This window comes from Bactrocera dorsalis, chromosome 4, assembly GCF_023373825.1.
Source record: "Bactrocera dorsalis isolate Fly_Bdor chromosome 4, ASM2337382v1, whole genome shotgun sequence".
NCBI classification, from domain to species: domain Eukaryota; kingdom Metazoa; phylum Arthropoda; class Insecta; order Diptera; family Tephritidae; genus Bactrocera; species Bactrocera dorsalis.
The window spans coordinates 66764104-66836192 of record NC_064306.1 but is presented as its reverse complement, the minus strand read 5'-3'; the positions used below and the strand labels follow the sequence as shown (position 1 = coordinate 66836192).

The following is a 72089-nucleotide window of genomic DNA, read 5'->3' as shown; positions in this document are numbered from 1 at the left end:
AACAACAACAACAACCATATTGTAGTCGCTGCTTACTGCTATTTGGCAACTTTGTGAAATTGGCACGCGGCTTGCATTACTCTGTATACCGTTAGAGCGAATGCCACTCACGGTACTATTTTATTTCTTCTTTTATTCTTCTTTTTATTACGCGAATGCAACAGTGGCGCAGTCGTGTGTGCTCTACTACTGACTGCTGTTACTAAGAATAACTATGATCATATATATTAAATAGCTCAGTACTTAACTACTCAGCAATAATAATACTTACTAATAGAACATTTACAATAAATGTTATTTTACATTTTAGAAGAGCTAATTTCTGGCAAAATGCTCTTAAGGTGGCTGAAGTTGTCCTATAGACAAAATCAATTCGCCATTTAAATATAGTATATGCTTTAAAATTAATGCAATTGAGGTTATGTATACTCCTCAATCAAGTGGTGTAAGCTCTGCCAATATAATTTAAGTCTTGCATCAACTCGTATTCGGTACCCAGGAACTTTTCTTTGAATATAAGTGCTACATCGTCTTCATATGCAATCACCCGACAGCCACGATCTTCAAGTCTCTTAAGCAGAACGTCAACGACCCGGATTCCAGGTTCTCTCAATCACATTTGCACAGAAGACTGAAAATGAGGTGTTTGAGGTTTGATTCAACCCCAAGGCCGTCGAAAGCAGTTAAGACGTTTCCGGCAGGACATTATTGAAATCTCCCTCAATATCATGGAAGATCCACAGACCCTGTCCTTACAATATGCATGGTACGCTCCTGATAAGTGATCCTTGAGAATGCGCCTCCTTATGTACCAGTTCATCAGTCTCTACAGAGTTTTTTAATAAAAAGGAGGAGGAGCTGATGGGCTTGAAGTTCTTGGCCGTAATGTGTGTGACCCTACCAGCCTCCAAGATGCACGTAACTCTGACTCGTCTCCATGCTCTCGGGATGTAACCCAGTCTTATGCAGCTTGCATCGCCAACCAGTTGCATGACACCGTAGCCTGCTGGAGCTGCGTTGGTATAAGCCAGCCGGTCCCGGGAACTTGATAGATTTGAACGAATTGATCGCCCAGGTTAAATATATTGTAGAAAGAAAATTTTTCTTGGAATCAAGATAAGAGATAAGAGCAGTTTCAAACTTTCCTAAGAGGGTGAGAAGTGATTTTACCCGACATCGCCCCCTTTTACACCCAGTTTTTACCGTCTGATCAAATTTGACTCGGACTGGTCGATTTAAACTGCCGGCGAAAACCGAATCGTTACAAAAGTTCTTTTGATTTGGTACAACATTTTTGTGTTGAGGAGTTTAATCTCTTTATGTCAAAGACACGAAAAGTTTGTCGTTTACCGATTTTTACCATGGAAAATTTTCGAACAAGAAATTTGTCTAAATCAAAAAAAAAAATGATTAAAAAATCATTAAATTTGACACAGAAGTGGGAAGTCTACAAAAGTATTTGTATAACACAAACCTTTTAGTGAAGGTCGTGAATTTGTCGAAAACTCGCTCCTGTGAGTCGCCCATACACTTTTTCAAATGAGGATAACACCGAAAAAGAAGGGTTGGTTTTATTGATTCAGGAGCTTATTTTGAAGGTGATATAAATAAAGATTTGAATTAGCAAACGTTAACGGTAGTTTTTTTAGTCCGGATCAAATTTGATCATATATACAATTCAAACAAAATTCATGTCCTAGTTTCAACAAGAAAGATTGAAGCAAAAGGCTAAATATATACAGCCATATACAAATAACAACTATTTTCCTCAGCTCATTCTTTATGCTCTTCATATCACTAGATCATCTATTTCCTCTTGATATATACAACCGTTAACCGAAATAAAGGGCACATTTTCCATTGCACTCAGTTAACCTTGTGTAATCTAAAATAAACTAATTCCGACTTTCATCGTCCTTACAATTCTCTCCTCTCAGTGAGTGGCAGAACTAACCTTTAAGTTCCACACTTGCAACAATAGGTGCAACGTGAATTCACACACTTTACCTTGGCTGCTGCGCACCCACCTCTACGCCGCCCTCACATTGTCAACGTCCAAATCAATTATCCACCGCAAAATGCCAAAATGCTCGCTCTCCCCTTCCCGTCCCCCCAAAACAAAGTTATGAAACACTTTGCGAACAACAAACAATCGCTGAACAATAAACGAACATGAGATGCTGTTAAGGCCAACTACAACAGCAACAAATGTTGAAACTAAAAGCATAGCAACAACAACAACAACAACAAATGCAGCAGCATTTGAGTCTAAGTAGGCAACAAAGATCCGAGCGGCAAACGTGAAATGAATTTGTTTAAACAATTGCGACTTTACAAGCATTGCAACAGCAACAACAACAACACAAAACAAAAACACAGAGTGAGGTAAAATAACAGTGGAGCAAGGCGGCAGCAGACGTGTAGCGTAAAGGATACAAAAACGAAAAGTGAAAGCGGCAACAAGCAATGTGCAACATGCGGCAAGCGGCATGCAACCTCAGGCAATCACAGACGCAGCTACTACAACTAACAATGCCAAATGGCTAAACATGAGTACGCGTCGTATGAGCAACAACAGCCAACCTGCATGCAACAAAACGCAAAAAGAAGCTTATAAGAGCAACAGCAACAACAACAGAAACACTAAGAACGGAATGTGCTCGCAGCAAATGTGAAACATTGGAAATTTCCCCGAACGAACGTTACTTTCAAAGCGCAATTGCTGGCAATTTGTTATGGCAGCAACGTGCAACGCGCCAGAGAATGAGCATTTGCGGACAACAACTACAAAAACAGCAATGACAAAGTGTCAGCAAGCAACAGCAACACTTGAACGCAACAAGCGGCGCACGACGTCGACGAGTGGCTGGTGCAGCAACACAAAGCTCCTCCGCAGGCATGCCATGCTGCCACATTGCAAAGAGGGTGTGGCAAGTGGTGCAAGTATACAGGTGAGCGCGGCGGATGAAAGGGTTTGCGCGCAATTGAAACTACTACTGCTACACAAACAAACAAACAAGTCAACAAACATGCACACGAGCGAGCCGGAATAGAAACCGCAAGAAACAACAACCGTAACAACAGTAACAACAACTATAACAACAACACAGCGACTACAATCAGATCAAACACAAATTGCAACAAGCAAGTGTGGCAAAGCGTCGAGCATTTGATGGCGGCGCGTGAGCAGTAACAAGCGGGTATGTGGCAAGCATGTTGCATGCCACCGCCAACGGCGACCACTGTAATCATAGCAAATTTGTGCCGACTTTGCGCAACACCTTCTTTTTTGCCTTTTCTATGCTACGCTATGCGCCACTCTCTGTGCTTGTTGTTGTTGTTTCTACACTCAGCGCCGCCGGCAAGGACAATTGTTGCATATTTAGCATTTATGCAGCAATGCCCCAGAAAAGTGTTGGCTGTCGCCGGCAATATGCTAGCTGGCTTAGCTATGAGAAATTTAGCAGCAGAAAGAAGAAGAAGAAGAACAACAGCAACATAGATGGAAGGAAAAAACGTGCGACAAAATAAAAAAGCTTTGTGGCAACGAAAGTATGAGTGTGAGCAAGAAACAATAATAAATAAAACTCACATAAAAAGTACCGTTGCTTTTGAATTATTACCGTTATTTGCTTTTTATGTTTGTTTTTAGTTTTTCTACCAGAGCACAACGTGGGATTTATAGTTTTATAGAAAAATTACTAAAATAATTTTTAAGTTTTATCCTGGCGTTGCCAACCCTTCTCAAAAATGTTTTCGAAATAAATTATTTTAATTTATTATTTATTGTCATATTTATTATTATTAACTATTTTTCTTTTCAATTTTAAATTTTTTAAAAATTAAATAGATGGCAACCCTGTCCATAAAATATTATTAAATGTGTTGTTCCATATGTCTCTTCGCTTTAATACCTTTATTACAGTTTAAAGTTGTCTTCCTAATTTATTACTCAATATTCCAAGCACATGGCAACCCTACCCAAAGCATTATCAATTTTTTTTCTTGGTATTCTTCGAAAATTGTTGTGCATACTATAAACCATTTATTCTCTTATTATACTAATAAATAAATATTTAACAGGTGGCAACCCCAGAAACTATTTTCAACACTAAACCTTTTAAAATTTGTTAATTTTGTATAGATGGTAACCTACTTATTAAACCTGACCCGGATCGAAGCAGGTTTTTCAGTTTAAACTTTCTGTACTCCATTTATTACTCAATATTCCAAACACATGGCAACCCTACTCAAAGCATTAGCAAAATTTTTTTCTTGGTATTCTGCGAAAATTGTTGTGTATACTATAAACCATTTATTCTCTTAATATGTCTTTGAAAAAATTTGAACAGGTGGCAACCCCTTAATCTGTTTTCAAGAGTAAATCTTAATATTTGTTAATTTTGTATATCGTATACCATCTGATCAAATTTGACCCGGACCGAAGCCGATTTTTCAGAAAGAAAGCTCAGAAACTAAATCTGGCTAACTCGGTTGCAGAGCGATTCCCCCTCTAAAGAATTTCTAAAAAGTCTGTCCCTCCCATGCTACAATGACTGAATAGAATAGAAAAGAAAAAATCCATGAATTTTCTGTCCAAAAATCCGGTCGTTTACGTCGAATCGCTTCACGAAAACGCCTCAAAATGGCCAAGTAGTACTGACCGTTTGACTCTTTAGAACGAAATCATGGTGAAGCAAGGCGGAGTAAACAAAAAAAAATGTTGAAATTCACCATGATAATCGTCTTTGACGTGATTTTGCCGATATTGACTGCCGTTTAGAGCGCTATTCGATAGATTGTTGAACTATTTCGACGTCATTTTCAGAAAGTAACGCCTTTTTACCAGTAAGCTGTGTTTCATAAATGGAGGGTTTACAATTATGATCCACAAGAGAAGTTGAGGTTCTCTGCAATCACTCTGATTCCTGTTTCTTTAACTTTCTCAATGTTATCGCCATAATCATATGAGGTGGATGAAAGAGTCGTATGAACGGCATCCGATTATTATGTTGAAGAATTGAATTACCAAGGTTAGGTTAGGTTAATCTGGGAGGCCAATGATCCACGCATAGACCAGTTTTGGTCCTTTGCGATACCAGATGGAAATCAGTTACTAGGTACATGAAGAGTAGTCATCCATTAGGATGCCTGCGCTTGACGTGAATTTTAACAGACTTTGAGGCCTCACTATCGAAACCTCCTCTAGTGTAGGACCCCTGATCCTTACAGTGTAGTTGAATTATCTAAATCGTGTTTAACCACATTTTCCAATCGTACAAAAGTTCTTCCCTATTTTGTACTGATTCCATATTTTTTATTTTTATTTTTACTTGTAACACTTATTGAAAGCACGCAGAAATGCCTGTGGCAAAGCAGAACATTCTCTAAAGTATGCTTTAGTACCGCCTTCTCCTTCTGATGCTCACTTTGTCTGGTATTTATTGCGCCACTTTCTTCGCCATTCATTATGCAACACTAATCGTTCATTTTCTGTTTGTTCAACGTCTCCCGAACCATAAGTAGGCGTTGCACCGTTGCATGAATGCTTTGACTGTTTTACAAATTTTACACAGTTTAGTTTTATGTGAAAGTTTTGTCGTTTTTACTCGCTGCGAGTAAATTATAATTTCCTTCATTATACACTGCATTATTCCAGTTGCATGAGACGCTTTGTGTTTTTGGTTTTCGAATGAGTCTCTCACCGTAAATAGTTTATTGGCGTTATGGAATCAAGCTTAAAATGTTCTGTGAAATTTTTTTTATGGTCTTTGGTGTAGGAAAAAAATACGCTTCCGAAGGAACGGGCGGATAGCAGGAGAATTGTTGAAAACTTCAAGCCTAAGGAACTTTTTAAGTTAGGCCTCACTATCTACAAAATGGGAACGAGTAGGAACTCTGCTGGTTACTTCGGTTCACTATTTGATGGTTGGGCTACAAGTGAGCTCGGCAAGCACTGGTTGGTTACCAGAACCTAGATAATACTTGTAGCAAGATACTTCTGGCCCGTGTTATTAGGTAGGAATTCTACCACGCTTTTCGCCGTCAACATAAGTCGGCTTGAATATTTCTACTGTTCAATTGTGATTTAAGACGACATAGTCATTCCAACATTTCCTTTTTGAATGTCTAGCTTTTGCAGGATCTGGGCTAAACTACCTTGGATGTCATACTTTTAATCATCCAGGTGAAACAGCGGAAATAGATATTAGTACATGTTACTCCTAAGCATAACAGAGATTTTGATATCCAACAAAAGAAGTTTTTATCAAGGTATCACTATTCAGCTACCTAAATGTCATCCCTCCATCCCACTATTGCAGATTTATACATTTAGCTTTATCGACTTTAATTCTTCGAAGGATAGAGAAACATAAAATAACTCTTTTAAATCGATCCAACACGTTCATCGATATGAACTAAATATTTACAATGAGAATGCCACAGAGAAATTTCATAAGAGGCAACGGACTTGCAGTCACTTGTCAGCAACTCCGTATAAGGGATCCGTGGTACGGCATTTCAAGCTCCCAATATACAGGTGCAAACGAAACCATTGGTTTTCGGAAAAGGCAAAAGAACAGCTGGTACGATACGGGGATGGAATATATACCGAGAGTTAAGAGGTTTGCAGATGTAAGTACGAAGAGCTATCTCCTGTCATCATACAAACAATCATTGCATTTGCGACTTAGCTCCTACGTCACTGTTGACAGTTATAACTTCGAAGTCGTAGATACTTTCGTCTATCTTGCAACCAGCATTAACACCACTAACAATGTCAGCTTCGAAATCCCACGCAGAATAACTCTTGCCAACAGGCTATTTCGGACTAAGTAGGCGATTGAGAAGTAAAGTCCTCTCTCGACTGATAAGGACCAAATTCTACAAGTCACTCATCATCCCCGTCCTGCTATATGGTGCCGAGGCCTCGCGAGGCATGGACGATGACAAAATCTGATGAATCAGCATTACGAGTTTTCGAGAGAAAGGTTCTGCGGAAGATTTATGTATTATTTACGTATTAGCAAACGGCGAATGCCGCAGTCGATTAAACGACGAGCTGTATTGTCAGAGTTCAGCGAATTAAGAGGCAGAGCCTACGCTTTTTAGGTCATATCGTCCGAATGGATGAAAACACATCAGCTCTGAGAGTATTGGAGGCAGTACCCGCCGGGGGAAGCAGAGAAAGAAGAAGACCTTCACTCCTTTGGAATGACCAGGTGGAGAATGACCTGGCTACACTTGGTATCTCCAATTGGTGCCAAACAGCGAAAAGGAAAAAAAACGACTGTTCTAAATTCGGCTATAACCGCGTAAGTGGTGTCTACACCAATAAAGAAGCAGATCTTTTAAATTCCTATAAACACGTTAAGGATAATAGAAAAATTAAAGTTCTGTAACTCTTATCAATATTACCCTTAATAAAATTTAGATGTGTAAAATTTAAATGCTTTTTCAAGCAACAACACAAACACACATCTACATTAATTCTGCGCAACACTGTTTAACTGTGCGTGCGACGAAACAAATGAAGTGTGCAAGTGATTGCAAGAAATTGCAAAGATTACCCAGAAGATTTCAAGAAAATGATGTTGGAAAATATACGTACGAAGACGCAAAAACAAAGTCAATAGAGCAGCAATAACAAAAACAACATTAGCCACAATGACTGCAAGACAATTAGAGCAACAACAATAATAGTAAGAAGTGGAAATGCTACAATGCATGCCGAATATTAATTAGATTGCAAGAAGGTGCACGCAGCAACAGCAGCAACAACCGCAAAAACAAAAACAAAATTGTTTGAAACTTTTGCCACACACAAACAACAAACAAGATCAAGACAAATGCAAATATATGCAGGCAGATTTATTTGATTGGATATATGTACATACATATGTATGTATATATGAATAAATAATATGTTTAGGTTATGTGGACACAGTAAACAAAACTTTCGTCTTCGTTAAGAATGTCATGAGTTCTTGAGTTTAAGGCAGACGATGAAAAGCACATACAATTAAATCCAGTTCTCACTTGACCCCAACGCTTTTAAGCCCCTTAGAACTGCTGTATTTTCAATAATGCACAAAAGAGACTGATTAGCTTATTGCTATTTCTAACAAAGTGGCAACCCTCTTCAAAAATATTTTTATCTGTTAGCTTTTAAGCCACCTAGTACTTCTTTATTTTTAATAAGGCCTAGGAGGGATTGATTAGCTTATTCTTAATTCGAACAAGGTGGCAACCCTCCTCAAAAATATTTTTATGTGTTAGTTTCCATTGATCTCGTCCCGTATTGCGGTGTTAAATTATATTACGAAATTATTTATATAAAATTTTCAACAATATGGCAACCCTTTTCTAAATTTTATCAGTCAAACACGTTTCTTTTGTCACAGTACAAATTATTATATACAAAGCACTGTTTTATCAATTTATTTGATTAAAAAGTTTTAAATGAGTGGCAACGCTATAATCGTATACATACTTACATATGCATATGAAATAAATTCAACCAAAACCGTTGACCTTGTAATACTCGTATGATTTCTTCAATAAAATTAGCAAATATTTTCAAGGAGGGTTGCCAGCTGCTGTAAAATTTTAAATCTATAAAATTCGTAAAATAACAATTCGTCTTGATGTGTGTAAAGTATTTTAAGAAAGCGAACTTTTCGAAACATTTTTAAAAGAGTTGCCACCTATTTTTATTTTTAATTGCTTCAAATTATATATTTTAAATAATGGAACTACTACAGTAGAGATATAAGTTTTAATTTAATGAAGAAGTAGCAAGGATTAAAAAAGTGTAGCCACATGTTTATAATAACAAATGAATAGAATTTTCAATACTGGCTACTAGGTTAAAAAAAAATTGTTGGAGATAATTACGAAAAGGGTTGCCACACTTTGGTTTTCATTTGTTTTGTTAATAAATAAATTTATATTTTGGAACTACTACAGTAAAGCTATAATATTTAATGAGTTTAAGAAGTAGCATAAATGTAAGAAGCTAAAAAGACTTGCAAAGGGTAATATTTCTAAAAATTTTTAAAAAGGTTGCCACCTGTTTCTATAATAAATTTTAATAAATAAAAATATATTTTAATAATGAAACTACTACAATAAATATACCATATAACGATTTTTGGTAACGTTTAATAATTTTAAAAAGTAGTCAATAAGGGTTGCCACCTGTTTATAAATAGTATTTTAACTAAATTGATAATATAAATGGAATTTTGCAATACTAACAATTAGGTTAACAAAAAAAAAGAATTTGGTGAAGAAAGGTTGCCACCTGTTTCTATATTAAATTTTAATAAAATAAAAAATTTAAATAATGGAACAACTGCACCAAATATATAACTTATAACAGTTTGAAGAAGTAACACCGATTAAATAAGGGTTGCCACCTGTTTATATTTATTTTTTCAACCACATTTACACAAACATATGAAAATTTTTAATATCGGCAACAAATCAATGAGACCCAAAAATGATTTGTAGGAAATATTTTCAGAAAAGGTTGCCACACTTTTAAAATTTTAGTTAAAAAGTCATAAAATAAATAATAAGTATTTCCACAAATCTTAAATACTTTTCTTTACTGGTTAATAACACATATGATATTAGAATCGTACACATACATACATATATAAATACTATAAAATGTGTAAATGTATGCGTAGGTGTAATGTACGTGAGTTCGCTTCACACCCAGCGGCAGCTGCACTTGTAACATAGCCACATCACAGCGCAGCAGTGAGTGAATCGAAAGTAAATGCAGAGGAAGCTCTGTTCCAGTGACATACACACACACAAACACTGCATGCACAGCATAAAAGTAAACACACACACACTCATACACATGCAACACAAGCAGGCGCGCCATCGACGCTTTTGTTTATTTGCTCTTGTGATATTTGCATTTAATACTGATTTGTTGTTGTTATTATACTTGATAGCTGAAATTACAGCAACTATTGTTATTGTTGCTATTGCTATTGTTGTGATTGCGGTACCTCTATTGCTGTAATGCTTGCATGCGACTATTTGTACTGCTGCTGCTAGCTGCTGTTGCTGCTACCGTTGTTATTAGTGTTGTTGTTGTTTAGGGAACATTAGTTGAGATTTGCAGGCGTGCCGAGCACATTAATTAATTTTCGTACAACACCGACACACAGCGACAAACGCCAAACACCGTACTTAAAACAATAACACATGCATAATGGCAACAGCAACATCAACAACAATATGCGTTGCACAGCCACACAGTCAACAAATAACACGTGTTGCACGACATTATGAATTGAATTAGTTACCGCCCTTCCGCAATCACGTAGTTGTGCTGTGTGTGTGCGTTTGCCGGCTGCTGCTGTTTATGCCACAAAAAGTTGCATGAATAAATTTCCCGTTTCCCGTTAGAGCAGCAGCAATGTCATGGCGCTATGAATAATTTAAATGGTATTACAACATTTTATTGATTTAATTTAACGTTGATTGCTCGTTAATTTGCTTGCTGCACTTTTTGTTCGTCGGCGAGCGCAGCCACCTGGGCGTATGAGTGACTTTTGTTTACTTAGCATATGATTTTTGACTGTAAAAGCGCAATAAATAATGTATTTGTTAGTATAACTGTTTTTTATGCTATGCTTGTTTAAACATGTTGCGCGAAGAGTATTTTATTGTTATAAAAAGGAATGAAAGAAGTTACCAATTTTTAAGGTTACGTTAGGTTAGTCTGGTAGACCTATGAGCCACGCATAGACCAGTTTTGGTCCTTTGCAATACCAGATGAAGTTCAGTTACTAGGTCCATCAGGAGTAGTATCCCTTAGGATGCCTGCGCTTGACGGGAATTTCAACAGACTCTATGACTTCACTATCGATACCTTATTGAGTGTTTCATATCATGGGTTCCCCAGATGCTGACAGCGTAGTCTTGTCAATGCGGGACAAGTGCAAAAGAAATGCTCTATTGTTACCCTGGAGTCCTGCTTTAGACATTTTCTGGAGTCTTCTCGATCTGTCAGTCCCATTCTGCGAATGTGATTCCACCAGACAGTGACTAGTTAGTATTCCGATCATGTTCCTAAAGTCTCTTCAATCGAGTGATATTAGGGGTTTGGGTTACTCCCGATCTACTGTTTTTGCACATGTCCTTAGCACTTTTGTACTCAGTATCTCGTTCAATCGGGTTTTGATTTTCTTTACCATGGTTTTTTTCCAGATAGTCGATATACAATGCACGGATTTTCCAATTTCACGTTTTCGGGTGTTAGCCACACTACCCAGTAAAAGTTTCTTGCTTCCGGCAACACTTTCTATTGCTACTCTGCTTCCCAGACACTTCTGACCGATATGTGATAAGAGGTTACTGCCTTGATTGCTGCTTGGCTATTCACATAGACGTTAACTCTAAAATTGCCTGCAGATGCAGGACAGCTCCACGGCCAATAGCAAAGATCTCATCTTGAAATATACTGCAGTTTTCCAGCAACTTAAAATGCTGTCTTATGCCTAACTCTTTACATACCTTTACGCTAACCATCTTTTTCATAGTTTATCTTGAACCTTTTTTCCCAGTTGAAAAGTAGAGCCATGTAGTCGATGTTTGCCAAACCGCCCTTACCCACCGAGCTATGATCGAAGGTTCCATATGTAAATTCTCCTGCAGCCAGTAGTCGTCCTGCCGATTTTGCTGGCAATTTTCAGCAAAGAGATCTATAAGTGGCAAGTTTAGTATCAGTTTAAGAGCCGCCGTTGGTGTTGTTTTTAAAGCTCTGGCTATGCACAGCGCAGCGAGGCTCTGAACGCTTTCCATTGGTTCCCGGTAGATAGATTTCCGTACGCCTGTCCACCATACTACTTTAACGTAGAGCAGAATTGGTTTTAAAATAGCGATATAGTACCAGTGCTTGAGAAAGAGCTGGTCCCCAGGTTGTGCCGAGCATCTACCTGCACGCATATAACGCATTGCTATCTTTTCTCAGTCTTTCTTCCACGATATGCTTCCACAACAGTTTGCTGTCCAAGGCTGCCCCAAGGTACTTGGTGTGGTCCTTGAGAGAGAGTTGTGTTCTACTTATGGAAGGGAACCTTCATTGAGAAATTTTTTGTGAACACAAGCAGATCCGTTTTCTCTGGGTTCAACCTCAGACTGGACTGTATTGAGAGTGCCGATCATAATACTACTAATGGTCTTCTGGACGCCTTCTCGTTATTAAGATTCCAATTTCGTCGGCATATGTCACTATCTTAGGGGATTTGCTGTTCAAATTCATAAGAAGTTTATTCACCACTAATATCCTTAGAAGCAGAGATAACATTCCACCTTGCGGAATACCTCTACGGATTCCTTTGATCATACTAGCGTCATTCCATTCTGCTCTTATCCTTCAGCGTTGTATAGCAAGAGCAAGACTGTATACTATTCAGAAAAGATTCCGTAGAGCAGTTGTTGAATGCTCCAGAAATGTACAGGAATGTTCCAAGATCGTTTTCCTTATATTCATGAGACTTCTCTGTATTAAATACCAGTATATGAAGTGATCTGCCTTTCCTACGTGCGTGCTGCGCTTTAAACAAGTTAAATGAGGGACTGTGGCCCTAATATGCACGTCCATAATATTCTCTAACGTTTTCAGTAGGAAGGTGCTAAGCTTATAGGCCTAAACTCTTTTGAGTAAGTATTTTATTTCAATTTAGTTTTATTCTATTTTTTATTTTTTTTTTTATTTTCATTTATTATACCCTGAACAGGGTATATTAACTTTGTCACGATGTTTGTAACACCCAGAAGGAAGCGTCGGAGACCCTATAAAGTATATATATAAATGATCAGTATGTTGAGCTGAGTCGATTTAGTCATGTCCGTCTGTCTGTCCGTCCGTCTGTCTGTCTGTATATATACGAACTAGTCCCTCAGTTTTTAAGATATCCTTTTGAAATTTTGCAAACGTCATTTTCTCTTCAAGAAGCTGCTCATTTGTCGGAACGGCCGATATCGGACCACTATAACATATAGCTGCCATATAAACTGAACGATCGGAATCAAGTTCTTATATGGAAAACTTTCACATTTGACAATGTATCTTCACCAAATTTGGTGAAGATTATTTTCTAGGGCAAAAATGTAATCTCCGAGAAAATTGTTCAGATCGGTGAACTGTAGCATATAGCTACCATACAAACTGAGCGATCGGAATAGAGTTCACGAAATTTGGTATAGATTATTTTTGAAGGCAACAATGTAATCTTCGAAGAAATTGTTTCGATCGGATTACTATAGCATATAGCTGCCATACAAACTGAACGATCGGAATAAAGTTCTTGTATGGAAAACTTTCACATTTGACGAGATATATTCACGAAATTTGGTATAGATTACCAATTAATTTCCGAAGAAATTGTTCAGATCGGATTGCTATAGCATATAGCTTTCATACAAACTGAACACTTAGTTACTAACAGAAATGCACCTGTGAAGGGTATTTAGCTTCGGTGCAACCGAAGTTCACGTTTTTTTCTTGTTTTATTTTATTTTTTTTTATTTAATTTATTTTAACTTAATTTAATTTAATTTAGTTTAATTTAATTATTTTTTTTTTAATTTATTTAATTTAAATTTAACTTAATTTATTTTAATTTATTTTATTTTATTTAATATAATTTATTTAATTTAATTTAATTTAATTTAATTTAATTTAATTTAATTCAATTTAATTTAATTTAATTTAATTTAACTTAAATTTATTTTATTTTATTTTATTTTAATTTATTTTTATTTCACTCTCATTTGCATCTGAGAATTCGCTTTCTTCTCACGATGAATATTAATTTTAAAGAAATTATCTAATTCGCAAGGCAAAAGCAACACATAATCTTGTTATTGTTGTAGTTGTTGGTTAGCGGAAAATGTTGTTTACACTTTTCTACATCGCCGCACAACAGCAACAAAGGCGCACAGCTGTATAACTGCACCATAATTTATGTAATCAAAGCATAAATTTAAATAAAAAGTTGTGAAAAACACGCAGAGTTGCATTTGACTGCACTCGCCACGCACTTCCGCGTCCGACTTGCCGCTGTCGTGTTGGCGCTCCGCCTGCTATCGCCCACAATTTGCTATCTTTAACAAGCGCATTAAATACATTTATTAAAATCGTCGACAAAAAAGCAAAAATGAAGAAAACAACAATAACAAAAACATCGCAAGGCACATTGCCGACCAGCAAAGTACGAACATCAACAATGCCGCGTGCATAAATATACGCATGAAAGCATAAGTTCGAGGCAAAGCTGCTGCGAACAGCGCCAGCTATAAAAGCAACAACAAGAGCAGCAGTAGCAGCAGCAGCAGCAGGCAACAACAGTTAGTGTGGCAAAAAATGAGCACAGCAATAAATAGTAAACAAAACACAACAAAAAGGCTAACAAAAGCATGTTGAACTGCAATTTACTGGTGTTGTTGTTGTTGTAATTGTTACATTTCACCCATCGAATGCCAGTGGCAATGACATGGCACTCGCTTGCAACGCAGCTGTGAAATGCAGTGCTCATGCCCGGTAGGGAAGGGTCAAGTTAGCCGATATCAATGAGTGACAAGATTTAACGGTATTAAAAGCACTAGTGATAGGTTCCAAAAGAACTTTTTTCCTTGACTTCTTTTCTTCAGCCTTATTTAAGAAAGACAGTAGTAAGGTAGAAGTTTAAGAATACCTGATCTAAAACCTCGCTGGTATCGAACGGCTCGGAAATATATTTCCCGATGGAGCTGAGGCTTGTGCTCATCGTCATTCTGCATAATCGTAGGAGTTTTACAGGGATAACAAATCTAGACATGGCGTCTGATAGGCAGATCTTCTCAGTGTTGTCAACAGCGGTTTTGAAGTCAAGTCCGTCGATGTCGATTCTTTTGTCGAGATTCTTGTTCAGCTTTGATGTTCTTAAGTCACCTTAGACCAGTTTTACCCTCGTCTTGATTGAGGTGGTGAGTTCTTTTTCATCCATTGCAACACCACTTTCTCCAAATTTGGAGAGTACTCTTCTTCTTCTTTATTGGCTTACGGGAGTTTACAGCAGCGCGCTTGTCGTTCTTCTTTTTCGCTGCTTGGCGCCAATTGGAGAATCCAAGCGAAACTAGGTCCTTCTCCACCTAGTCTTTCCAACGGAATGAAGGGTTCCTCTTCCCCTGCTTCCCCCGGCGGGTACTGCATCGAATACTTTCAGAGCTGGAGTGTTTTCGTCCATCCGGACGACATGACCTAGCCAGCGTAACTGATGTCTTTTAATTCGCTGAGCTATGGCAATGTCGTCGTATAACTCGCACAGCTCCTCGTTCCATCGAATGTGATGTTCGTCGTTGCCATTGCGCAACGGACCATAAGTCTTTCGCAGAACCTTTCTCTCAAAAACTCGTAACGTCGACTCATCAGATGTTGTCATCGTCCAAAGTATCTCCTGCAACGGTTATTTTACATTAGATTTCGAGGCTGAGGTGGTTACTGGATCCAAAATAGACAAAATGCCATGAATGTCAACAGTGGCGTGGAATCTAAGTCGCGTTTGCGACGACTGTTTGTTTGATGACAGGAGATATTTCGTCTTGCCCTCGTTCACTACCAGACCCATTTGCTTCGCTTCCTTATCCATTCTGGAGAGTACTACGGGTATATATTATAGTGTTTCCATTATAGTCTTTACAGAAACCGGCACTAGGCTTGACGCCATTAAACAGATGCCTTAATTTCTAGTAAAATTTTCGGATTGAGCTCCTGCTAGCTAGTATATTTTATGATAAGCAATAGGAAGAATTAAACAAAGATTCACAAGAAGCCTGCTATGTGCTAACCAACAATCTTTCTGGGGAGTATTCCACAGAATAACAGATAGCAGATGATCTCAAGATATCTTACGGATCGGCTGACCATATTTTGGTTAAAATTTGGGGTATGAAGCATGTCAGTGTCTAACTAGTGCATAAAACCTTGAATCTTTTCCACAACTGACGTTGAGTAGAAGACGCAAAGGATATTCCTAACAAGATCGCTGAGAACACTACATTCTTTAATGTTTTCAAACACATCTTACCGGAGACAAGACGTTGGTTTATGAATATGAAGTCGAGACTATCCAACGATCCAGCGAATGGCGCTCCAAAAATGAGCCGAAACTTAAAAAATACTAAAACTCGCTGAAGTCACTACAGGATGGTATTTGAAAATATACTTATTCTGCAGTTCCAGCAATTTTCCCTAGAGGTTATATGCGAGTCTACCAATGACAACAACAAAGCGGCCGCTGATGTTTTACTGCCGTTGATGCCTGATAATTGTTGCTGTAGCTGTCACAGCTCTTTAATGCGTGATAACAACTTCGACGCAAATAGTAAAGAGGAAAAATAAAAAATAACAACAACAAAAATAAATAAAAACAAAACAAGGCAACGAAAACAACAACATAGCAGGAAGATAGAGCCAGCGCTAGTGAAAGCTAAAGGCGTAAAAAGCAAGTGTGTAGAAACAAAAATAACAGCAACAAGCAACTACAATAAATTGCGAAAAATATTGAAATGTTGCATGGCAGCAGCCCAACGGCCGAGTGCGGGCGGGGGCGCAGCCGCCAGGCGCTTGTGGAAACGCACAGAAATTTACTGAATTTGCCCGAGTGAAAGCGCAGCCGTCTAGAAAGGAGGAAAGAAATATATTTTGATGCGCAACGAGTGAAGCGAAAGCGCATAACGGCAAGTGGCCCAGCTGGTACGACCCGAAGGCGGGGTAAGAGGCGAAGAGCAAGTTGTTAGTGACGCGTCGGCGACTTTAGTTAAAGGGTATTTGCAATTATTTCATTCAATGACGGCAGAGTATGGATGTATGTGCGATTGTGGATGGTTAGTAGAATTATTGGTGGAAACTCTCCGCTCTCCACGGTTGAGAAGGGTAATGAATGGCTGCGGAATTAAAGGATTGTCAATGTTTAAAGACATAAATAAGCAAGATTTAAGGCATTTAAACGCAGTGAAGTGATTCATGTCGGGATGAGAGTTTTTATTGGTGTGGGAAGTATACAGTAAAGCATTTTATTACAGTGTCTCCAAGTTTTAGGAGATTCTAAAAATAGTGGAATCTGGGTTTTATCGTCATTATCTGATGAAATAGAATGGGTAGTAACAATACAGCAACATTATTGTGGTTAACCGTTTTTCTCTGCAATTTTGAAAAGATTCTTGAAGAACTTAAAGTACTTGATTTTGAGTTTAAAAATCCGCTAAAGCTCTGTGGAACGTATTTTTTTATTTCTATATAATTTGAACATATTGTAGCAATATATTTCGATAGACCATTTTGACGGAGCGAAGACAGACGTGTAATTATCCGAAAAATATTGGATACTGGATTCTATTTGAGCTTTAGAGCTTTTAAGCTTTCACATTATGCCGAACATGTGGCGGAATATACGTTTTGAGAAGCTTTTTCACATTAGATAAAAATTTTTAATGCAGACATTCGAGTTATGCAAAAATTATTCTTCTCAGAACGGGGCTGACAGTAAATGTCTAGAGCAAGGCAACAGGGAAACAATGGAGTATCTCTCTCACACTTGTCCCTCATTGGTAAGACCACGCTGTAAGCATCTGAGGTTCGCACTGTATGATACACTGGAAGAGGTATCGATAGTGAAGCGACAGAGTCTGTTAAGCACGGACATCCTAAAGGATGACTACTCGTTATGGACCTAGTAACTGAAGTCCATCTGGTATCGCAAAGGACCACAACTGGTCTATGCGTGGTTGCCTACCAGATTAACCTAACCAGCCAGCTCGGCCACCTATCTTCCTGGTCCTACCTCGGGATTTTTATTTGGTTATGGAGGTTTTGTCACCAGTATTTTAGAGTTATAAACACCTTTATCAATACTTAAGGTGTATTTCAGGCTCAATGAGTAGCTACGTGATCCTTTCCAAGCCGATGGTTCTAAGAGAGAGATTTCAATCACGCAATAGTTACATCAAACCACCGTTAAAATCACTAAAACGTACGATTTCTCATTCCACAATTAAAATCCGCCCATTTTTATGCTGGTTTTTAGCACTTTTAGCAACACCAACCATAAAAAACTCTAAATCAAACACACTTCGCATGAATCTCCGGCGAGTCAATTCACCTCCACCTTGTGTGTATTAAAGCGAAAATGCTGTTTCCACTTACACATACGCATGCTGAATGCATTCAGCCGACTTGCCAACGGGAAATGTTATCGAGGTCGATATTGATAACATTGCTCTTGGTGTTATTGTTGTTGTTGCTGCTGTTGCTGTCAGTGTAGCCTTTTCTTGTTAGTTTTACAATAATTGTTGTTATTGCTATTGCAGTTGCCGGACACATGCGCTCGATTGAGTTTAATTGCTGCTGCCAGCACGTCAGCCACAGCAGCCGGAGCTGGAGCTGGAGCAGCAACAGCAACAAAAACAACAAAGCAGAATCACTTCTGCATGCATCCCGCCGAAAGCAGTTTCCATCACCTAGCCACGCCGACGCTTGACTGCTGGCATTTAAAAAATGGAAAAATGCACTGTCAGCTGCAATTTTTTCGCACACTCCTCGCACCGACACACACGCACATACATACGTGCACTTTGATAGGCACACAGTGCAGAAAAAGTCGACGGAAATTTAAGCGTAAGGCCGGTGGAAAAAATAAGGCGGAAAAGAACACAAATACCATTAAACGGCAACGAGGCTTAACCTAGTGGACTGTAACAATTTTGGCAAACAAAAAATAAACGCAAAAGCAGCTGCTGTTCAAGAAAGTGGGGATGTTCAAGAAAGTTTCGAAAATGTATCTAATTTTGAGAAATTTCTTTGAAAATTTTTAACTTTTTCTCCATAAATTATATTTTAAGCTTTTAAAGCTTCAATTTTAGGCTCTCAAAATTTTTCTGAATTTGTGAAACACTCCAAAGAAGCGAGAAAACACGCAGCAATCTCAATTAAATGACCTTACACTATAGTGAATTTCGTCCTCAACTCTTAAGGCTTTAAATTTAGGCGCCGAAAAATTGTCTGAACTTGTGGAACACTCAATATAACCAAGAAAACACGGAGCGCTTTCAATTATACGACCTTACGTAATAGAAAATTTCCTTCTCCACTCTTAGAGTTAAAATTTAGGCTCCCAAAAATTTCTGAACTTGTGAGACACTCAAAATAACTAAAAGAAGACGCAGCAATTTCAATTATAAGACCTTACGCTACAGTGAATTTCGTCCTCAACTCTTAAAGCTTGATAGTTAGGCACCAAACATTTTCTGAACTTATGAAACACTCAAACGAACACGCAGCAATCTCAATTATATGACCTTATACTGTAGTGAAACTTATACTAAACGCTTAAAGCTACAAATTTACGCACCGAGAAATAACTGAACTTCTGAAACACTCCAAAAAATGCGCGGCGCTCTTAATTATATGACCGTCAACTGTATGGAGGGAGAGTGTGTAAACGCAGTAAATATTTATTTTTTTTCAAATCGTTTTGCAATTTTTTCTATAAAATTTATTTTTTGTGCGAAAAAAAATACACTATATGTGGAAAACAACAATAAAGCATAAATCAAAGATTGTAAATGCTGCCAGACTGGCACATGCGAGCAGAAAGGTGTAAAAATAGTCCAATAAACTTAATGAAACGCATCGAACGTTGAAAAGCGCACAATTTGAAAATAATTGCTGCGAACAGCAACGCAACCTCAACAATCGCACACACATATCCACACACGCGCATACACGTCGACGCACACATACAGGTGCCTGCCGTGACTTGAAGTCGTCTGTGCACGTTTTACAGTTAAAATGTTGCAACTGTCATCGAAATTGAATTGCATCGTCGCAGCGATTTTTGTATCTTTTTGGTAATCAACAGGAAACGGCAACAGCGTTCGTGGAACTCTCTCACTTTAAGCCATTTAACTAACAGCATGACGCTTTTCATTTGCCGCATTATTGATGGTGGTATTCAGAGAGTTTCATTTCGGAATATTTTTTTCCGTGACTAAATGTTAAAGCATACTTTTTAGCGTTATCGACGCTGTCCGTTCAATTGAAGAAAGAAGTATAGTTTTGGGAGCGAAGGTTCTGAAAGACATATGTTTGATATAATCACTTCAAATTTTTCTTTAGTATTGAGTCTGCGACTTTTGATGAACTACTCTGAATTTTCCTCTCCCGAGGGTCAGAGAGTAGACCGTTATACTTCCACAACGCCCATGAAAGCCTTGAATTATTAGTCTGAATAGATAAATAGTGATATCAATATAAGAAATGAGCAAAAGAAGATACAACAAAAGGAAAAAAACTAAATCATCACCACAAAAGTTCTGGGATATATCAAAGCTAATAAAGAAGTTCAACTTTCTTCCGAGTCAGATAAAGAAAAACATCCGTGGAAAATTGTATAACATTAGAGAAAAAGTAGCGTCTAAAGATATTAGTAAAAACAAAAATCGTAAGAAAGGTAAGAGCTAGTATTTCAATGGATCTTCTGCGTTGTACTCTAGACCAGAAAGATTTCATGGTTGTTGACCAGCACTCTGCAAAGTCCAGATATCCAGTGATAGAATACAAGAAGACAATAGAGAGTCACGTGACTGAATCTCTGGACTTTGTGGTCAACTACCAGCTAGTGAGATCCTTCTAGCATAGAGTAGAACGCAAGAGTTTCACTGAACTAATTACTCTCTGGAGGTTTCATCTAGCCTCAATCGTCGGAGTTCTTACTGGAAATTGTTCTATAGAATGTACATGTGATAAAGCTGAAGATCTTGTCAGACGCGAAATGTAAAATTGCATGGAGAAACGTGAGGTGGACATACCCATACACTTTCTCCTCCACTATCCAGCCTTTGCAAGGCTGAAGTTGAAACACATACCTTCGGCGATCCTGGTGACAAAGCGGGAATAGTAACTACCTCAATAAATTTGTGAAGTACCACAATTGACCGTTATTCTTAGTTGTCCAAAGACGTCCCCTTTTGGTTCGACCTGCCATCCTAACTTAACCTAAAGTCAAGACTATAAAGACTTTAATTTAATGGGAGTAGACTAATATATACAAGGGAGGATGGCGTCATGTGTAGAAGTTGACACTCGCGAGGAAAGTTCTCTGAGTGCCATTCACTGAGGAATGCCCAGAAACGATTCTCTAAGATATGACGACTTCCGGTCTTAGACCAAGTATTCTCTGGGTAGCCAAAAAACATTCGTTTAAAGGCGAGCTAAATTGAGAAGGTGAAACATCTCTCTTCAGAGCTATGCGTTAGGTTTGGGACCCGCCATGTAAAAAGCACCCCTAATAAAAGAAATAAAGCAGCCTCGGAAGAGACACCACCCCATTTGATGACGATCACTGCAAACGCATTCAAGATTGCAAATTAAAGGCATGCACATGGAATGTCTGGTTCCTTAATTGGGAAGGTGCCACTGATTGATGTCCTAGAAAGAGTAAAGGCTGACATCACCGCCGTCCAAGAAGTGCGTTAGACGGGACAAGGACTGAGACAAGTAGGTCCTTGTGGCATATACAGTGGCCATATAAAGGAGAGAAAATTCAAAGTGGGATTCCTGGTGGGAGAGAAACTCTATCACAGAGTACTGGCATTCATATTCATTCCTGGGTAGATGAACGTGTATCCACAATCCGCATCAAAGCAAATTTCTTCAACACAGCGCTGATTTGCGCCCACGGCTCGACCAAAGAGAAGGACGATATGACCAAATTTGTCTTCTATGAGCGCTTGGAGCGCACGTGCTTGGCGACATTAACGCCAGGGTGGGCAAAGAAGGAAGGTATCTTTGGCACAACGGTCGGTAAATTCAGCCGCCATGAAGAAAATCCCCAAATAGGTTAAGACTGATCGACTTCGGCGGGCCCCGAAATTTGGTTATCTGTAGTACTAGATTCCAGCATAGGAAAATTCATCAAGCTACCTGGCTGTCACCAACCAGATCGATGATGTTGTGATAGACGGATGACTCGTCTCCAGTGTTTTAGACGTTCGTACGCTCCGAGGTCCTAACATCGACTCGGACGACGATCTTTTTGCAGCCAAGATACGCACCGACATCGAGAAACTTATAACCAAATATTTGTTGTTTGAATACCCCCATCGCCCCACTACTCATTACGACTTTCTTCTGCACGCCTCACAATACATACCCATACCCACAACAAATGCAACAAATTGGCAAAAACAAGTGCACACTCCCGCCGGAATTGTCCCAACTCATTAAGCTGAACCCACTTCCCACTCAGAAATTAATTGAAATGCACTTTATTCAGTTTGTTAAATACTTTTTAATGCTGCAGTCACGCCCCATTGCAATTTAGCGCACCACACCGCCGCCTTCCACGCCCGGTTATATACATTAACTGTCGATTTCGCTCACAATGAATACCGTTACGTTGCAATTGTCACTCTACGCTTGACATTTCGGAATTTTCCAATGAATTCGATGCAAACTGGCGATTGTCAAGCAAAAGCCAAAGCGAAGTCGCTGAAACACAAGCATACACACACACACACGCACACACACATACATAATTGTGTGTAGTTGAAAATGCGCCAATCGAAATGTGAAAAATGCCAGAAAATGCTGATGTTGTTGACTTGCCGGCATATAGCTGCGTTTTTAGTGTTGTTGTTGCATTTTTCTTTGTTGTTGCCTTGGCAAATTTCATAAATTTATGATAATGATTGACAAATTCATAATGATAAAATTTCATTATAATTCATTATGCATTTTCAAGGTGACTTTCGCAATAAAAATGCGCTTCGTGTGTGTATTAATGAACATGAATGTGTGTATGTGTTGTCTTAGTGTATGTGAGTGTGTGTTTTTGTGTGCATGTGTCTGTTTGCTGACATTAAATCAAACACTCAATTTATGCACCATAATTTGCATGAACACATTGAAGCTGTTCAAATTGGCTGAAATTGTTGTTTTTGTTTGCGCTTTTATTATTAGTGAATTCATTAAGCACAACTTTTCTATTTTGTATGCCAATTTACAGCAGATGCGGCATTTGCATGGAATTCACGTTTCCGGCATTTTGCGCAAATAATTTTTACTCTTTCACGTTTTAATAATAATTTCAACATTTTTTGTTGTGTTTTTGTTGCTGTTGTTCTTGTTAGACAAAGCCGTTAATTAAAATGATAGGGCAAGCAATTAATTATGCGCCTGGCATTGACGCTCTACCAAGCCATGTCGTGCCGTGCGTTGCTATGTGAGGCTGTGCCGTTTCGCTATCGCTGTCAATACAATAAAATATAATGAATTAATAAAAATTAATTGCAGTTACCTGCAAATTATATAAGAACACAGCGTCGACATAAGCGCTTAAGCTTGCTTAACACAGGTTTGTGAGCCATATATATCTATAACTATTTATAAGGACGTCCGTTTATTTTCCAAGTTGATTTTCGTATTCTAGAGAACTCTCTGAAGTTTTAGGGTTTGACCTAAAAACAAATTATCCATCTTTATTTTCATCCTAAATCATTACAGTTTTCCTATGTTTAAGTATACTAAGGCATTTTTGATATTTTGAATTAAGTAAGTAAACGTACAGCTTCGAAATGATGATATTCTAATACCAAATTTTTCGCGCTACAAAAAAGTTCTTATTCATTTTTATTATAAAACCATTTTTTTAAAAGATATATCCAGTTAAAGTTATAAATCAAATGACCTGAGCATTCATACCTGTACAAGTGCTTTACATATGCTGTTACTCATGCGACATGGTGTACCATATGAATACAGCATATTTGAAGCATAACTTTAACTGCATGTAATTTTTAAAGGAATGATGCTGTGAAAAAATTGTAAGACCTCTTTTAAAGAATAGACAATTTTTTAGATATAATAATATATAATAATAATTTAGTAATATTTTGTTAAGTTTTGGACTTATTTGCTTTGGTGATAAAAAATTGATTGCAAAATATGAAAAAATTGCTTATAAAATTAAGAGAAAAGTAAAATGTAAAGTAAAAGACACGGTTCAAATTGAAAATAAAGAGCTTGTTTACGTTGGATAGTTTTTTTAGGCAAAAACTGACACTTCATAAAGCGTCTAAAAAAATTTTTTTGGTAAATAATGAACACCCTAATAGACATATGCATACATATGCCGGGTTTTCCAATAGAGATGATAAGATTTCTAAGTGTCGCTTCATTCATTTTTAAAGCCATTGGACCACCGTAAACGTCGAGAATTTGCGGATTTTGGCTTGGAACAACTTAAGAACGTTAACGATTTTTCTAAGAAAATCAACTTCTCTGATGAAGCTCACTTTCGTCTGAATGGTGTGGTCAATAAAGAGAACTATCGACTCTGGTGCGAAGAAAATTCGCAAAATTATTCATGGGCAACCATTTCATTCACATAAATTGACAGTTTTGTATGGTGGAATCATCGTACTTCTTTCAAAATGAAGCTGGTGACACCGCTATTATCAATGGAGAGCGGTATAACCAACTTTCTATGGCCGCAATTAAAGGAAGATGATCTTGACAATATCTGGTTCCAACAAAACGGCGCACCGTGCCACACAACATGTGCAAAAACCCAATTATTGCGAGAAAAGTTGTGTGATTTGATTATTTCAAGAAATTGCCTCCAAGAAGTTGTAATTCATCACCATTCGAGTACTTCTTGTTGGGTTATTTGGGCAAGGGACTTCAACAATAAGCCAGACACTTTTCAAGCTTTATCAATCTTAATCAATATTAAATGTGCTATTCATGACATACGACTTAATTTAGTATGTAGAAAAAGTGCTCGAAAATTGGGTTCATCGAATTCGTTACTGCAAAAGAATTCATGAAGGCCATTTTATTGATATTATATTCAGAACTTAAAAAAAGGAAACATTTCAATTTGCTTAAAAATAATTGTGTGTCTGTTTTTTTGTTTTTTGAAAATAAATCATATCACTCTTATTCGGAAAACCCTGTATATGCAAGTTTGATATTTCTATTCTTTTACCATTCTTTTTCACCTATGTTACATCTACACGTGCACATTAGCATGCTTTCTGTTGGCTATGCCAAACCATATGGCCCTCGCATCCCCACCTACAACATCGCCATACATTTTCGTGATTTATTATGTTTGCTTATTGGCATTTTATGCGCAAAAATTCATTTGCGAATTTGTCACAATAATTGAAATTATTAGGAGCAAAGCACACACATACGGACATGTATATTATATGCGCATTAGTGACTTGCTAATGTGTGAGTGCGCTTGATGGCATTCCTCAATCAATTGCTTCAAGGTAAAAGAAAGAATTTCACCTGTCCGCTCTTATCGTGTGATTTATGGAAGTCAGTATATGTAATATATACACATATAGTATACATATATACATATATACACATATAGTATATATACATATAGTATACATATGTATATATTATATATAATATTTGTATATATATTTACATTTGTATGAGTAAAGGTACCATATATGAAGGGGTTTGTGTAGGTAAATATATCACATAGTATATATGTCCTTTCCTTACCTTATTCATACACCTTCGTTCGCAATAGCATTCAAATTACCGCTAATCAGTTAATTAAATACTTTAATGAGTTAAGTGTTGGTCTTAGTTTTCATAAATCAACAGATTAAATTAATTTTAGTACGCCTACAATTAAAGCCGAATATTGAGGGAGACTATCAAGTCATTGAAAATTCAGAAAAAAATATTGAAATTACAATAAATAAAAAGAAGAATGATATAAAAGCAGCGACGAGACCTGATACTCCAAAGGGAACGTTGGAGACGAGCATTATTTTTCAAAATTTCCACACAACATCGTAACGCTCAATGAGCAATGGGAGGAAAGAAGATAATAATTAAACCGCCTAGATGAAAAATTAATTGTTAACTCTCTCTTTCTTTTCAATTTCTAAAACTCTGCCATCCCCTTCAAATTAGTCCCCTTGGGCAGCTAAACAGCGATTCCAGCGCGTGTTCCATGCTCCGTAACATTTCTGGAACGCTTCGACTGGGATGTCCGCGAGTACCTCGTCACGGCCTGGATGTCCGGACTCAAAATGGGTTCCTTTGACCACCGATTTTGTTTTAGGAAACAAAAAAGTCACAGGGTGACATGTCGGGCGAATAAGGCAGCTGTTGCAACACGGCGATCCCTTTAAAGGTCAAATACTAGCACACGCTGAGGGCGTTGTGGCACGGCGCGTTGTCGTGATGAAGGATCCAGTTACGAGCGATGTCTGGGCGCACGCTCTTGACTCGTTTTCGCAATCTTTCGAGTACTTGGCAATAGTAGACTTGATTCACAGTTTTCCCCGGTGAAACAAATTCTTTGTGGGCGATTCCACGGCTATCAAAAAAGGCAATAGTCACTTTTCACGTTCGACTTGCTCATGCGAGCGCGCGGAGGCAACCATTGTGAGCTTTGGCATTTGGTATCCGGGTCGTATTGGAAAACGCGCTGGATTTGTCAAACCTCGTATATAGCTGGGATACGCAAAAGCTTGGGCATCGCTTGGCCACTAAGCGTTTTACTAATACTAGCTTGAAGGTTTATTTACTATCAGTCAGGTCCAACAGCATCTCAACTTTGAGAAATTTGATCAACTTAAGGTAACTTTTTTGAATGTTTTTGATCCCTTAACCGATTTTCAGGAGGATCACTACAATTCCATCGACAGTCGATTCTAAGTAACCGGAACGGAACCGATTTTTATCCGGCCAAGTACTATCAACTCGGCACCATTTCTCAAAATTAATACAGAAATAGTTTCTGCCGCTACAATAACCACAAGAACCGCCGAAAAAAGACATCTGGCGGTGAGGAATATTTTCTGCTTAAATAAAGGGTGATTTTTTAAGAGCTTGATAACTTTTTTTAAAAAAAAAACGCATAAAATTTGCAAAATCTCATCGGTTCTTTATTTGAAACGTTAGATTGGTTCATGACATTTACTTTTTGAAGATAATTTCATTTAAATGTTGACCGCGGCTGCGTCTTAGGTGGTCCATTCGGAAAGTCCAATTTTGGGCAACTTTTTCGAGCATTTCGGCCGGAATAGCCCGAATTTCTTCGGAAATGTTGTCTTCCAAAGCTGGAATAGTTGCTGGCTTATTTCTGTAGACTTTAGACTTGACGTAGCCCCACAAAAAATAGTCTAAAGGCGTTAAATCGCATGATCTTGGTGGCCAACTTACGGGTCCATTTCTTGAGATGAATTGTTGTCCGAAGTTTTCCCTCAAAATGGCCATAGAATCGCGAGCTGTGTGGCATGTAGCGCCATCTTGTTGAAACCACATGTCAACCAAGTTCAGTTCTTCCATTTTTGGCAACAAAAAGTTTGTTAGCATCGAACGATAGCGATCGCCATTCACCGTAACGTTGCGTCCAACAGCATCTTTGAAAAAATACGGTCCAATGATTCCACCAGCGTACAAACCACACCAAACAGTGCATTTTTCGGGATGCATGGGCAGTTCTTGAACGGCTTCTGGTTGCTCTTCACCCCAAATGCGGCAATTTTGCTTATTTACGTAGCCATTCAACCAGAAATGAGCCTCATCGCTGAACAAAATTTGTCGATAAAAAAGCGCGAAACACATTTCGAACCGAACACTGATTTTGGTAATAAAATTCAATGATTTGCAAGCGTTGCTCGTTAGTAAGTCTATTCATGATGAAATGTCAAAGCATACTGAGCATCTTTCTCTTTGACACCATGTCTGAAATCCCACGTGATCTGTCAAATACTAATGCATGAAAATCCTAACCTCAAAAAATCACCCGTTACATATATTCAAGCCTGTCAGATCTGCCATTCGGACGACATGACCTAGCCAGCATAGCTGCAGTTTACTTGACTTAGCTCATTTTAAAACCTTCATTCATGCACCAAATGATAAAACGAATCATTTTAATACACTTAAGGTTTAAATTTGCAAATTTTTGTTAAATACCCTACGCACACCACCAGCACTTCTCGTCATTTATAGTAAAAGCACTTGTCAGAGTTTGAAATAGTACTCTATGAATGAATTTAAAGTATTTATTGATGAAATTTAAAGCATTTTTCTTTTCACGAAGCCTCTCTTCAAGCGGCAAATATGCTGCTACAAAAACAAAATAATCTGTTAGTTTTTACTTAAATCAGTAAACAATGCTATAAGTGTAACTGTTTCTCTGTGCTAAACCGCCTTTTTATACGCAGCAGTATAAGGCAAAAAAGGGAGTGAAAAACCAAGAAATTAAAATCAATAAATATTTAAGTGCTTTTGATTGCAGCCAAAGGTTATGTGTGTGAAGCAAATAAAAAAATTTTAAAAAGTATTTAAAGCATTTTATAATGCAGGTGCAATATACGAGAGTAATTCGATAAATCAGTGGAAACGGTCTTGACCACATAATAACTTTAGATGAAAGAGACTGTAATTTTATATCAATCTACGATAATTTCAAAACCACGCCGTCGATGTCATGCTCATCTATAGTGCTCTGCAGGAATATGGAATCGGAATTCGTACGATCAAGCATGTCCATAGAGATCTGTTCACGGTACTCTTTTTGAAAACTCAGCTTTATTAGGACGAGATGAGCAAGAACGCGTTTCATATCCGAAATATCCAGCAAAATTATTCGAACGGGCTCGCCAGAGTTGTCGAGCTCTTTTGGCATCTCTTCTTCCATATTCTTCACTTTTTTAATATTTTTGGTCTCTCGACCGTCTTTGAAGGCTTTGTACCCCTCGTAGGCTTGTGGTTTTGATATAAATGAATCACCGTAAGCCTTTTCCAACATTCGCAATCGTACAGTATATGAAATTTGATTAGAAATACAAAATTTGAGACAAATTCTTTGTTCGATATTTTTATCCATTGTAAAAATCGCAAAGCACCACTGAGGTGGACCAACTTGAGCAGCTGTTGTAAACAAGCTGGTTGACAGATCTCGCGCCTATTTGGCATAGTAATTAAGGACAGTCCTATTAACTTAGCAACACCATTTAACGGGGAAATTAATTTTTGAATTAATCACAGAGTCTTCAGAGCTATAATTTAAAAAAAGAAGCATATAAATTGAAGTTCAAACCCCATAAAAAGACAATGCTACTCTTATTTTTTGAAACGTTCGTTTAACAAAAAGCCACAGACTTATTATAGTGCCCTCGTATGTTTTTCAACTGTTGATTATAACGCTTAAAGGTTATATGTCAGAAAAGAGTGCCTAAAGAGCAAAAATGGCAATTAAAATAAAATATATACATACAATTTTTAAAGGGTATAGAAATGGGTAGTAAAATTAGTATAAATTTATTATGACACATTTTTAGTATTAATAAATATTTCTTTCCAATTAATTTATGAAGTTATTAAGAGTTGTGTACCTCAAAAGTATATACGAATAGCTAGATATCTACCATGAGATTAAATGCAACACAGACTGACCAAAATAAATCTGCATTTTCACTTTTGATACAGATCTTTATTTTGCCTTCTAAATAGGCTCCTTTTGAGCAAATACAAGCACACGAAGGATTAATTCAATTTTCCAAACACTTGTTATAAGTTTCGCTAAAAATGCCGCGTTGGCAGTGGCGCATTTTTCAATTTCGAAAACATAAAACAGTTGCATGCAACCAAATCCGGTAAAGACGTTGGCTAAACGATGTCTTCGTTACGTGTTAAGCCACAAAGACTTTTGGTGTGAGATCAACATTAGCAAGCTTCTTACCCAAAACAGTAAACAAAGCATGTTCAATCGATTTATAAGAGATGTTCAGATCCTTCGCGATACGCCTGATGTCAATATGATTATTTTCAAGCATTGTTTCTTTAACTTGTTCGAAGTTATCATCATTAACTGTGGTGGTGGACAACTCCCATAAGGCAAGTTTCCCATGATTTCACGACTTTCACGGTATGCTTTGTGGCATTCGTAATAAAGTAAACACCCTAAAATACTTCTATAATACTTTCAACCATTTTACTTTCATTAATAATTCCAGCTATAAAGGTAGTCTTTATAATTTCCGGCCTATGTATCAATTTTTGAAATTTGAACTAAGCAAGTTTCCTTATTATAATGGCCACGTGCGTATATGCTATATATGTTTATTTGCATTTGCATTCATAATCACTCACATTACAAAGAAGGTATGCGCACACAAATAATATTAAAATAGTTGTGGTGGCGGAAACTTGTAACCGCAGACAAAAACTACACACAAACAAGAACGACTTTATACTCACACTCATTGATCTTTAACGAATACATTTAGAGACATATCATCAATTAAAGTTTATGATAATGGTGAAACAAAGCTAGAATTTAATAATTATATAACACATAAATATAGTTCTATAAAAAATACAAAACACAATCAAAGGTGAGGTCTTCAAATGGTTGGCGTTAAAGACACCATCTTAAATATGCTTTTGTGCTTTAAATATTGTAAATATGTATTAATCTTATTGTGGTTTTCTGAAGAAAATTCTTTATCGTGACATAGCTTTGCTCGGTATGCTCTTGAAAAGTTCCAAGAAGTTCCGACGATTTTGAGCTAAAATTTTTTTCAGCGATGAGACCCATTTCTGGCTCTATGAGTATGTAAACTTGCTGCATTTGAGACAAATACCATTCAAGAACTGACATTTCATTCAGAAAAAACAACGGTTTGATATGGTTTGTGGGCTGGTGGGTTCTTCGGCCCATATTTCTTCGGTGAGAATGTACCTGTCAATGACCACCGTTATCGTGCCATGATAACCGACTATTTGATGCCTGTAATGTGATCTCGGCGACAATTGGTTTCAAAAAGGCGGCGTCACATTCCACACATCGCATAAATCAATGGATCGTGAGAAATTTTTGCTGTGGATATATAAAGTCTAAAACCTATGCGGACAGTCCCACTTCGATTCAGGCCATGGAGCAGAACATCATGGGTGTCATTCGCCAGTTACCAGTCGAAATGCCCGAACGAGTCATCGAACATGAGACTCAACGGATAAACCATCTGAAACATAGCCGCAACTAACATTCGAAAGAGATAAGCTTCAAAAAATAACAGCTAAAGAATGTTCCTGGAATGATAATAATTATTTTCCTATAAATTAGAAGTTTCTATGTTTTTTCTTTAAAAAAAAGTAGGAAACCTCCAAATGAATCACCCTTTACTACCCCAAATAGTTGACAGTCAAACCTTATGCAAAGCTACAGTCCACCAGCTTGTCAACTTTTCAATGCGATAAATTTATAATTTCATTAAAAATATCGCTGATGGAACGGTAATGAAGCACCGCAGCGACTCTAGTCAGACTATTCTAAAATTGAAAAGGGCCAAAAGTAAACCAAAGAAACTACTAGTGGGTGATAGGAGGAAGGGTAAGCAAAGAAATACAAAATAAAATGATCAAAAAACTTGTCAAATTTACAAATGAGAAGAAACTTTTATTCCGCCGCAGCAAATGCAAAGATGCGCTCGCCACTTGCGGGGCTTCACTTCAAGACTGCGTGCACTCTTAGCAATGCGTGCACTGGCTCGTGGGCGCCATTTGTTGCTGCACAATAATTTTTTGGCGGAACTTCCGTCACTCGTAGATACTTAGCGTGCCTCAAGTGGCAAGTGGCGCCGCCAGTTAGTCAGACGAGAAAACGAAGAAATGCAAAAGTCGCTCACCTGCAGTGTCTTTTTGGCAGCCAGCTGGGAGGCAATGCAGAGGAAAGGCTTGTCAGAGCGCATTTTTGGCAACAAACTTGTATAGACGCACAGGCACGCATACAGAGGGACACGATTCAAGTTCCTTTTGCCGCACATAAATATACTTTAATTGTAAGTAATTTAAATTATTGCCAGCACCCCTCACCCCACACATTTCAGCACCGTTCGCAATGAATATAAATGTCTACTCGGAAAGAGAGCGGGATCCACCGTCGATTTGGCAACCAACCGCTTTGCTTGCTAAGTACTTGGCAGCGCTGCGTGCGTCTAACGGAGTAAGGATGCGTTCTGCGTTGCGTGGAGGTATTTAAGTGTGGCTCTAGTACCACTACTTGCAGCCGAAATTAAGTGCACGACGAGACGTTCAAGTTAAATAAAACTTTTGACCAAAAGTAAAATGAAATTATTTTAATTTCAATTAGCGATGCTTTTGAAGTGCTCTCAATTCATATAAATTCAAATGTTATTTACATGAGGACATACCCATGTATTTATGTACATATATGTATAAAAATAAGATCCCATTAGTAAAAGATGACATCTAATAGTTATAATTTATTTAAACTGCAAAAAAGATGGCTAATATTGAAATAAGTTGGCTAAAAAATAAAATTTTTGAATATTCAATGAATCGGTTCTCGACCCAAAAAGTCTACGGGATGAGCATTAGAGGGTTCAATTATTCTAACCATGAAATGTATATAGAATATAGCACAATTCATGTCCCTATACTTAAAGAATTATATCAAATATTTTTTGCAATTTTTTTTAAGAGACATTCTATTCAATCAATAATATGTGAATTTACAGAATTTAGCCGTATTCGATTTCCAAGAGAACCTCCGAACTTCTCACGATAGTCGGTAACCCGTCACCGGGTTTTTATCCGGCCAAGGACTATCCGCTCTAGACTCCGTTCCCCGAAATAGCATTGAAAGGACTAGTCAAAATTTTGTTTTTTTGACAAAGTGGTGACTTCCCAAAATAGGCGTTTTTGGTGTAAAAATATACTTTTCAGAGCGACTTAAAAATTATGGTCTAATCTCATTTCTTCAATCATAACGAATATATCATATTTGAGAGAAATGCGTTTAAAATTAGGGAGCTGATTATTGTACGTTAAAATATTCTTTCAAATATCAAATAATTAGTATACGATTGTATTTCTAAAGTCCATAAAGCACATTAGGTAAAAATCGCCTAATCGATAATCAATCTTTTCAAAATTATTCAACAAAGAAGTTCCATTAAATTTTATGAACGGAAGAAAATTTCTGGTGCCGAAACGTTCAGAATGTAGGAAAAGACCATCGGTGATAACTGGTACAAATTATTCAAAGAAGGTCGAGAACACATTGACGACGAACCATTTCCAAGGCGGCCATCAACATCAACTGCTGATCAACACGTCTATAAAATAAAGGAATTAGTGCTTGAAGATAGAACATCAACAGTCTTACTTTCATTGTTGGAATATTGGAAGGATCAGTGAGAACCATTTCGAAAGATCATTTCGGCCTAATAAAAGTAGTGAAAGCACGATTGGTTTCAAAGTCACTTCCTGCGTCGCTTTGACGTCTGTGAAACAATGCTTTCCGACTAGCAGGATATCTTGAACGTATTATTAATATCGATAAGTCTTTGATCTAGGCCTACGACTCGGAAACAGACGATCAAGCGGACGAATATCGTTGCAAAGGGGATCCGAAGCCGAAAGACTCACAAAAATTAAAAGGAATATCGTGGTCGTCCAAGAAAAGCTGGCCTAATTGGTAATCACCGCATACTTCTCACGGCAAAAAAGGTCCCTTTTGTGACTTCATAAAAAATTGTAGGGGAAGTTGGACTAAATGTTACGAACTCGCGGACAATTCGTAGTCGGTATTTTACTGGGGCTTAAAGCCAAAAAAATTTCTCTTCAACGAAGAATAAAGATTGGTGTAACACTGTAAAAAAACGCAGCGAAATATTTTATTCAGTGGTGAAATCAAGATTATTATTTACGGATATGATTGTAAAAAGCTGTCCGCCGGCTTAAAAGTAAAGAATTTGATTTTAGATAGACCACAAAGACAATTAAACATGGGACGGAAGCATAATGGAGTGGGATGTTCCTACTGGCAAAAGACATGACCGCCATGGATTCCGTTCCCACAACAGTCGGGTCTACGTAACTGGAACGGGCCCGGATGAATGATGATGAGGAATGCACTGCGACCTTTGGTCTATTGTGCCTTCTTTGTGGCAGAATTCTGTCGCTACAACAACAACAACAACCGCCTTTGAGTACAGAGATATTTTGCAAATCATTATAGACTACATTATGCTGAAAAAAACATGCCGCTAAGATGGTGTTATCAACAAAATAACGACCTGAAACATATATCGAGGTTGGCATCTGAGTGGATCAGCAATACAAATGTGACCTTTATGCAAGGGCCTAGTCAATCCCGGGACAGCAAATCGATTGAAAACTTGTGGAGGGACCTTAAGAGAAGATTGGCAGCCTTTTCATTTCAAAATAGGAGTAATTGCGCAAAGCAAAAGGACTTTGGGATGATATCCCATTGGAAACCCGTCAAAAATTAACTCAATCTATGTCGAATATAATTGGTAACTTATGAAAACCCATGGCAGATATAAAGGTTTCTAAAAACCCATGGACAAAATAAAGGATAACTGCATAAAAAAAATCATCTACCAACTTTATCTAAGGGATGTTTGAGGTATCTTCAAATTCCCCGCCATAGTAATGTACACATATATGACCTGTAGGATTCTTAGAAGATACCTTATAGAATTACCATTCAATATTTTGACAAGTGACAAGTCACTCTCGCCTCAATAGTGTTGCCGTGTTCGTTGAATGACCCAAATCACATGAATTTGAAGTGCATCGAAACTTTTCGTTAAAGCAACTTCTATCAAAGCTCTTTCGCTAAGCTTTATTTGTTATTTAACAACAAAACTGCAACAGTTCTTATATAAACTAAGTAAATATGTACAAATATATGTGTATGTATGTGCCTGCAGTCGGCTAAGAAAATGTTCAATGAAACGCGCCATGTCTGAGCTCAACATTGAGAAAGTTTTGCAAAACACAATTTCAAGTTCTCAGCGCACACTAAATGGACGAACTCGGTCGCTATAACGGATTATTGGAATGTTTTTGCAATTGAAGAGGCGAATGACTTGGAGGAATTTGAATGCGACCACTGCAATTGCAACGAGAGCAGAGTAAAGAAAGGAAGAAAACTATCCGGAACCAAGACGGTGGGATGCGAGTTGGTAGAGAGAGAGAGGAAGAGGGCAACAGTTGCCGAGAAACTGTGCTGCTGCAAAATATTTTGTGGTTATTTATTTATTTGTTTGTTTGTACTTTGCTTAGTTTGTTGTCCTTTGTCTTGTTTGATTTTGTTTTTGTAGTTTTACAGTTATTATTTGATTTGATTGCTGTTTGTTTCTTAATGCAAGTTTGAAGAATTTTGGTTCTTCGTTGCTTTTGAATGTCAAATGAGAAAGCCAATAACATTTTGCGGTCTTGAATTGCTGGAAGAGAAAATTGGGTAAGATAGCGGTTAAATTAGCTGGAACCGAGCATTTGTGCTTTCGGAAATAATAATTCGTTTTCAGGAGAATTAATGAAAGCTTTTATAACTTATGTCATGTTTTATTAATAGATCTAACTTACCAGTTAAGATATCCCGAAGCATCCCTCCCCAGGGTTGTGCACGAGGTTTGGTAACCGCCACGTAAAAAACACCCCCATTGAAAAGAAGAAAGCAGCCTCGGATGAGAGACCCCCAACGAAGGCGACCACTGCAAACGCATTAAGGATTACGATTTAATGACATGCACCTGGAATGTCCTTTGGTTGGGAAGGTGCCGCTGTCCAGCTAACGGGACAAAGACTGAGACGAGTAGGTCCATGTGGCATTTACTACAGTAGCCGTAGAAAGGAGCGCAAAACCAGTACATCATTCGTGGTAGGACAGAGACTCCGTCACCGAGTCCTGGGCTGAAGTTCTATCAACATATCGCTGATTAGCACCCACGCCCCGACGGGCTTGGAGCACTCCAATGTGAACTGCCTCCGCCACGATTTTAAAATAGTACTTGGCGACTTTAACGCTAGGGTGGGCAAATAAGGTATCTTTGGCGCAATAGTCGGTAAATTCCGTCTCCATGATGAAGCATCCCCGAATGGGTTTAGGCTGATCGACTTCGCCGGGACCCAAAATATGGTTATCTGTAGTGCTAGATTCCAACTTAGGAAAATTCTTTAAGCTACCTGGCTGTATCCGGATCGAAAAGCCACCAACCAGATCGATCATGTTGTGATAGACGGGAGACATGTCTCAAGTGTTTTAGACGTGCGTACGCTCCGAGGTCCCATCATCGACTCGGACCACTATCTTGTTGTAGCCAAGATTCGCACCCGCCTCTGGGCAGCGAAAAACGCACGCCAACAAACACAAGGAAGGTTCGACGCCGAGAAGCTGCAATCACAATAGACAGCCGAACGGGTTTCTACTTGACTTGCACTCCTGCTCGCTGAAAGCACTCATCATTTGCAGACTAAAAAAAAATTATAATGAAGAACTTTACGGCCAGATTGTCAGAATAACTCTTGCCAACAGATGCTACTTCGGACTAAGTAGGGAATTGAGAAGTAAACTCCTCTCTCGCCGAACAAAGACCAGATTCTACAAATCACTCATCATCCCCGTCCTGTTATATAGTCCAGAGCCATAGACGATGACTCAGTATCCGCAGGGGGAAGCAGAGGAAGAGAAAGACCTCCACTCCATTGGAAAGACCAGGTGGAGAAGGACCTGTCTACACTTGAATCACCAATTTAATTTAAGATTGCTTTCGGGATTAGATATAGCGACCCATTTTCGATGGAGTAAGAAGGTCGTGAAATTAACTTTTAGGCAATTTCATCAACTTCTTTTGTGATTTCATAATTCTTGAAATGAAGGAAACCTCTCTTTACCAACGAAGAATGGCTGAATAAATATGCACGAAGATTATTCAACCTTAACTTCACAAAATGGGCAGAAAAAGAAGGAAGTATTCGATTCATCCCTACCATCTGCCAGTTGGTTTTAACAGTAGAGACAGCAGATAACAACATTTACCGCCTTAAACATAGGTACTTATCGGACGCCTAATCGATGTCCAGTCGGATCAATTGTTACTGAAGAAAACTATATCTTACTGCCCTACCCTTCCCACATTGAAGCCATCAGACAGATCTGAAAACCTTAAGCTGACTCTTATATCAATCTTCCCCCGAAAAGAATTTCGGTTAACAACTTGACAATACCGTTCATTCATATTAACGATATTTTCAAAGCGAAACAAGACATTTACTCATAACTTAAATTTAGAGCAAGCTTTTACGCCTTCAGATAAAATTCAAATTTTTGAAAAATACACATCTTAGCCCCTAACTAATATGTACTTATAAATGCGAAGCTTTATAGTACGTATAATATGTGTGATGTCTCCCAAAGGAGCGGCATAAAGGTGCAGTGCGCCAGAGCAGCCAATGTCGCCCAAATTGCCATCACCGATATCGTTGTCTTTTAAAGCCGACACCTGACCTGCCTGGTAATTTAGTCAAACATGCATTTGCGTATATGTGTGTGTACTAAGTGAGGTCTCCTGCACGTTTCGCCATCTGAATATATCTCACTCATGTCCTAAGTGTGTAGTTTGTATGTAATAGCATTGCCTTTAAGTTTGCTCCGCCAAATATCGCATGCGATAAATTAATTCAAATCACTGCAACGACTTTACACACTCACTAAAGCTTCTCTAAACACTTTACAGCCGAGCCATATTCGGTGTGTAGCCTTTCGGCGTCTTCGAGCAACTTCAATGGGTCGCCGATTTGGCGTGTTTGGCATTGCGGAGGCGTAGTTTATTCGCTCGTATATTCGTTAAAACTCCGTTACAGTGTTGCCCCAATTTTTATGCACTCATTTATTTTTTTTATGATTATTACACTTTCGAGTGTGAGTGTATGCCACTTCGTTGTGTTTATTGTACCGTTAGTCTAACGGGTCGCGCATGCTAATGTGGGTTAATTTTCTTCGTCGTCGAACGCTGGCTTCTTTCGCCCCTTTCGCGCATGTTGCAACCCTCGATGAGTGCCTAATTTCGCAAAATTTATTTAAGTAGCTACCGGAGTGTACATATGTGTGCATATGTGGGGCATATAACGTTATATTGGTGCTTTAAATGATTACATACTTATTTTAAGCGCTTTGTCTGCTGCTAAAGTCACTGAGTCTTTTTAATGCCTGGCAATTAGCATAACTTTCATATATGTTTTTGCAATAAATTTAAAAATTAAATTAAACTGTGACGTTTTTACAATAATTTACGAAATTTTAAAATATATGGTATTTAGATTTAAATAATATAAATAAAAGTAAAAAACGATTCATGTGTGCTTGAAAAGTGGACATAATCCCGGCTTTTGATGGATTTGTGTACGTATCTCAGGAACTTTCCCAGCTATCTATTTAAATCTTGCTGGAAACATTGTACTGAAGGCGCTTTGAAATCGATGAAGAGTTGGTGTGTGTCGATCCTCTTTTTACGGGTATTTTACAAGATTTGGCTCATGGTAAATATCTGGTCAGACGGTGATTCCCAGACCTGAAGCCACACTGTTAAGGTCCAATCAGTTTGTTGAAAGTGAGCTTTAATCTTTCACACAATACGTTCGATAGAACCTTATACGCGATATTGAGGAGGCTTATCACACGGTATTTCAAAGTAAAGAAGACTTTTTGAATCTAGCGCCCCCTGGTGGTGCCATCTATATGTGGATTGGTGCGTTAAAATTCGATATCTTTATCGATAGTCCAGTGAGAATTTTATTGATTGGAAGTAAAGTTATTGCGTCTTAAGTGTCAGTATGTTTGTGTTATCGGTGCGAAAATGAGCTTCGAACAAAGAGCCAACATTCAATTTTGTTTTAAAATTGGTAAAACTTTTACCGAAACGTTTCAATTGATGAAATAAGTTTATGGCGATGATTGTCTATCCCGTAGCAGAGTGCACGAGTCGTTTCAACGTTTGCAAAGTGTTCGTGAGGACAATAATGACGATCAATATGTGGGCCAATCACAATCTGTAATCACCGGAAATTCCATCGTAACTGTGCGTGAATTCATCAAAATCAGCCGAAATCATGATTGAAATTCATGGAAACGGAATTAAATAAATTAATTTACTGACGACCAAAAATTGCTCAGAATCCAACATTCGAAAGACATCATTAAAGAGGTCAAAAAAGACAAAAACTTCCTTTATAATATTGTGTCTGGTGACGAAACGTGATATTTCCAATATGATCCCGAGACGAAGCGCCAGAGCGCTGAATAGAAGGCACCGGACGAGCCGAAAACCAAAATATCGCGCATGGAGAAGTCAAAAGTGCTGATTTGTTTTTATGATTCCAAGGGTATTGTCCACAAACAATTTGTTTCACCCGGCCAAAACATTAATGCGGTATTCTACCGTGGAGTTTTGAAGCGTTTGGTGCGCCGTATTCGACGTGTTGGCCCGAATAACGCGAACATGAAAGTTGGCGTTTGCTGCACGATAATCGACGCTTGTGACCGATTATATGACCAAAAATCACATTTTAACCATTAACCACTCCCCGTATTCACCTGATATGGCACCGTGCGACATCTATCTTTTCGGAAAGTTTTTCCCCATGAAAAAAAAAATAGTTATGCAGACGTAGAGGCCATTCAAATGGCTTGCACCGGCATACCTGCGGCCGAACCGGCCAACGATCTAAAACACTCGTTCGACATGCTTTTGGACTGAGCAAAAAGCTGTATTGAAGCAAAAGGAGACAATTTTGAATTGAATAAATTGATTTTGCCGAAAAAATTATTTGTTCTGTTCTTTTTTTTAAGTACTGCTTACTTTGGAATGCACCTTGTGCATCTAATTTCGGCTGCTGGACGATAAATGTGTTTGGTGTCTTTAATGGATCCTGTCTCCCGGAATTTTTCAATTAATCTATTCACTGGAACTGGTCTCCTCGTCTCTTTTCTTGCGTTCTACTACTAGATAACTAGGCTTCACAAAAGCGGTGTCAATGCTGGGCAAAAGCAAAATTGCCGCATTTGAGACGAAAAGTAATCTGAAGAGATTCTAGAACTGCCATTCTATTCAAAAATAATAGTAATGGTTTGTGTGGTTTGTGGGCCGGTGCAATCATCGGTTCATATTTCTTGAAAAAAGATGCTGGTGAAAACTTAACCGTCAATGGCTACTGTTATTATGGCGCGATAACCAATAACCGAATATTTGATGCCTGAAAGTAAAGTTCGTGATCTCGGTGACATTTGCTTTCAACAAGACGGCGGGACTTCCCACACATCGCATTAATCAATAGATTTATTAAGAGCACTTCGGTGGTAAGGAAACTATAACGCAAGTGGCCACAAATACTTCATATGAAATTAGGTAAATGTTATAAAAAATACATATTAAGACATGTTCCATAAAAATTGAAAGCCCCATCTGAATACAGTGCTTGAAGTTAAAAAATATATATATTCCAAGCAAGGCCTTGTGTCAATCACAAAACTTTTCTCTAAGAAATATGAATTTGTAATTTTGCATTATTTACCCTTCAACACGCAACAACAACTTCGAGCTGCAGTCAGTGCCACAAATGCCGAAAAACCGAAACAAACTTGAAAACTCACCTACTTGCAACCGAAAGTTTCCACCGAATGCCGCCTGTGCATACACTAAATTTAATTTAAACTTTTCAAATCTCAGCACAAAAATGTGAACCACATAAAACAACTCAAACAACAATAACAACAACATAAAGCAGATAACAAATTTTTGTTGCCTATGCACTAAGATTCAACCATCCACCTGCTGCTGGTGGCAACACTGACTTTCTCCAACTCTTTTCTTCAGGCACACGTTTGCCTACCCTCCCCCACCACCACTCGCCGTGGTCTTGTCATGTGAGTGGAATATTAATTTCCTACGCAAAAAGATATATTACAATTTTTAGTGAAAACATTGCCATTATGCTGTTGACTACAACAACAGTGAGTGGCAATAAAATAGCAACAATTAAAATGAGCAGCAAGTTGAAGGAGGGGTGGGAGAAACGCTGAGCACACAGTAGTGGTGAATGGCAAATAGTATTTAGTAAGCAAAAGCTGTGCGCATTTGATGTAATTAGAAATTACGCACACACACACACACACACATACGCGCTCAGTAAACCAAATACTACTCAACTCGGCTGCCGACTGCACCGCAACTCATCCAACACACACTCGCACAAGAAAATCCACTTCAGCGGCACACAAGTGGCATTAGCTCCGCGCGCCGACGGGCCGCCTCTCGCAGGCCTCCGCCGTCGCTGTCTGTCGCTGGCGATGAGCGTCAGTGTGTTTGAGTTGAAAATACTTCGTGGAACTTCCTTAAGTCTTAGCTGTGGAAGTCAAAGTTGTTATTGCAGTGTGGTGCGCTTGTGTGGGTGCTGTTGCTGGTGTGGTAGAGGATGGTGGATGGTGGAGCATGACGCACCGCAATGCAACGGCTTCATTTTGTCAAGTGAATCTGTGATGTAATCAAACTTAAGATACATAGGCACTCATACATGCAAACATTAGCACACGCTCACAAGCATATTAAGGAATATGTGTGTTCAGAGCGCAGGCGCATGTTCGTGATACCTTAGTTTAATCTTCCTTCAACAAGTTACTGCTAAAGCGAATTCTGATGCAAGAGCGTTAAATAAAAACTTATAAATTGACAACTTTGAAATATTTATAGGGAAAAACTTCGCAGGGGTGATTCACTTTCAAAGCTCATAGCTGCCATACAAACCAAGTGATCAGTTTTCCTTACATAATATTCAAGTGCTAATGAGACAAAGAATCGCTCGAAGGCATAAAAATATTGCTGTCGTTTAGAGAAGTGTTGCTGAAGACCGCAATTTGTCGATTCCCAGACGATTTCAAGAATACGGACTGCCTCACACCGCAACCTGGCGGATTTTAAGAAAGAATTTGGGCTTGTATCCGTATAAAATTGTTTCATTCAAGAACTGAAACTATTGGACTACCGTAAACGTCGTGAATTTGCTGATTTTGCCTTGGAACAACTTGATACGTTAACGATTTTTTTAAGAAAATCAACTTCCCCGATGAAGCTCACTTTCATCTGAATGATGCGGTCAATAAACAAAACTGTTGACTCTGGTGCGAGGAGAATTCGCAAAATTATTCATGGACAACCATTCCATTCACATAAATTGACAGTTTGGTGCGGTTTTTGGTCTGCTAAAATCATCGGTACGCACTACTTCCGAAATGAGGCTCGTGACACCTTACTAAGTATTAGGTCTACAACTTTGTTTTTTTTTTGTAAATTTAAGGCTTTATTGTATAAAAACGGTTAAAAAAATGTTACTCAAAATATTGGCCGTCGCTAGCTACTACTTTTGATCATCTTTCTGCCAGCTTGCGTATTCCGTGACGAAAGAACTCCTCATCTTTCGAGTCGATCCAAGTATCAATCCAATTTTTGACTTCTTCATAAAAACTGAAGTGCTCGTTAGCTAGACCGTGTGACAGCGATCGGAACAAATGGTAGTCAGTTGGAGCAACGTCTGGACAATACGACGGGTGGGGTAAGATCTCCCATTTCAGCGTCTCCAAATATTTTTTGACCACCTTTGCGACGTGACGCCGAGCATTGTCATGCTAGAGAATGACTTTATCGTGTCTTTCCTCATACTGTGGCCGTTTTCCTTTTAGTGCTCGGCTCAAACGCATCAATTGCGTTCAGTATCGATCTCCGGTGATGGTTTCACTTGGCTTTAGCAGCTCATAACATATCACCCACGGCTGGTCCCACCAAATGCAGAGCATGACCTTGGCGCCATGAATGTTCGGTTTTGCCGTCGACGGGGAGGCATGTCCAAGCTTTCCCCATGACTTTCTTCGCTTAGGATTATCGTAGTGGACCCATTTTTCGTCGCCAGTTACAATGCGATGTAAAAATCCCTTTCGGTTGTGCCTTTGAAGCAGCTGTTCACATGCAAAGAAGCGCCGTTCAACATCTCTTGGTTTCAAGTCGTAAGGAACCCAGTTTCCCTGTTTCTGAATCATCCCCATGGCTTTTAGGCATTTTGATACAGCTTGCTGTATCACTTGCAACGATTCGGCCAATTCCTCTTGGGTTTGAAACGCATCTTGGTCGAGTAATGCTTCCAATTCAGCATCTTCGAAAATCTTCTCCCTTCCACCACCATGCCGGTCTTCGACTTCATAATCACCATTCTTAAAACGTTGAAACCATTCGCGACATGTTTTTTCACTGTGACTTTTTGTTTGTTTCCTAAAACAAAATCGGAGGTCAAAGGAACACATTTTACACATATACACGCTGTATAGCTGCCCAAGAGGACTACTTTGAAGGGAATGGCAGAGTTGTAGTGTACGGTTTTTATGGAATCAGTCTCATTCCTTAATTGTCATACCTCGTATATTCGGTATAATGAAAGGTTCGAATAAAATATTGTATCAGACCATATAGTTTCATTTAACCATTAATGTCACGTTTTGGGCCGATCATCTGGCCACCAAGATCAAGCAATATCACTTCGTTAGACTTTTTCCCTGTGGGATATGTAAAGTCTAAAGTCTTTAGGGTCAATTGCGCTTTGATTAAGGCCTTGGAGCAGAACATAAAGCGTGTCATTAGCTGTTACCAGTCGAAATGCTCAAACGAGTCATCGAAAATTGGACTCATCTAAAATGTAGCCGCGGCCAGCACTTGAAAGAGATAATTTTCAAAAAAAAAATAAAAGGCAGAGAATGTTCTTTGGAAATATAATAAACATTTCCCACTAAATTTGAAATTTCTGTGTATTTTCTTTAAAAAAGTAGGGAACCTTGAAATGGATCACCCTTCAAAAACGCCTCACTAAATTTGACCGTTTAAATATTACGTCATGAATATTGCGACTTCTCCACGGCATAATACGCATAAATCATCGCCGTTTATTAATATTATGTTGTCAAAGCTACGAATAACCCACACCACGTCTGAGTCATCGCTGACGTAGAGTTCTGCAGCTTTGAAGACACCTACAGTTTAAGGTAAAAGTGCGGAAATGGAATCCCGCTGTTGATTAAATAACACAAATTACTTGCAATTCACTGTGCGCAGCCTTCAATGTTACGTACAGAATTTCCACACGCCTGTCAGGCGCATCAACGCGACGCCACGCCAAGATATCAGTGCGCTGTAATTGAACCTTGCGATTTTAGTCACGTTTAGAGCGCGCCTATACGAATACAAATAGCGCGTTGAAGCGCCTTACATCTACAAGCCGCCATATGCTGGCACTAATCCCGTTTAGCCGGGCGCGGCTGCATTCAGCATGCGGCGCGTGTGCCGTGCGCTGTCAATCGCTAGCGCCGCGGAGGCGTCTTGCACAATTTTAGCTCCACCGTAAGCTAGCAGCAGGCGCATGTATGTTGTAAACGCACCGCCGGGTGGCATAAGATGCGACGGGCATTGCTGATTGCTGAAAGCTGCGCCTTCATAGCGTAGAGGTAGTGTATGAAAGTAGGCATGTAGCAGCCTTTTAGGCGCACAACCAGCCAGTTAAAACACAAACAGCGCGCGGCACACTTAATTACCAGCGCCAAGTGCGCGCTCGAGTCACTCAAGTAGCGCCCCAGTTGCTCACTTCTCGCAAACCCCGCCGTCCCTCATATGTGACATGCAACAACTGTCTCGCTGTGAGTGTGTTTGTCTGTGCGTTTTCTGCTACCTTTCGGCGCGAAAGCTTACTTTTTCTTTGGCGTCTCTTATTTGTTTTTCGCTTTTTTCTACTCTTTGTTATGCTTTGCTCACTTTCGCTCCGAGTAACTGCTCGCCACCCACCTCATGCGATTATCTTTTCCATGTTAATCAAGTATAATTAAGAAATTTCATTAAAATGTTAAATGAATACGAACAAACGAGCGCACAAACGAACGTACCACGCAGTGTGCGAGCGAACAAAATTCATTAAAATATGCGCGAAACGTCGTTTGTGGACTTGTACAACTTCGTTTACTTTCACACAGTTTCCGGTGGCAGCGGTGGGCGGCGCGTGCGGCAAGCACTCGTAGATTCGCTTAAGCAAATGCTGGCAATAAAATTTTACCAACCAACAGCGGAAGCAACAACCGAAATTATTTCGAGAAAACAGACAAACAACAAATCGTAAAGACGGTGGTGAGCAGTTGAAAAGCACAAATATGGCGGGGAGCAGACAGCTCTTCTGTTTATTATGGTGCGAAATTGACTGACAGCCGCCCTTCAGCTTGGGCCGTGACGCCTCATCATCACCCCCCTGTGTTTTTGCGGTTTTTAAATACGCCCACCGAATTGCGGTAAGTGCCGGCGCAATCGTCTGCGTAATGTTATTTTTATTCCGTTATCATAATCGTAATATTTATTTTGCGTAATGTTTTAATTGCGGTTTTGGTTTATTATCTAAGAAAACATTAGCACTGAGGGGAGGTGACCTTCGCTTGGTGTTGTAAAAAAGTGTATTCTTGGTGTTTTAACGACCCTTTTGTAGGTGGCAAGACGTAAGTTAATTGTCAACAAGATTATTTAACAGGAGACCCAAGACATGTGGCGTTTTGACGGGGTCGAACCATAAGGAGTAGGATGAGTTGGTTTCGTAGGACATGCAAAGAGATGGTTCGAGTCATACGGAGACTCTTATCATGTACGGCATATATTCAGTATGTCGAAGCCCGATTCTTGGGTCTAGATAAGTAATATTTAAGCTTGCTACAGTAGCAAGAACAAAGTTGCGCAACGGTCACTCTTGTTTCGTGAGGCAGCTCGAGCTCTTCTGCAATGTTCGCCGTTGGACTCCAAGGACGCCATTCAGTGGGCGAGAGAAAGTGAAGCTGTTAATAGCTCCAATGTGAATGGCGTTCAGTACAAGCCTGAAGTTCGTTGTGTACGTAGCAACGTTTGTTACCGGAATTGACCCGGATTTTATACGGTCAATGGCTGTTATTTCAGCGATCGAACACTGCTTTGGATTTGTAGATGGCAGTAAACCGTATTCTTCTTCTTTAACGACTATGAAATTATGAGTTATCTTTAAACACTATGAAAATATGCGTCAGATAGAGTCGTGGTAACATGAAACATAGAGTTTGTGGGTGCAATCTAAATCCAAGTTTTATTTTTTCAAAATCAACTGTGACAAATGGTCTAAAATCAATGTATAAAGCTTCGTACCGATAGCTTTAGGTCTACGAATTAGATAATCATGTCTTTCCATTCCTACGACCGTCGGGTCTACGTAACCGGAACCGACCCGGGTTTTTATTCGGCCAAGGACTGTCAACTTGGTAAAATTCTGTCGCTACAACAACAACATAATCATGCTGTTAGCTCCGACTTCTCTAACCTTTCGCACGACAGTTGAATCTACGGAACCCAGAACACAGTCGGATTAATAACCGGAAAAATACAATTATGCGAGGAAAACTTTCTGCTTTCTCCAAAAAAGAACCATTGAAGGAAAGAAAAAGTATAGTTTTGGGCACATCTATTAGAAACAATGTGCATCTTCTCCGACTACTTATGATATAGGAAATATAAGGATCAATTCCAGTACATTTTCTGCAGCTATTGGCACAGCACTGTAAGTGAGCATGAGTTGTTAGTTTTAGAAAGCTGACAAAGGGGGACTTGGGAAGTCCATGTATTCTGCACACGCGAAAGAAGAGTTGCAAGAAGTTTACACACTAATGTAGCTAAAATTGCACCTCAAGGATTTATCAAATATTCATTTTTTAATAATAATACCTAACCTATAAATGACAATATTCCAAAGCTTTATTGCACGATTACAAAAAGTAATAACAAAACCACAGCGGTCTTATATACAATATAATCAAGCTTTCATAACCTCAAAAAATAATCTCACCCAACATACACGAACGAATTGCGATAATAATACCATAATACGAAAGCTTGCAATCTCTATGCCCACATTCGCCGCATACACTCTATCAACAAAGCGAACAGCTGGCTCGTCGTTTTGTGTGAAATGAGAAGTTCTGCCGGCGCAACTTTGGCGCTCCGCTGCTCCCAGTTGGAGTGTTTTCAAGCGACTTTTTGCGTTTGTTTGGTGAACGCCACGGCATAAATACGAGTATGTAGTGCGTCAGTGGAGGTCGTCTGTGTAGTATGTTTAAGAGCAGAGTGCGCCTCGAATTGTAGAATTTCGCCTTCTTCACTTTGTGTTTCAATTTATTTGATTAATTTTTCATTACTTTTTCGGCGGTTGTCAGTTTGGAAATTCCAATTGACGAAATTTCGCAAATGTCACAAAATGAACTGCTGCAATTCGTAAACTGTCGTTTGGTGCGCAACCATCAGCTGGTGCTGGAAGACCTCTGGGTGCGCAATGGCAAAATCATTAACCCAGAGCCGGTGTTCTTCGACGAGAAGCAGCAGGTGGGTCAAATGAAAGGTCAAATTATGAGCTCATCATCAATTTAAAGTAAAAAAGTAAATGAAATTAGTTTTTAAACTTCACTTTGTCGTTTGTCTTCCACAGGCTCATAGGCAGATTGACTGCGGAAACTCTATAATTGCTCCTGGCTATATTGAACTGCAAATCAATGGTAAACAAAGTGATTGTGGGGCAATGCCCTAACAACAACAACAGTAATATTACACAGTGAACACTTCACTTATAAATTAAATGTAATGTGTGTTTATATGTAAAGCGCGATTCGGCACAACTGCCTATAGAGTAGTATTACTGTGCGGGCATTGTCGACAATTAAAAGTGGATCAGGGTTTTATCTTATCAGCGTCTGTAAACACACTTACTTGCATATATGGAGATTTGGCTGACCAGCGAAGAACATGCTTAAGAACACTATTAATTTTCTGATATTGCTGATAGCCTCTTCTGAAGATTTCTCGCTCACTTCTCTTTCACACAGGTGGGTATGGCGTTGATTTTTCACATGATGTGGACACTGTCGCCGAAGGTATTGAGAAGGTCGCTAAAGAGCTAATCACAAATGGTGTTACTTCGTTTTGTCCCACAATTGTAACCTCTCCCCCGGAAACTTATCGCAAAATCATACCTCAGGTAAATGGCAAGACAAAAGGCGCACAAGTTTTGGGCCTGCATTTGGAAGGACCCTTTATAAGCCCACAAAAGAAAGGTGCGCATCCAGAAAACTGCATAAGAGATATTGATAAAGTAAGAGCACAGATTTTGTATATATTTACATAACTTACCTTTTGATTACTGCAGGGCATCGACACTTTGGTGGACACCTACAGCAACTTGAGCAATGTCAAAATTATTACAATAGCGCCGGAAAAGGATCCTGAGGGTACTGTGACAAAGGCTCTAACACAAATGGGTATAACGGTATCTTTGGGACATTCCGTAGCGAATTTATCGCAAGGCGAAGTGGGCGTACAAAGTGGCGCACGCTTGATAACACATCTGTTCAATGCCATGCTTCCAGTAATTTAAATTGAAAACTTTTGCATGAAAATATACAATACTCATAAAAAAACTTTATTTACCTTCAACACAGTTCCATCACCGCGACCCGGGACTCGTTGGCTTGCTGGCATCTAATAACATACCACCTGGACAGGAGATTTATTTTGGCATTATAGCTGATGGTGTGCACACGCATCCGGCTGCTTTGCGTATAGCACACCGCACGCATCCGAACGGGCTTATATTGGTTACCGATGCCATAGCAGCATTAGGTCTAGGTGACGGTAAACACCACTTAGGCCAACTGGAGCTCGAAGTGCGCGATGGCAAAGCCTACATTGCTGGCACAAATACATTATGTGGCAGCATAGCTCCGCTGGATACGTGTGTGCGCATCTTCAAAAAGGCTACAAGTAAAACTAACTTTTTAACAATTTGTAAAAAGTAAATAACTAATTTCCGTTTGTATTTAGACTGCTCAACAGTATATGCTATAGAATGTGCTACACTACATCCGGCCAGCTGTTTAAAAATTACGGAAACAAAGGGCACTTTAAATTTTGGCGCTGACGCCGATTTCGTTATGTTGACAGATGACTTGTTTGTGAAATCTACGTGGATTAGTGGGAAATGTGTTTACCGTTATACAGTTGAGGAATTAGCCGCACTTAAAGCCAGACCTATCGAACAATTATGTGAATGCATTTAAATTTGTTATGTAATTTTATAATATTATTGAAATAAAATAATGCTTGTATAAAAAAGTAAAACAGATACGTTTAAAAAATTGAGCAAGCTTCTTACTAAATAAATTGAACACGCTTAATCACTTTTGTATTTTTATTTTTATAACAAAGCTTCTTTAAATAATTTAGAAACTTTTCATTAAAAAAAAAAACAAAAATGGCAAATTTGTGTCATGCTGTCCGCCACCTGCAACGAAATGTCAAATATTTATTTTTGTTTTGCTCACAATTGTTGACGTTGTCATTTCTACTATTCTAGTCTGCTGGTCAAAACCTTGTACCAGTTGTGTTAATAGTTTAATTTATTTGGCTTTTTCCGCTAAAAATACGGAATGAAATTTTACGTCAATTTACTGCTGCTGTGTAGCTGCTGTTGTGGCGCCTTGGCGTGGGATTCCGATGAGTTGGAAATATTTGATTTGGTTGAAGAAATCAATCAGAACTTCTACGAATTTATGAACATATCACAAGAGGCTACAAATAATGAGATTAAACGTGCCTTCCGTTCACTCTCTATTGTCCTGCATCCGGACAAAAATCCATCCGAAGACGCCAACATACAATTTCGTAACTTGGTATCCATTTACGAAGTGTTGAAGGAGGCGACGAAACGCGAGAAGTATAATAAAGTTTTGCGTGAGGGTCTACCAAATTGGAAGTCGGCTTTATATTACTATCGGCGTATGCGTAAGATTGGTCTCTACGAAGGAGCGGCAATACTTTTCGTCATTATTACTATTGGTCAGTATTTGTTTGCGTGGGCTGCTTATCTAGAAAAGAAATATACTGCCGTAAGTTGAAATACCAAATGAATTTAACAAACCAAAGATTATAATCAATTATATTTTTAGGAGCAAGTATTTGGTTCCAAACTGAAGAAGTTACAGAAGAAAAATAAAAGTATTGATATGGACGTTATACTTAAAGAAATTCCTTCACCATCAGTTTTGGTAATACAAGTGCTCATATACTCGTATGTAGTTTAACCCACATATTGCTAAATTGTGCGTTTTCTATTTTAGAATACTTTACCATTTCAAATTCCACTTTTCATTTGGCATTTGCCAAGCACAATTAAAGAAGCATTTAGTCGAGCTAATGAGCTTAAGGAGATTGCATTAGAAAAACGGCGACTGTATGAAGTTTTTTCTCGTTGTTTTATACGCATACACTTTAATGGGCTCTATTTACAGTGAACTTGAGGAAGTAAAGCGCCAAGAGGAGCTCGAACGTGAATTGGAAGAACAGGCACGTTTACGCAAAGAAAAGAAGGAAAATCTTCGCAAACGACGCCAAAACACAACAGCGCCCGAAAAGACTGACGAAGAATTGCGCGGCTACGCGCAGATACAGGCGCGTGAATTAACCGAAGATGATGCCATCAAGCCTGTACAGCAAAAAGTAAGCAGAATTTGCAGAACATAGATATCCTGTCAATAACAATTTATACCATTTTAGGCAACTCTGAGCGGTGGTTTCTGGACCGATGAAGATCTCACCGAATTGATACGCTTGGTGAAAAAACATCCCGGTGGCTCTAGCGCACGTTGGAATATCATTGCCGAAACAATGAATCGCTCTGTGCAAGAAGTAACTTTCATGGCAGCGAAAATGAAAGAGAACGGTTATCGTCTCCCAGGTCAAAGCTCCGAACAAAGCAGCGAGTTCACAACGCAGGTGCAAGAGGTGGCAAAGAAGGAGAAAGTGAAAAAAACTGCCGCAACTGACAATCAAATACTTGTGCCGGAAACAAATTGGTCACAAGAACAGCAACGTGCGCTGGAATCAGCCATTATTAAGTATCGCAAAAATGCAACTGGCGATCGTTGGCAAAAAATCGCCAACTGCGTGCCAGAAAAGACAAAGGAGGAGTGCTTAGTGCGCTATAAATATTTGTGCGAATTGGTAAAATCACAGAAGAAGAGCGAAGAGGAAGCTGCTACAGCCAATGACGAGGCGAACAATGAAAAAGTGGAAACTATAGTAGAAGAAGTGCCACCACCTGCCAAGGATGTAGAGAAGAATGACGGAGAGGACAAAACAACAGAGAAAGGTGGTAAAAAGCGCAGTAAACGCGAAGAGCGAAGACGTCGACGGAACATGTCGAGCGACGAGGATTCAGATGACGCTTATCAATATGAAATGAACTAATGTGTGAGAGTAAAAGTGAAGCACAATTGGCGTATAGGCTAAATATTTTTTATGCTGATATCATTTTGCTTTTAAGTTTTTTTAAGATAAATCTACAAAATTGTAGTTATCGTTTTTTTACGTGTAACTTGCTGCATTTTGTTACAAAAAATAATTTGTGTATATTATTTTGATATATATTTTGTTTACGTACAAAAAACTACTAAAAAATGCCACTCCTATAAAAATAAAAAGCAGGAAAAATATAAAAAATATAAATAAGTATAAATAAATAGACAATCTCTGTTTTATTTCACTCATTTGAAGAAGTCGCAGATTCTTTACTTATTTCTAATAGCGAATTTTGCGACATTTCTGTGTCGTCCTCATCATCTTCGATTTCCATTTCGAAAATCGTCATTTTTCGGCATTGATCGGACAGCACGGTGACAACCTGTGAAATAGTGTTTTTAAATTAATATCAATTTTTTAAATTAAAATTAATTTAAGTAATTTTTTTTAATTTAATATGTATGTGTTAATTAAAATTATTTTTTTAATTATTAAATTTTTTTTAATTAAAATAAATTTTTTTAATTAATACTTTTTCGGCTAAAATTATTATTATTTTTTTAAATTTTATATATTATATTTTTTGAATGAATACAATTTTTTTAAATTAAAATTAATTTTTTAATTAATATAAAATTTTTTTATTTTAATTATTTTCCCTGTTAAAGTTAAATATTTTTTTTTGTTTTTCTTTTAATTATTTAATTGTTTTTTTAATTAGTATTGCATTTTTATATTTTAATTATTTTTTCAGTTAAAATTATTTTCTTCTTAATTTTTATATTTGATTTTATTTATATTTTGGTTTGTTTTATATGTTAATTATTATTTTTTAATTGATTTGATTTTTTATCTCAATATTATTTTTTAAATTATTTTAGCAGTTCAACCTAATTAACTCACCTTCCTACTGCCCGACACTGCCAAATGGGTGCACACGCCCTCCAGCGGCTTCAAGCTGTTACCCTCCAACAGATCTGGTACGTGACATGCTACAGCCACGTCCAACAAGTTAATATTATTCGGCATTAAATGTTGGGACTGCTTTCCTTTGGTCGCGTCCAGCGTGAGTTGTAAGAAATAGCTCTGCTTGTCCACATTTTGTGCGCTACTATGTAGCAATATCGAGAGTATGCTCTCATTGTAGAAGTCTAAATCCACAAATCGCAATGTACTAAAGACATCCTCACGCAGTGCCTCACTGGTAAATGGGCCCGGTTGTAAATTCAAACGTACACATCGAAGCAGCGTAAATTGCTTATTGAATTCGAGTAAAAGCGTTTCATGAGAGTTAATTGTTGTCACCAACAAATCCGTATTTGCCTCTTCATTCACAAAAAACGAACTATGCACCAAGGTTTGGTCAGCATCGTCACTCGATGCGGGCAACGTAGCACAAATAATGCTAGCATTCAGCATAAAACTACCACTAATACTCTCATTGGGGCGTTTGAAGACAGTGTCCACAGCTGACATTAATTTGTCACGTTCCTGTATAAGTGAAGTTTCCTTTTGGTGTGGAAATAGCAGGGAACAATTCCGTAAACATTCATTTTCATCTAGCAAACGATGCCATAGATGATGTGGATCAGATTTGACGATTTGCTGCAAGTTGCGGCTCTCCAGATACTGGCCCACCTTTTCCAAATTAAATTTACGCTTTGTTACAGTACCATCCTCTGAAAAATCATTGATTAATAAAACAATATCAAAATACATACACACATATAACTATATGCATACCATTCTCCACAACACTATCCTCAAAACTGTTCAAATATTCTGCCAGATATATAGTGTCTTCAGGCGTGATTTGCGACATTTCTTCGGGTATGTCTTGTTGATGTAGACGCAGAATTACTATACAGAGCCATGAGAAAAACAATTTCATGTCGTTCACGCACTGATCGATTACTTGCTGCACTTCTAATATTTTCATCAGAAACGCGCCGCATGCACGCAGCGCCTCTTGTGTGGCATCGCATGAGAGTAAAGGCTGCAATTTAGCAAAAAAGTTAAATGTTTCTTTGCTAAACAAAGCATACCAATACCTCAAAGAAATGAGTAATGCGGCTAAGACCTTTCAAGGAGTTGAGAAAGTAGAACATGTTAACACCGCTGCTTTGCAATTGCTTAGTGATGAGACTTTCCACAGTTGAGTAGCTGAGATCAACCGAATTCGCCAACTTCTTGAGACCCTTCTCGGTTAAATCACTAAATATAATTGCGAACACATATATATAAAAATTTGGTAAATATGTTAAAAATATACTCACTCCCTTAGGAAGTCTTCAATTTCATGTGTGGCATAGCCAAACACAAGTAATTCTAAAAAATCTGCGGACAGCGAACCTTCGGGCTGTTGATTCGCGTATTTGGTTAGCTTATTATCCATTTCTAATAGCACTGTTTCCCATGCTTCCATAATGCACTGTATTGTTTCATTTATATAACTTAAATAGTTAATTATAATTAAAATTTGAATAAAACGACAATTTAATTTAGGTCACGATTATACGTACTTCTTAGTCTCTAGAACATTGGCGCAGTGTACTGCTAAATGTAGCATGGGCGAAATGTACTTCTGCAACACGGAGTTGTGAAAATGTAGTACCTTAAGTTCTGAACCGTCGGATACCAAAGCGTACATGGCATTAAAATCGCCACTCAAACGCACATCGTGCACTGCGAATTCATCCGGATGTAACACATGCTGTCGTAAGTCAATTTGCCCAGCGCGTAATGCACCGAGCAATAGCAAATGCACTTTTCCGGTAACCGTAATTACAACAAGAAAACATGGTGAACCTTTAGCAAAGGATCTTTGCTCTTCTGCCATTTTAGTGGAGGAGCCAATGCCACTTAAGGGTGGCAATGGCGGTAGGAAAAAATCAAAGGTGTGCTAATGGTAGATTGTATTAAATAGGAGTTCAAGGCAAGGAAAATATCTCAAAAATCAAACCTCTGTGCGATTACGGTAAGTGCTGCGGTAATCAGATGTTTTTATAGATTTGCTAAAATACACACGTTTGATATCCTCCTCAAAGTTTAGCACAGATATTTGGTCCTCGCGCTCGGCGTCAAGCAGCGTAACACGTCCATTGCTGTACCCTGCCATGAAGAGTGTTGTTATGATTAGAAATTTGCATATTACAGCAAAGACTCACCGACAGCTAAAACAGTTTCATCCAATTGCCAGCCGAGCGAACATACCGCGACGTCTTCTCCTAGTGAGGGAAATGTGACTATCTTTTGCCAACTCAAGCGCTGTATTATAACTTCACCTGTGAAATGTATTATAACATACAAGTATACTTTTACAGTCGTTTATTCATATGCACTATGTTCGTACCTCTATCAGTGCCATAGGCAATTAAATCCATTTTGTTGCTCCATTCCATACGCTTCACCGAGCCACCTACGACACGGGAGCCTATTTGCTTCATGGAATTAGCTTGAGACATGTTTATTTGATGTTATTATTTATATCATTTATAACCGATTTGGACTTGTTTACACCGCCAAGTTAATTAACTCTACATTTTATTTTCAAATTGGCAATTTCTCTATTCCTCCACTTTCTGTTTCGCATTAATGCCCCAGTCGTTGCCGTATTACCAATTCTTAATTATGCAATGTCTCCACATCAAAACACAAGTAATGGCAACACCGAAGAAAAGTTTACCCATTTATACGTTTATTCTAAATTAAAGTAATTACGAAGCTAAAATTAAAACGATGTTAAATTTTTAATGCTCTGTTTATGTGATGATTATAAAATTTGCAACTAGTTTAATCTCAGCTTCCAATAAAAGTGTGTAGTGCATATTTTAATGGCAGCTCCGTGTTCTGACAGCTGTCAGTGAATAATGCCCAAGTGGAAATAACAATGCCCCCTACTGAACCGGCGCAAAATGCATGTGAAATTTTTTCACACCGCACACAGTTTTACTTTGCAGCCTGCGCCATTCCATTAATAGTGAAAAAATCTTGTGATGGCAAAGGTGAGTGTTAAAATTTAGTAAATTTTGCATAAATTTGCAGTAAATAATGTGTCCAATCCGCTGAGATTGGATTTTTAACGAAAAACTTTTAAGATTTGTGCATTTTCAACTTGAAAAAACTTGTGTGAAAAGTCTGTATATGGGTACGAAAAGTTCTTTTTGCGGCTGTGTTGCGAAGGGGGTCGTTGCGAAAAAATCTAGAAATAGCGTGAAAAAAGTGTAAAACATAGAAATATTTGCTTTCCGCTTGGTAAAATATAAGAAAATAGTGTTTAAATTGAATTTTAAAGCTGAAGGACATTTCTGATGGGCATAAAAAGGAGAAATACTTTCAAGGACACATGAGCATTGTCAGAGTATAAATGTTCTGATCGCTGTTTCACAAGGGGCACGAGGGTTTTGGTTTTTGTGCATGTATTTGTACGCGTGCCGTAGTAGTACGTGTTGGGTGGTGGTGGGCTTGCTTACTATATGGTAGCAGACCACAGGGCCTTCCGGAACACGAACTGATGTGTAAAACGCTCGTTACGATATTGAGGAGATAGCGACGTGTGTAAGAAAGATTCATGCACTGATTGTCTACAGAATATTTCGACATTTTGATTGTGTTTTAACAGACAGGAGGTCGTCGGAATCGTTTCAGTTACATGTATGGAAATATTTGAACTTATTTGATTAGAATATGTAAATAAATGCTGATATGTTGACAACAAAAATACTAAGTTTATTACAATTACATCAATCTGAAATTATTAAATTTTAAATTAAAAGCAATGTGATGAAAATTTACCACAGAAAGAGTGCACTTTAAAAATTAGCAATCATTTGGAGAAATCATTGCAAAAGATATTTTAATGGCAATTGTAAAAGGGCAGAATGCAGATGTACTATCATAAGTATATGCAAATAAACATATACATATATACATATGTACCAAAAAGCAAAAATATCGAGCTGAAAGATTTCAATAGTACAAATGCAAATACCACAATCAAGTTTGCAGTGCCCAGAGTTGCCAGCACCTTGTATACCAAACATTGAAGGTTACAGGACCGCTGGTATTTGCTGGGCAACGAGTGAACACGTTTTTCTTTTCCCAATTGTCAATGTTATTTAAACCAATCACGCACATACACATAAATAAAGGAATATATTTATATTTCTTGCAATGTATGTATTGAAATTAATAGATTTTCGTGCCTACAATTGTGTTTTGAGCAGCTGCAAAAGTTACCTAATATGCACGCTTTTCTAGCAAGTAATGTGTGTACATATGTATGTATGTGCGGCGCGCGGAGAAAATGCTAATAGTGAAAATTCAAATATTGATTGATTAATAAAAAGTAGGATTTGGTGGAATAAGTTAAATGTTTTCATAGTCTGTCGACAGCAAGTGGGTACAAAGAGTTAATTTGATCAGTATACTTGATTTTACAACATTTTATTGTAAAACTGCTGATTAATGATTTCATTGATAGATGTGGTGCTATAAATGGTAAGAGATTTGCATACATCCTACAATATTTGTTATATAACTGCCTTAACTTTAAGAACGCTAGTATTCAAATTATTTTATATACAGAATTTGGCACGTGCAAATTATTTTTATTAAATGATATCGACAAAGTTCACCGAACAGAACTGAAAAAAGTGACAACTTGTGTTTTCAAGCACTTAAACAAATATTTTTTTTTTTTTTTTGTGTTATAACGTTTTTTAAAACTGATAGTCAATGTGCGAAAGAAATAAATTAAATACACACGAATATGTAACACATGAGCGCAAGTACATACATACGTACATATATTTGTCTTTAGGTACATTTTGCCCTTTATAAATTCTGGGCCTTGACTCTCACGTATTTATGCATTTGCGTAGAGATGTAAATGTACATAAATTAGTTAGATTTGTTTTTGCATATCACATCCGTTAACTACGATTAGGTTTTGCGTTCACGCTAACCTCGTAATTTTTCAATCCAATAACGGAATTAGAACAACTTGAAATTTTTATTTATAAAATATGATGCTTAACTATTATATTATTTACCAATGTATGTACTTTCATACAGCAAATATTATATAAAGCGTATACAATATATGATGTGTGTAATCCGTTTCAGCTGTCATCTTTGGCTGTGTAGTAAGACTTCGGGGTTACGTTACCTTTGCTGCTCTATATTCTATTGTTATACACATACTCAGCTGTCTTGAATTGTGTACTATGCCGTAAGCGTTTGAGCACACACAATTCATTCATATACGTATAATAGATACCTAACTACCTAACTAGATTTAAACTCAGCGTTGTCCACTATGCTTGGCACACGCTGCGTATACGTATTTTCATTCATTGTTTATTATCTTTTTTGTGCACATCTCAACCCTGTGTTTGCTTTTTTTCATAGTAGTACATGTATCGCGTACAGATGTACATATTTACATATTTTTTATGTGCCCGCTGCTTTAGCTATTTTTTTGTCATAATTAGTTCCGTAGTTACTTTCTATGAAAAAATGGGGGAACTTCACAATAATCTGTATTTGCTGATTAGATGCACTGTGTTATCTAGTTAGCTATGCTGAGACTCTGTGGTGAATTGTAAGCTTCCTCAATTTAATATTAACCTGTTCTCTCCCCTATAGTATTATTTATTCACTTCCTTTGTTGTGCATTGATTATTTTAACCTTTGCACCTAATTTCTACTTTTGTACCTCATCCGTTTCAGTTTAGCTGCTGAATTGTTTTTATTGCTATGTACGTACATATAAACATATATACAAACTTACGTACTTTTGACAACGGATAAATGAGATAATTCAATTTTTAATAGACTATTTTTAACTATTTGTAGTCATATAGTTTTATGAAATCTATAATAAGTAGATATGTGTGAGTACAAATGTAGGTGTGTTTTTTTTTATTGTTCTCTCAATTGTAGAATCTTGATGATGATAGAAGTTGATGGTTTTATTTTAATGCAACTTATCATAGTATTCAGTGTAAACGGCATTGACATATAATTTTAGACATGTAACTTGAATTATTGAATAATGATGAAAACGGGGAACTCCCGTATTCTGAACTCTCTTATTACGCGTCTTTGGATACGTAAAAACTTTGCTTGATCGACCACAAAGTGCTCAGTTTCATATGTACGTATGTATGTATGTTTTATATATGTATATTTACATATTTCCAAGCTAAACAAGAATATAATGCATTCTGGAAAGATTATTTTATATTATTTTACATATCTCTTTGAATTCGTGCATTCCTTTAGGTTTCAACTCTGTACTTCTGTATTCGTAAGAGCTAATTTATGTGCATACCCAACGTGTAGCGTTTTCAATAAAAGACATAAACAGTCTTCAATTTGAAATTATTATAGTCAGCGATCGCGAGCAAGTGGCGAATTATATGTATATTTGTAAAGCAAATATGTACATACGTGTATGTATGCATGTGTGCATTCCCCTATACCATGTATAATTTGCGTGTTTTTTGGTTGCGTGTAGATTTTTAAATTTACATTAAACATGCTTAAGTTTCATGCGTTTAATATGTACAAATTTTTAATTGGGGTTTCGAGTGCGGGCTAAGCGTTCCATTTCATTTAGACTATTCTGCGCCGTTACACTTGTAAAGATGTTGAAGTTTCTTATTCTCTTTTGAAGAAAATAAGCGAGACCAGTTTTTTTGTGGTTTGTTGTAAATAAAAATTTATTTTTAGTTGTATTAATGCTAATTTTATAATTGATAAGCAAATTTTGTATAATTTTAAGTGAAATGTAATGGAGATTTATTATTATGTAAATAATCTATATGAAGTGTGTCACACTTTTGATTTTATTTAATAAATAACTTGATTTTTTTTCACTTGTTTTTGAATAATCAATTTTATGTTAAAAAATCTTCACAAATACTCCCATTACCGAAAATACCCTACACGTTTATAGTATGCATTTCAAACAATGTCAAAATGACAGTTGAAACCTACCAAAATCATTTCCGATTATTTTCCCTGCCACAAGTGTGTGGACGAGTTGATTTCAATGCTTTATAAGTAGCCTGAAAAAATTCCACTTGTTTTCGTTTATTTCGTACAATCGCAGTAGTCAATGTAAAATTTTCTAAAATCCATTATTATTTTCATAAAGCATATGGCTGAATTCAAATTATAGACAATTGATTTATTTCGAGTGTGGAAAAAAGAAACTTTGAAAGCTAAAAACTAAAGTTTTGTATTTTTTCTAATATTTTTGCAGACGTTGGGTGTTCAATAGACTGTTCATTAAAGACCCCAGCTATATCAACAGCAGAAGCGGCTACATAAACTGAGTATTTATTATACAAAAGGCTAACAAGGCAGTGTGAAGTAGTAGGAAGTGAAAGAAGAAAGACGAATAATTCAAAGAGTGTGATTTTCTTTAGAAGCGCTTAACGAATACAATACAAGGAAGGAGAAATTTTGGTTACGCAGTGGAAGAAATTTTGTCTAAAGTAGTTGGAAAACGCAGCTAAAGCGAAATTCGCGTACACTTAAACACCTACCATAAGAGTCCAGAGTATCTCAAGCAACGACAAAATCAGCTGGAAATTCTGCAGCCAAACAACAACAAACACTCATATTGACCGGCTCATCGATTATATGCATGGACCTGAAAACTTTTCCGCTAAAGACTCGAAACTCGTGGATCGTATTTTGGTAGAAGAGCAAGCAACGACAACGTGTAGCAAAACTACTTATGCAACTGCAAGTACCAAAAAACAAAAAAAACAACAAAAATTTCATCAGTTCGTAAACAAATGTGTGAACAATAATAATTATTCTACAATTCTATATACACATACATACATATATATCTGAATAGTATTCAATAATTAATATCGTAGAACAAATTAATCAGGAAGCTAACGCGCAATTGCGTAGATTGACGGAGTCGAACAGCGTTTAAAAGACGTGGAGGCAGTAGTAAGGAATTTATTGTGCGACGGAGGAGCACACAAAAAAGCAAATTTAAACCAGTTTTAAACAAAAAATAACAAATATTTTAATTATACACTTAATAATATATATTACAATATTTTATTTTAAATCATATATACATATATGTATAACAAAAACACAAATAAGTTCAAACTATAAGTAAAAAAAAAATTGAAGAAAGAACTTTGTAAAACGCCAACTTTTTGTTGGTAACTTACAATTACTAAAACAAAAACAAAAAAACGTAACACAGAGCAGGCAAATGATCGAGACAAACTAGCCGAATATACTCTGTGTGCTGAATACAAACAAAAAAATCTCAAATCTCAACGACACCCATTAGAGGCTTCAATTTGTGCTTAAATCCGCTTTTGGATTTTCGCGCAGAAATATTTAGTGCCACCAGTGGCTGCAAAGAAGTCTGAAAAAGGCGCCATTTTAAAGCGAATACAACTACATACATAAATTAATAAATATTAAAACCAAAAACAACAAAAAAAACAAATTTATCAAAAGAACATTGCCAAACGCTGAGCTGAGACGTAACGGCCGACCAACCAACAACCAACCAGCAAAATCCCGTGGAATTTCATCTACTACTCTGCGTTATTATAGTTGCTAAACGGACATAATATACAAAGTATCAGCAGGCGTACATCAATCTTCTATTCTATTAAGACTTTACTCGCAAAACAAGCCATTTTACTAATTGACGATATATACGATAAATATTTTTCCAGCGTTATTTTGCATATTCTCTTTATTGAAGCTGCTTAGAAGCAAACTTTGTTCCCACAAAAACCACGAACTTTCCCGCGCGTTATACTTTTTATCGCTTTTACTACAGCAACAACAACTACTACTACTTATATATTCATCGTTCTAATTTATAAAATCGTGTCGACCTGGTCATTTACATATATACAATATATATAGGCATATATATATATTATATTCTCATAACTTGAAAAGATACGAACGCCATATTTGTATTATTTTTTAAATTTAAATAAATATAAGCCAAAGCCAAGCACTTAAAAACACAACAACAGCATTCGGAAAAAGTCACACTCACAAAATCCAAAATCAACAAAAACAACAAGGATATCAAAAACTCTGAACAACAGAAATCAAATCAGCTTAAAGAAAAAGAAGAAAAAACTGAAGGAGGCGAACCAAAAACGAAATTAAACTCTACAAAAGCTTAAAGGAAAAAATCTAGATATACACCTCAATACATATATATACTTGTATATCTCGAAGTAACGGCATTTGCCGCATTTTGCCTAATACAAATCACCGAAACTCCATCATCTTCCGTTTTTGCCACCAGATTTTGAAATATTTGTAAACTCAATAATAACAACAAAAACAAATTTTACTGAGATTCTCAAGCTTTACAATTAGCACTACCGAACTGCTTCGCTTGCACGCATTTAACTGCAAGTAGATTTTGCCACAAATTTTCGCGTATTTTCTGGAATTTTCGTCGTATTTCTTTTGAACTCGCAATTATCAAACCAAACGCCACTTATGGCATCACTCGAGGAACAACCAATCGCAACGATCACCGCCATTTCCACCTTTGATCCCGCTACCACCAATACCTCTGCTGATATCGCTTCGAACGTAACCACTACTTCCGGCTCTGCTGCTACTGTTGCTGCTGCCAACGCGCCCGTTGGTAATTTGTCGACGCTGGACTCGGATTTCGGCCTCAGCGCTTGCGCCGAGAAACAACTTTTAGCGCCTGGCTCGCTCCTAACAGGCGGCAATAGTGCTGTAGGTACTTTGAATATCAATACCACTGCTACGACGACTGGTGCGGCTGTTGATTCGATTGTGGAAAAGCTCGTCAGCTCGCTAACGCTCGATATGGACTCGGACTCTTTGGGTAATGGCAATACGACAATGTCACGTGATTTCAACTGCAACGTTAGCGTTGCCAGCGAGCATAAGAGCGTCTCATCGCGTTCTTCCTCCTTGGCAGGCAATATGTTTAGCGAGGTGTTCGAGAATAAGGGCAATGACTTGGAATCCGGTTCGTTGGAGGACTCGTGCAGCTCGATCGGCGCCGATGGTATGGATAAGAATTGCAAGATTTGCAGGTAAGCATATACAGTTTAGTATATATATTTGATTTCTATTAACAATTATTAATTGGATACAATTTTACTTGCAGCTCGCGTTTAGTTACACCACGCGTGCTCTCATGTCTCCATGTGTTTTGCGAATCTTGTCTGATGAAACTGCTTACGGAGGAGTCGAACGGCAATTCATCATCGGCATCGTCCACTACTTCAACCGCCGGTGAGCTAATGCCGCCATTGAAGTCTGTTATCGAGTGTCCCACGTGCAAACAAGTGACTATGGTAAGCATATTAATGCGTGGCCTGTATATAAGAAATATTCTCCATTTTTCATGCTAATTTGTGGAAGTTGAAAAATTTTTTATTAGCTCAAAAATCTTTGTATATATTTATGGGTAGAAAAATGCGCCTGAAAATATATTATATTAATTTTTCCAAGCATCATTTTCCCACCTAAAAATATAGAGTAAATGCAAAGTGGCTTAAGCCTGCAGTAGAAAACGTGTTAAAACGCCGTTATCTTGCTTAAATAATAAATCCCTTGACTTAACGAAATTTCTAACCAAACTTATCTTCGCTCTGTACAGATTGGCGCCAAAGGCATTGAATCGTTGACTTGCGATTACATTTTGACCAACATACTCGATCTCTCCACCATCGAGTCGGAGCAATTGTCGTGCACTTCGTGCAAGAGCAAGGAAAAGGCCATTTCACGCTGCAGCGATTGTGCTAATTTCTTGTGCAGCGGTTGCGACAACGCTCACAAGTATATGCGTTGCTTTGAGAATCACGAAGTGGTTAAGCTCGAAGACTTGCAGAAGTCCACCGCCGACAAGCCATTGACCATACACAAGCCGCTTTTCTGCAATGTGCATACCGCTGAAAATCTCAAGTACTATTGCTTCAATTGCCAAATACCGGTTTGCAACGATTGCTTAATCGCCGATCACAAGGGCAGTGAGCATCACTACGATGTTATCGCCATGGCCGAGAAGTCAGTGCGTGTTGATGTTGAGAATTTAATGAAGGAAGCCAAATCAAAGGTAACTAATTTTTCAGTTCCTTTTTCGGCATTTGCTTATATTTCACCTTCTACTTGATTCCAGGTGCAATATTGTGATGCTGCCGCTTCGAATCTTTCCAGCGCACTCACTGAGCTACAAACCCAACATGATTCGGCACGCGCCCGCATTGAGGAGACCTACCAGAACTACAAGAAGATCTTGGAAAAGTGCCGCGACCAATCACTAAACGAGTTGGGCAAGTTACACTCGGAACGTGAGCTCAAAGTTATGGACTTGCTGCAGAACATCGAAAATACGATGGGCAAAATCGATAGCACTTGCAAATTCACCATGCGTGTGTTGGATCAAGCCAATGCCGCCGAATTTTTGTCCATGAAGAAGTTGATCAGCTCGCAATTTATAAACCTGATCAATAGTACACCAAAATGTGACATTAACTACTCACTGACCTTCGACACCAAGGCGGAGAAATTCGAGCAGGTCGCCCAGGAGACCTTTGGTAAATTCCGCACTGAGTCAACACCGCCCTCACCCAAGGAGAGCACACCACCACCCACACTACCGGGCATGCCACCCAACATGATGAACAGTCGCAGCGGCGGTATGAACACTTGCGGCTCACAAGGTCAGCTAGCCGGTGGTAGCTCCGTTACCGCCAGCAGCCCAATATCTTTGCCGACTTCCATGCAAAGCTCATTCGACGGTGACTTCTCGGTACTGGGCAATGGATTCCTCATGCCGAATGTATTGACACCGGACTCGCCACCACATCAGCCACCGACATTGCATCACCAAATTTCCCATCAGCAACAACAACAGCAGCAACAACAACAACAATCACAGGCACCGGCAACACAACCAACAGTACATGGTGTAAACGGTGTACGCGGCGGCTTTGATGGCGTCGGTTGTGTTGGTGTTGGTGTTGGCGGTGGCGGCTTGCCAGGTACAGGCATTGCCAACGGCTTAAATGCGCTTACAGGCGGTCATGGTCCAATGCATGGCCACAATCAAGCTCATGGTCACGGCCACGGACACAATCCCCTTGGCGGCAATCCACTAAGCGGTGCTGGTAATAATTTGGGTGTTGGCTTGAACAACAACCCATTAGGCAATGGTATAAACGCTTCGCTCAGTCAAGGCTTAAATGGTCTGGGCGGTGGTGCTGCTGCAGGCGGCGGCGGCGGCAGTGGTATGAATGGCGGCCTTAATGGCGCACTCAATGGCGGACTGAACGGACCGAATAATCCGGGCAGCGTTGGTGCTGGTGCACCGCCACCAAGCGCTTACAACAGTATTCTCGAGTATAATTTGTCACGTCTTGCCAGCCTCACGGAGGCCACACCGGATGTCACACTCAACGACGCCTTGGTAGGCCCCGGCGCCGGCGCTGGTGGTCACCACCAGGCCGTGGTGCCAGCATCGTCGGCACAGAATCAACAGATCTCATTGGCGGACATACTGTCGGGTGATCAACGCGCCTTCAACAATCTGCAGGCGCTTGCCAAAATGGGACTCAATAACAATGGTAAGTACAGTTGAGAAGAAAACGCTGCTCTTGCAATTGTAGTGTGTGAAATTGGGTACGCTCGTTTTAATTGATACTGTTAGTCACCTAGTGCCTACTTTTTCACCACCACCACCACCACGACCTGCACCACCTGCCACTCATAGTTTTATTGCACTTTTGTTTTTCGATTTCGGTGGATTAAGTTAATTTGTAGCAAATTGTAATTTACTTATGATGCTGAATTAGTTTTTTTATTTGTATTTCTGTGGTATAATCAAATCTGTATACTATTTTTCTTAGGTTAGAGTTAAATTTTTTTTCATATTTATAAAATAGTATTACCGTTTCTTTAGCATAAGTTATTTACCTTTTTATTTTGTAATTTAGTTTCCGTATATTTTCTTGATTTCTATTTACCTTTTATCCTTTCTTTATTCTTGCATATTATTTTGATTTTCGAATGGCTTCCACACACTACCACCACCACAACAACCACTGTATCACTATTACTACTATTATTACCACAAAATCTCCTTGAAATTTGTCAAACGTCCTTGCGCATCGCTCCGCTTGGTTCCGCTCCACCACACCATCCACACAATCCACAACAAAAAAAAAATTAAATCAACATAATTATGAATTAAACAAAAATACAAAAAAAAAAAAATATAAAAAAATGCCAATGTGTTTGCCAACCCACCACACCACGTCGTAATTACAACGTCATTTCGTTTTCTGTTGTCGTTGTTATTGTTGGCATAATACAAGTAGATTTTCACACAGACATGAATCAGCTTTTATCGAGCGGAGCTTCACCCGGAATTGATTGTATATTACCAGATTTCTGCCTACCCGCAGCCACATCGCCCAGCCTCTCAACACTCGGGCCACTCGGCGCTGGACCCGTCGACGATATGTCCATTACGAATTTCCATGCTGGCGCCACACCGGGCACCACCAACATTGTCACCGGTCGCAACAAGGCAACACCCATGCAGATACGTTGTAAATTCGGTTCGCTTGGCACCTCTAAGGGTCAATTCAATTCACCACATGGTTTTTGCTTGGGTGTAGACGAAGAGATCATTGTCGCCGATACGAATAATCATCGCATTGAGGTTTTCGACAAAACCGGTACACTTAAATTCCAATTTGGCGTACCCGGCAAGGAAGAGGGTCAACTATGGTATCCACGCAAAGTCGCCGTTATGCACACCAATGGCAAATTCGTCGTTTGTGATCGTGGCAATGAACGCTCACGCATGCAGATATTCTCAAAGTGTGGACATTTCATGCGCAAGATCGCAATCAGGTGAGTAGCGACGCACTTAACTGTTAATTAAAATCTTTTCATTCTTAAACTTCCGTTTTTATGTAATTGCTTAGATACATTGATATCGTCGCTGGTCTGGCTGTTACCTCCAAGGGTCATATTGTGGCTGTAGATAGCGTGTCGCCAACAGTTTTCGTTATATCCGAGGATGGTGAGCTCGTGCGTTGGTTCGATTGCAGCGATTATATGCGCGAACCGTCCGATATTGCCATACGAGGTAATGCGTTAATTGTCTTTTGTAAGGGTTTTGTAAACATTAATTGTTAATTTTCTTTTCTTTTTTGTTTTTAGACAATGACTTTTATGTCTGCGATTTCAAGGGTCATTGTGTTGCTGTCTTCCAAGAGGATGGTACTTTCCAGTATCGCATCGGTAATGAAAAGGTCACATGCTTCCCTAATGGCATCGATATCTCGAATGCAGGCGATATTTTAATTGGCGACTCGCATGGCAATCGCTTCCATGTGGCCTGCTATTCGCGCGATGGAGTTTTGCAATCTGAATTTGAATGTCCCCACGTTAAGGTGAGTTGAGCAAAAGTATTTAAAGTTATAACTGTTTTTAGCGCCAATTTATTTATTTCTGTAAAGAAAACTTGAACTAAATTTTTGAGGTTAGGTTATGGTACAATTGTTTCTATATTATCGTTTTATCTTTAATTTTTTTATCGTCTAAAATAATCAATACATACAATTTTTCCACTATCCAAAAGGTTTCACGTTGCTGCGGTCTAAAGATAACCTCCGAAGGTTATGTGGTCACTTTGGCCAAGAACAATCACCATGTGTTGGTACTTAATACGCTCTACGTTCACTGATCGCAAATCAAAACCATAACTAGCAGTAGCAATATCAGCGTCAGCAATAATAACAACAACAACAACAACGATAGCAGCATTAATGTCGGCTGCAACAAAAATATCTTACCAATGAATGTGTCCAGTGGCATTGGAGCTGGCATGGCCGGCGGTGGCAGTGGCAATAACGTTAACCTTTATGAAAACGGCAATTGCAACATTGTTGCCAACAGCAACGTTAATAATGCCGCAAGTACCAGTAGATACACATCGAACAACGGCAGCATCAATAACAGCAGCAACACCAACAGTCATAATGCTGGCAATCATCACCACGCTTACCACCAGCAACAGCCATACAATCACCCACAACCACATAATCAGCACCATCATGCAGCGCCGCATTATCAACACCAGCAGCAGCAACAACCACAGCAACAACAGACTTTGAATAGTAGCAACTCTAACAACAGCAACATCACAGCTGGCATCGTACACAACAACAACAACCACAGCAATCAAATGCATAACTTGACGACAGCGCCGCGTTCAATGGAAAATAAATCGAATCTCTGGTTGATGATGAACGGTGCTGGTGCTTGTGGTGGGGTCGGTGCAGCGGCCAACAATAATGGTCCGCATGCTTTCAGTGGTGGTTGTGTTGGCGTTGCTGGCGAGCGTGCTTTGCCACAGCCACCGCATGCGCAGCACTAATTCCCAGCTACCAAAGCCGGTATGCAATGGACTCGACAGCAGTGACCGTTTTAGCAGGTAAATTGCTTTTAGTGGGGCCAAAAACAAAAATTATGCAGTAACATAACCTTACATACTTTAAACGTACCAGTGAAAACGAATTTTATTCGATTAACTAAATGATATAGCTATTTTAAATGGAGGTAGGTTTTCACGATTTCGTGGGTAAATGCAAATGGATATAAAGTAACTATAGCAATTATAAACAAACAAACAAAAAATGTAGTATACAAACATACACATACAAAAAATACTAATAACACCAAAACACAACACTGCGACTAGACAATTTGAAATCTCAAACGAAGAAAAATCAAATTAAAAAAATGACAAAATCGCCAAAAATCAGTAAAAAAAATATACATCCAGCTTGTTCAAATTTTAGCAAAAGCAAGCTTTAACCTACACACGCAAACATATATATACACATATTGTTTTTGATCTCTTTTCCAAGTTTGATTGCTTTTCAAATTTATACCAGTTCACTATATTGAAGAAACAAATTTACAAAAGCTTTTAACAAAAAGTAATCATAATTTTTTTCGAGTAAGCTTTTATTTACAGATTACCATAATATTTAAAACTTAAAAAAAAATATGTTTTTAATGGCCAAATTCTACGCTGTTGCAATACACGCCTACATATAAATGTAGATATATTTATGTATATACACATATATATATCAATGTACACATGCATTTATCTAAAAAATTATGTAATTCATTTAATACGTTTGGTAAAAGGCAATACAGTGTTGTGCACATAGTATATCGGGTGATAATTTCACGCATACATTCAGAAAAAAAATTATGTTAAAAAAGTTGACTGCGCGGAACCTGCCAAGTATTGTTTAACTTATTTTTTTCGTTTTAATTCAGCAGCACACATTTGCGTAAATACTTCAAAAACGTTAATATAAACGCAAAACGTAACGTAAAACGAAATTATAACGACAAATAATTGGGACAAAATTTAAATTTCTTCAAATAAAAGTATTGCCAACAACAATTCTGTGATACAACTTAAAAGCGCAGTAAAATTGACGAGCAATTGTTATAAATTTTTATGTGGCGCTCATATTTGGCTTGTTATCATTTACGCGAAAAAGATGTTAAATTAATCGATCAGCTGATTGCGCTACTTTTTTACTTTCATATTTAAGTTGTATGCATCACCCTATTTACTCCTGTTGTGCTAGATGTATTGCCCGCTAGTCGATGTGCTTGCTTAATTACATAGTTTTTGTTATTGCAACAGCTGGTAAAGCGCGATTGCAACAATATACAATCGCATTTGCAGCAATTAATTTAATTAAATCGAAATGAGCATTTAAATACAAATACTGGCAATTTGTCTTGTTTTCACCCTCCTTTTTTAAACGGTTGTTATTGATGTTGTGACAAGTTTAGTGATGACAAGTGACAATTCGAACTGTAGTGCCAGCAAAGGGTGCTTCGTAGTCATTTATAATTTTAAATTAGAGAAAAATTTTTTTTTTTTTTTGATAACGAAAGAAATTAATTACATTCATTCATACAAGTATGTATGTATGCAGTTGTGAAAAAAAATTGTATATAAGTTGTACTATTATGTTTTGCTGCTATTATTTTTATATACAATTTTGAAGCAACAACACATTTAAAAGAAACAAAATATTAATTAAATATACTTTTAACAAATTTTTTTTTAATGAAAATTGGTGAGACCAAATATATCAACGAATGCATTGCCATCTAATGAAGACGTCGAAATGAAGCGTTAGCATATTTTCATTGTATGAAAAAGTGTGTGTGGCGCTCGAACTGCATTTGTTTTTTATTTAACTTTTTTTCTTTGTTCTTCAAACGGTTTGTAAAGGAAAAGCAATACAAAACTTCATACAAACATTACAAACATATATTATTTTTTACAATTACAAACTAAGAAATTGAGAAAACGAATTCAACAACAACAACATTAAGAAGGCTGGTTTTCCAAGACATTATTATTACTAAATATTATTAAATTACAATTTTAATTACTAAATATTACATTATTACTATATTACATTTTTAAAGCAAATGAAAATATTTTACATATTTTTTTGTGCGTTGCTTACATACATATATAAACGTTTATTTAAAACCGACTTTCTATATGTTATAAAACGAAAGCTTTTTTCTTGAAATTCAATATTAAAACTTCTATTTACATACACGCATATATACATATATTGCGAACAACAAATCTAACTACTAACACAAACAAATGCAAATGTGTAAATACTTTTACTTTTACAACATTGGCGGCGAATTCCATAAAAAATATGAATATTTTGTAAACAAGTGGTACTGTTATGACCGCCCAAATGATTACTTTATTTTGTTTAATTTTTATCTATTTTTCCTGTTTATGCTTTTGCGCAGTTATTTTTATTACATACATAAATGTTAAATGAAAGAGAAAAACAACCTAAAAAAACAACAAACATACCAGCAACTTGCGTGTTTCAAATATTTTCTTGTCATTTTTTGTATTATCAATATTTTTAACATTATTTTTATTTTATTTCATTATTTCATATTAACGAAGAAACAGATACTTTTAAAATTAATATTATATGTATATTTACAAATTCAATACATATTATATGTAAAAAAATAACAAATAATGTAAAAAAAACAAAAAAGCTACCTAAGAATTTTTATTGCAATTTTTAATCAATATTATTTGTAAAACTAATTTTCAATTTGAATATTTTTGTTTTATTTTAATTTTTACAACATGTAAATGTATACATACTTATAAGACTTTTATTGAAGTGAAATGAAGCGAAGTTAAGAAAGCAAATAAAAAATATGTATTTTTAGCTTATTAAGCTGCGAATTTACGGTCGGTCGTGGGAAAGCAATTGCTATATAAAAAAAAAACATATAAAACAACAAATATATACATATACATATATTTAAAAAAGCAAAAAAAAAAAATACAAAATCAACAACAACCATAACAAACACAACCAATAATCGCATATTTTCAAGTCATTTTTATTATTATTATTTTAGATATTTTTATTATAATTATAAATAGCCTTAGTATGATGACTTAAAAAAATATTTACAATAATTGTTAGTGTAGTTCGTATATACATGCATAGTTGAAATTCACAACGGCGAATTTCAGCAAATGTAAGCAAAAACAACAAAACAAAAAATAAGAAAAAAAATATATATATTTTATTCAAAACTTTTGTGCGTATTTACACGCACACTTAGCGAGAAATAGCAAACTTGAGAGAGAAATTAAGCAAAGCTTTGTGAAATTGTGAAATACTTTATATATATACATACATATATAAAAATGTCTGGAGCAAATGTGTTTAGATTTTATTTATACAAAAAGTATAAATTACGTTGTTTTAAATTGCTACGTGCACAAAATTACAAAAAGTGTGACATCTCTGCATTATTTTACTATTACAAACTGAATTTTATTGTGACAATATTGTTTTTGTTTCGAATTTTATAGAAATTTGAGAATTCTTCATTTCACACATACTCAAACACTTGCCACTTGTGCGCCAAAAACTAAACTATTCGTATTATTAATATTGCGTGGCTATACCATTTTATATATGTTTATCTAAAGAAATTAATACCTGAAAAAAAAATGCAAAAATTAGTTCCCTCACAATCAATGAGTGGCTTAATTTTAAAGTGTATACATAAACAATTTACATTTGCTTAGATTTTAGTTAGAATACGCATAATTTTATTCAAATTGTAACCCTTATAAATGTATCTGCTGCTGTGTTTTTCCTTTGAACTGGGTTTTGTCAAACAAAACTTTTTTTTATTCTACAAAATTACTATAAACATTGTTTTCTCAATTTTTTTTCTAAAAAAAATAAGTTTATATTTCTATTTAAGGCTTAGATGTGTACTTTTTGTTAATTAGAAAAAATGTAGAGGTGGACATGATGAGAGGGAAAGGGAGAGAGCAAGCAAACAAGTAACAGCAGCAAATTGCATTTTCGCGCTGTATGCCAAAACGTATTGATATTATTTTTCACTTCCACTCAACACAAACAAACTAAATTACAAATTTTATTGCTTTAATATTAATTTAAAGTGTTTTAATGATATGTTGTAATTATATATACTTTTTATTTTGATTGTATTCGATTTTTATTTATATCTTTTTTGTTTGTTTTGAGTTTTTTGCTTAAATGTTACTTTAGTTTAAAATTTTGAAATTTTTGAACTTTTTTTTTTTTAAG

At 37.6% G+C, this 72089-nt stretch overlaps 4 protein-coding genes across 9 annotated transcripts; 3 read left to right on the top strand and 1 right to left on the bottom strand.

Moving 5' to 3' along the window:
* Positions 1-46999: 46999 nt before the first annotated feature.
* Positions 47000-49208, top strand: LOC105223703 (N-acetylglucosamine-6-phosphate deacetylase). Its single transcript, XM_011201490.4, has 6 exons — positions 47000-47364; positions 47468-47534; positions 47862-48127; positions 48182-48400; positions 48474-48795; positions 48856-49208. The coding sequence occupies exons 1-6, from the start codon at positions 47230-47232 to the stop codon at positions 49089-49091; spliced, it is 1245 nt and encodes a 414-aa protein (XP_011199792.2). The 5' UTR covers positions 47000-47229; the 3' UTR covers positions 49092-49208.
* Positions 49209-49363: 155 nt separating this feature from the next.
* Positions 49364-51531, top strand: LOC105223701 (uncharacterized protein F54F2.9). Its single transcript, XM_011201488.4, has 5 exons — positions 49364-49919; positions 49980-50078; positions 50151-50263; positions 50322-50529; positions 50587-51531. Exons 1-5 carry the CDS (start codon positions 49461-49463, stop codon positions 51277-51279), a joined length of 1572 nt encoding a protein of 523 aa, XP_011199790.2. The 5' UTR covers positions 49364-49460; the 3' UTR covers positions 51280-51531.
* A 16-nt stretch (positions 51532-51547) lies between these two features.
* Positions 51548-54980, bottom strand: LOC105223702 (anaphase-promoting complex subunit 4). The gene is made up of 9 exons (XM_011201489.2): positions 54683-54980; positions 54498-54614; positions 54293-54441; positions 53853-54232; positions 53607-53783; positions 53382-53544; positions 53074-53326; positions 52234-53009; positions 51548-51712 (listed from the first exon to the last, which is right to left on the bottom strand). Exons 1-9 carry the CDS (start codon positions 54792-54794, stop codon positions 51572-51574), a joined length of 2268 nt encoding a protein of 755 aa, XP_011199791.2. The 5' UTR covers positions 54795-54980; the 3' UTR covers positions 51548-51571.
* Positions 54981-55188: 208 nt separating this feature from the next.
* Positions 55189-71766, top strand: LOC105223700 (brain tumor protein). 6 transcript variants are annotated; one of them, XM_049454173.1, is made up of 9 exons: positions 55189-55334; positions 59603-62432; positions 62507-62696; positions 63002-63457; positions 63521-64967; positions 65808-66261; positions 66336-66499; positions 66574-66806; positions 66995-71766. In XM_049454173.1, exons 2-9 carry the CDS (start codon positions 61858-61860, stop codon positions 67097-67099), a joined length of 3624 nt encoding a protein of 1207 aa, XP_049310130.1. In that variant the 5' UTR covers positions 55189-55334; positions 59603-61857; the 3' UTR covers positions 67100-71766. The 6 variants fall into 6 exon arrangements, with proteins under 6 accessions (XP_049310130.1, XP_049310129.1, XP_049310128.1 ...); XM_049454172.1 differs by having other exon boundaries at positions 65790-66261; XM_049454171.1 differs by having other exon boundaries at positions 65733-66261.
* The last annotated feature ends 323 nt before the right edge of the window (positions 71767-72089 follow it).

Bases quoted from the DNA above. Each gene is read 5' to 3' on its own strand.
- LOC105223703 (XM_011201490.4), top strand. From the start codon at position 47,230: ATGTCACAAAATGAACTGCTGCAATTCGTAAACTGTCGTTTGGTGCGC. The intron at 48,401-48,473 runs GTAATTTAAATT...CCTTCAACACAG, and splicing joins TGTTCAATGCCATGCTTCCA to TTCCATCACCGCGACCCGGG. The intron at 48,796-48,855 runs GTAAAACTAACT...GTTTGTATTTAG, and splicing joins CATCTTCAAAAAGGCTACAA to ACTGCTCAACAGTATATGCT.
- LOC105223701 (XM_011201488.4), top strand. From the start codon at position 49,461: ATGAAATTTTACGTCAATTTACTGCTGCTGTGTAGCTGCTGTTGTGGC. The intron at 50,079-50,150 runs GTAATACAAGTG...TTTCTATTTTAG, and splicing joins TTCCTTCACCATCAGTTTTG to AATACTTTACCATTTCAAAT. The intron at 50,530-50,586 runs GTAAGCAGAATT...ATACCATTTTAG, and splicing joins TCAAGCCTGTACAGCAAAAA to GCAACTCTGAGCGGTGGTTT.
- LOC105223702 (XM_011201489.2), bottom strand. From the start codon at position 54,794: ATGTCTCAAGCTAATTCCATGAAGCAAATAGGCTCCCGTGTCGTAGGT. The intron at 54,615-54,682 runs GTACGAACATAG...TACATTTCACAG, and splicing joins TGCCTATGGCACTGATAGAG to GTGAAGTTATAATACAGCGC. The intron at 53,784-53,852 runs GTACGTATAATC...TAACTATTTAAG, and splicing joins AATGTTCTAGAGACTAAGAA to TTATATAAATGAAACAATAC.
- LOC105223700 (XM_049454169.1), top strand. From the start codon at position 61,858: ATGGCATCACTCGAGGAACAACCAATCGCAACGATCACCGCCATTTCC. The intron at 62,433-62,506 runs GTAAGCATATAC...TTTTACTTGCAG, and splicing joins AAGAATTGCAAGATTTGCAG to CTCGCGTTTAGTTACACCAC. The intron at 66,807-66,994 runs GTGAGTTGAGCA...ACTATCCAAAAG, and splicing joins TTGAATGTCCCCACGTTAAG to GTTTCACGTTGCTGCGGTCT.